This window comes from Nicotiana tabacum, chromosome 11 (assembly GCF_000715075.1).
Source record: "Nicotiana tabacum cultivar K326 chromosome 11, ASM71507v2, whole genome shotgun sequence".
NCBI lineage: Eukaryota > Viridiplantae > Streptophyta > Magnoliopsida > Solanales > Solanaceae > Nicotiana > Nicotiana tabacum.
In genome coordinates this window covers 52673349-52745437 of record NC_134090.1, presented here as the reverse complement: position 1 = coordinate 52745437, position 72089 = coordinate 52673349, and the positions used below count along the sequence as shown (strand labels likewise).

Here is a 72089-nt window from a genome sequence, read left to right as displayed (position 1 = left end):
GTGTTTGACAGATATCGAAGGTAGATGTGTCGACATGGCTATCAATTCAGATGCAGTCAAGAGATATTATGCGTAATTTCTTTAATTATGGCAATTATTCGGTTTGTTTGTTTGTATTTGGCATTTATTGGATAATGAGATGACGGAGGCAATTCTTTCTTCTACCCAAACACTGTTTAACCCTTGCTTCCCCCTTTGAGCCTTAAGCAAATTCTTTCAATACCCCTCTTTTGGAATCACTAATGGAAAAGAAAAAAAAAAGAAAAGAAAAAGAAAAGAAAAGAAAAGAAAAAGACATGAAAAAAGGAAAAGAAAATGAAAAGAAAGAAAAGAAAAATCAAGGAATATAAAACCGGGGGAACTACGTTTGACCTGATTCCTCAAAAAGGATACGTAGGCGCCTCACAGCTCGGTCATAGTGTGCATCATAGCAAATATAGGATGCATAATGTACATAGTGTGCACAATGTAGCACAATGTGCGTAACGCACGTAACTCAACATAAGCGTAAAAAAATAAATCCCCCAAGCAAGAAAACTGGGGAAGAGGTTATGTTTTAAGTTCCAACAAAGGTTTGATTCCAAAAGTTGTAGCACATCACCCTTCAAGTTGTTTTCATTTTATAGCCTTTCTTCAATCCCACACCAAAACCAACATCGACATCCAAAAGACCTCCCGATCAATGTTCGAGAGATGCCAAATCCGGCAAATAAGGCCGAGAATAATACACTAATCCCCAGCAAAGAAAAGGATCGTAAGACTGGGAATGAGTTGATAGTCAAAAGAATCCCCGGAAGAGAGGGTCGTATCTACAACACACCGGATTCTCGAAAGAAATAAAATGAGAGAGTCTTATCGGTGAAAACCTTCACAGGCACCGAAAGGCGATGTAAGATGAGGGATATGAAATGAGAGAGTCTTATTGGTGAAAACCTTCGCAGGCACCATAAGGCGCCGGGAGATGAGAGAAAAGAGAGAGTCTCATTAGTGAAAACCCCTCGAAGGGCACTATGAGGCGACAAGACGAATCAACAAAAGCTACCACATTTGCAACAGCATGGACAGTCACTTATCATCCCCAGCAAGTCAGACCATTCGGCAAATCGATTGATACAAATAGACTGGGTCGGGAATCTATGGTGCACGTCATGATCACGGGGACCAGTTGTGTCCTCCAGATAAGTTCTTTTGATTGTCTCCTCCCACAAAATATTGGTTCAGAAAGATTTTCTCTTTTCCATATCTTTATTTCTTTTCCTAAAAAATGTGTCTTTGAAGGATTTGTCAAAGCTTACTACCAGAAACCGAAGGGGAATTCATCCAATGCAGGATAATACAAACAGTCTTAAAGGCTGGCCCCAGGCAATGCAGGGATTGTGCTCGGAAATGTTGGAAGAAGTAAGCTCCAAAAGGGAGTGGTTTCGGGAGTTAGAAGCAGACTCCCACATCATGTGTTTTAAAAGAAAGCAGAAAAGGGGATAAATTGAAAACCAATCCCCAGCAGGCTAGAGACCCCCAACAGGCAACTTTGCCCGCCAACCAATTATGGGGACAAAGAGCAAGAAAATGGGAAGAGAGAAAAATTGCTCGCCAGAAAGGCACCCTCTACCACCACGATTAAAACTGATTAAATCCTTTTGTCTGCTGCAGGAAAACAAAGGATTGATGATGGCAGCAAGATGCACCGCCATGGAAGTCACCAAAAACCGGGGCAGAAAATTTTCTGCCGATTGTCGAAAATTTTCTCGGAAGAACGGGGAAACAATTGGAATACATTTTAAGTTCTAGGTCGCCCACCAGTATAATGCGGGAATACATTTTAAGTTCTAGGTCGCCCACCAGTATAATGCGGGAATACATTTTAAGTTCTAGGTCGCCCACCAGTATAATGCGGGAATACATTTTAAGTTCTAGGTCGCCCACCAGTATAATGCGGGAATACATTTTTAAGTTCTAGGTCGCCCACCAGTATAATGCGGGAATACATTTTAAGTTCTAGGTCGCCCACCAGTATAATGCGGGAATACATTTTAAGTTCTAGGTCGCCCACCAGTATAATGCGGGAATACATTTTAAGTTCTAGGTCGCCCACCAGTATAATGCGGGAATACATTTTTAAGTTCTAGGTCGCCCACCAGTATAATGCGGGAATACATTTTAAGTTCTAGGTCGCCCACCAGTATAATGCGGGAATACATTTAAGTTCTAGGTCGCCCACCAGTACAATGTGGGAATACTTTTAGCTCTAGAGTTTGGAATCAGTAGCCCCACCTGAAGACGGAAGGTTACAACAGAGAGCCCCAAGCAGGAAAAACAATAAAATCCCCAGCACCAAGAAGCAGGCAACTGCAGAGGCAAGCGCGCAATTCAAAAGGAAAAATGAACGCGTCTCAAAAGAAGTAGTTTGGGAACGTTGTAGCATGCCCAGTATAACAATTCTGATGGAAAGCCATACCACTGAAGAAACCATTGGAAGATTTAAAGAAGAAAGCCGTGTCCCCAGCAAATCAAGCAAAGTGATGAGAACTGACATTCAGAAAAGGTGAAGGACCAGCATCATCTCCAAGTTCACAAAATAGAGGCATCGGAGGAAAGCGATAGCCGACAAGAAAGCAAGGCAACAAGAACAAGTCGAAGATGGATGAGATTTCAGGATCCTCAGTTTAGCTTAGCTTCTTGTTTTCCTTTTAGAGCAATGTAACAGGGAGATCGGTTGAGCAGTAGCATCCTACAGCAGCATACAACAGCGCACAACAACAGCAAGCAATACAGTCACACGGTAGTCCCAGCTACCAAAATTTCCCGAACTACATTGACCTGATTCCTGTTCAGCCCAGGATATGTAGGAAACCTCTGAAGCAAAGGTTCGGTCAAATCTCTTTCAAAAAATGCTTCACACGGAGTATTCGGACGGGCAAAAATCGCTCGTTTTATCTTTGCGCGAAAACCCTTCGTGTCTTCGTGCAAAGAGGGGAAGCTGTAAGCACGTGATTTTTGCTTCACGGACAGTCACTCCAAAAGAAATAGTAACAAAGGACCTCGCTGTACAATTTTCAAGTTTTCGTAACATGTGCTGTTAGTCATGTGTGGTTCTGTCCATTTTGTCCATTTTTACATTATTAAACAAAATACAAAATGTGTATGTCCTGGTAATTAGACCATAATTCATTCAGTAAAAGAAAAATTCACAAAAATATTCTAGGGTGCGATTTAACCTATTTAAATATTTTGATAATTATGTTTGTTTGAATTTCATTTTTTATTTTTTAGTTTTAAGATTAGAAAAAAAAAAGAAAGGAAAAAGGAAAAAAGAAAGGGAGAAAAGAATGAAGGAAGCGGTTTGGGCCAAGGAAATAAACCAAAAATAGGCCCAAACCAACGATCTGACCCGGTCCGAACCAGGCCTGCCCAGGCACCTCCTGAAACGACGTCGTTTCAGGCAAATCAATCTGAGTCGTCCGTCCCAGCCGATCTAACGATTCAGGACTTCTTTCAGCGACCCACGTTCAAACCCGACCCAAATAACCAGCCTGACCCAATCCCTCACTTAAACCAAACGACCCCGTTTAACTGCCAAACGACCCCGTCTCATTTCTCAGCATCAGATCCAAGCCGTTGAGATCATCTGATCTAACGGCTCAGATCCAATCCCATAGACCATATATAAACCTTCCCTTATACCCACGCCCCCTATACCAACACCCCACCCCTTCGTCCCCAAGTCGAACCCGGACCTCCCATTAGAAACCCTAGCCGCCCTCGTCTCCCTCGCCATTAAAGCCGGCGGCACGAACGCCGGTGACCACCTCCTGAACACCCTAAGACCCCCTCACTCTCCTGAACAGGGATCTGTTACCCTCTTGCCTCGAATCACCTTCCCTCGTCTCGAATCTTCGTTTGAAGATTTGAGTCGAACCCGGACCTATGCCAAACCACCCCATCTTCATACCAGACATTCCCCTGACCTTCCTCGTGACCAAACCAAGCTTGGTTTGGTCCGAATCTACCCACAACTCCTAAAAATCCAGATCTGGAAATCCAGAACTTGAAACACATGCACCTGGGGAACCCGGCCAGTTTTGACATGGGTTTGAGGTCTAATAGACCTTAATCAAGGTGTTCTCATGTGAGAACACCCTGATTAAAGTTTGTTCGGCCTCAGAAGGTCGAAGTTGAATCAGATTTGGGTCTGTTTGATTTAAACATTTTGGTAAGTTTTCCTTTCTTTTGTTTTATTTCTAAATAAGTTGTCAGCATATCTCTTTGTGTTTGGTTGTTATTTTGTTATTTTTTTGGATTTCTTTCATCTCTGTAAAGACCTTTTATTTGGTCAATTGTTTTCTGTGTATGATTTGAATGTATTCTGTGATGAACATGTTCGATTAGATTAGTCGTCAAATGAATAAACTTATATAGGTTCCCAGTAATTGAACACAAAATTGTCTGATGCCCTTTAGGTCCCTGAACATATTGTTTATGTGAGCGACTGATTATTACCTGCTATAATTAGTATAGTCGACTCGATAAATGTCGTTGATTAGTTTCTATAACTAATGAATCAAACGAGCTAATAATGTCGCATGACTAATTGATACTTTGCCACGGATTGAAGGCCCCAGCATTGTTTGAAATAGTTTGTTTGCATTGAAAAATGACTGAAAGGTTCAGTCTAGGCAGTCCTGAATTTGAACTTTCATCAGTTCAAAAATGCCCTGATGCTGCAAAGGGTCCAGACAGTGATAACCAGGGTTTAACAGGGGTAGTCTGGGGTTTGAAAAGGACAAAAATGATTAGTTTAAATGAGCTGACAAGTAGGGTACTAATTTAGGATTAAACTAATACTCATGGGGAGCAAGACATAAGAGTATGGGGCTTAAAATGAATAAATAAAACGAGCTCATAACTCTTGATTAAACAAAGACCAGGCGTGGGGAACAAAGGGGCTGGTACCAAAGATGCTTAGGCATGGGCTTATAGGGTATGGGCATTCTGCCAATTGGCAGGGCAGGCAGCTCAGCTGTACTGGTTCATTTGGCCTATAAATAGGCCATTTGATAACTTAAACAGGGGTAGAGATTTTAGTCTGGAGAAAAGAGAAAAACAAAGTGAAAATTTTCAGAATACTTTGACTAAAACATTGCCCAAAACTGCACAAGGAACTAAGTTGGTTGAGCTGTTCTGGCCAAGTCAGTTATTCTAACTAGGGTCATCATTGTTCCGTTAAGAGAAGGTTGTGTGTTTTCTGCTGTGATTGTTACTATACTGAGTTTTCTGTGAGCTGTGGATTGAGTTTTAGCCTTCTTGATTGTTGGAACTGTACTGAGTACTTGCTGAGTTTTGTGATTATTGGATCTTCTGTTGCTGTTACATTTGGTATCTTGGGTTTTCGGTTGGTTCATTGTTCTTTTCTGGGATTTGTCTGTCTGATGCTCAAGCACCTGTGGGCTACATAGTTGCTGTTGGTTGTGTTGCTGCGTTGTTGCTATCTGTTGTTGCTGTTGATTACTTGCTGCTGATACTCTCTCTCTTCCTCTTCTTATTGTGCAAATATCCAGGTACACGACTAATACTGTCAATGTAACTTGAAGTTGAGCATGAATGCAAAAGAGAAGAATTGAAGATTGTTTACTTTAAGCATAGGCTGTTGTATTGAATATCATGTAATGCATGATAGTTTACATTTGTTTGGATACTGAAGGCAACTTGCACGCATAGTAAATATCAATGTATGGGGATTGAATGTTAGTTGTATATGTAGGCTGTTAGATGAATATTCCTAATGCAGTAGGTTGTATCCCAGACTTAGGTTTAAATTGTGTAACATACTCTTTAATGTAGGCCAGGCATGTAAACTATCCACTGCTAGTATAGTTCTTTCCCCTTTTGCTAGTTTGTCACATATAAATTGATAAAGAACAAAGAATCGGTTCTAGGCCTCCACCCCAGGAAGGCCGAGCCCAAATCGACAGTCAGCTAGGCCTGTATCGGAAAAACAGGGCCCAAGTCGGGCCATCTCGCATGAGCTGGATTTGGGCCCATAATTTGCGACTAGTTGGCCATAAATGCAGTCACATTTTATTATTCTGTAGTAGCACTTTAAATACGGTTTTATAATCAACTAAGGCTATTTACTGCTTTCAATTGATAGAGACAAACACGACGAGAAACATAGTTGCTATAGGATATCCCTTAAAAATAACAACGAGATGAGCCTCGATAAAAATAAACAAAACGCAGATACGGGGCCCTTGTTAAATGCATATTAGTGAAGCATTTAGTTTCCAGGACGGGTTGTTTAGCCAATCTCACAACCTCCCTAAAAATAACAATACGTTAGACTCTTAGGACGCGCCTTAATAAATCTTACCTTCGTAAACTCGGGTGCACATTGATGTGACCCAAATCCAAATCTCAACGGAATCGAAAAATGTGTTTCTAATCACGGGTACATTGACTGTGACGTGGTTCGAGATGCGTGTCCATGACGTTGCAAATTCATTTTAAAATAAGGATGAGATGAGCCTCGCCGAATAAAAATACAAATTGCGGGGCCCTCAGTAAATATTTGTTTAAAATTACTTAGACTTCAGGAGGGCCGTTTAGCGAATTTCGCGGCCTTCCCAAAATAATAACACGATAGTCTCTTTAGGCGCGTCTTAATAATTTATTTTTTTCTTAATTCGGGTGCACATTTATGTAACCCAAATCCAAATCTCAACCGAGTCGAGATATGTCAATAACCACGGGTACATTGATGTAACGGGGTTCGAGACATGTTTTCACGACGTTGCAAGTCCTATAAAATAACAGTGAATGATAAAAGCGGTAAAAAGTTAAATTTTGCACGTAAGTTCACACTTGTATAAAATCAGATAATCAAGCCAAATATAACAGTTGAGCGACCGTGCTAGAACCACGGAACTCGGGAACGCCTAACACCTTCTCCCGGGTTAACAGAATTCCTTATCCGGATTTCTGGTACGCAGACTGTAATATAGAGTCATTCTTTTCCTCGATGCGGGATTAAAATTGGTGACTTGGGACACCCTAAATCTCCCAAGTGGCGACTCTGAAATAATTAAACGAATCCCGTTTCGATTGTCCTTTAATTGGAAAAAACTCCCCTGCGCCCTCGGGCGCGGCAAAAGGAGGTGTGACAACATCGACCAACGCACGATGCTTAGTGCAGTATTCCTTGTATTTGGAGGCCACTTTCCCAAAAACGGTCGTCTTCCACTTATCCCTCCGATCACGCTCGATCTCCATGATGAGGGTCTAACATGCAGAGGAAAGAAATCCAGCTTAAATAGATCAAGTATACAAAATGAATTCAAAGACTAAAGAAGAGAGAAAAACACTTACCCGCAATGCCATGCCGGAAATACTCCACGATAGCTCTTCATCACTCATCGCCTTAAGCGCTGCATTCTCGGAAGCAGCGCACAAAGGGGAAAACGTCGACGCTGCTTGATCGGAATTCACCAACAAGTCATAATCCATGAGAATGACTATGTGTCGGTCACGACCCTCCATCCTCACTTCCACACGAGTATATAGCTCCAAGAAAGCTCGCACATCTTCGGGATAGACGTCTAAACCTAAACAGTAATCCTCGGCATGCACCACTCCACCCCCTCCAATAGTAGACGATGCACCACCCTCAGCAGATCGTACAGATGCCCCGCCTTGACATACCCCTTCAGCCCTAGGGGACTTCCCCACCAAAATGGAGCCCGCCATAAAAACGGCTCTTGTACCTAACCTAGGCAAGGACACCACTCCCGAAGCAACAACTCTTTTCTTTTCAAGATCGGTGGCGATGGCCTTCCGAGCTCCACCCTCCTCCTTTTTATCGATGGTGATTCATCCCTGTTGGAAGGCCCATCCACAAGGTGGTAAATAGGCCGAGAGGAGATCTCATCCCGTATAACAACGTCATGAGGAGAGTCCCTTGTTGGTATAGTTTGAGTACGATCCCCTCGGACAGACTCAGCTAAGGTAAATTGCATCCCCGCCGATGCGACGGCTTGGCGAAATGCCGGGACCAGAGCCTTCTTCTTGGAAGTCTTATGACCTATCACCACAAAGAGGTCGTATCAATAAATGACGGCAAACAACTAAAGGTCAGAACAAAAGGAACACTTACTAGACGGAACTTTTGGCCCAAAGCATTTTAGGAAGGCAGGCCAATCTCGAGTCCCCACTGCGTGAAGTAACACGCGAGCTACCCAATCCTCGATGCCGATGACGGGAAAGGGTGAACGCCTCTCAACTGCGCAGAAAAGCCACGGGTAAATAAAAATTAGAAAGAATGAAAGTAAACAACAGGTGTACGCCACCAACATATATGGTTTGTCTGACACCAAGTGCTCTGTTTTGATGAAGAAATATTTGTGCCAAAACTTTCGGCTCACCCTATCGTCCGTTCCAACCACCAACCCCCTGGTCCCACGATGTCGCAGATGTATCATGCTACCTCTATGAAAACTCGGGGAAAATAAATGTAAAAGATGGTGAATGCCGACCTCATACCCAACCAACTCTGCGTACTTCGTCAGAACCAGAAAAGTCTTATGCATATACGGAGATAGATGATCTGGGCAGACTTCGTAGAATCGACAGAATTCCTCCACCAACGGAAGAAGAGGGAGGGTATAACCGATCACAAAATGATACGCATAAAAAGTGCAGTATCCCAGTATGTGGACCTCCACGCGGTCCTTCCCAGCTGGAACTATCTCGACATGAGGAGGAATATTGTACGTAGACCGGAGTTCATTTATGTGAGTTGGCCCAGTCTCAGAGATCACCGGAATGGGGGAAGGGACAAGCTCCTTGTGGAAATTGCTCTTGGACATTGGGTTTCTGGGGAGTATCTCTTCTGTGGTAGGGAAACTGTCTCCTTCCTCAACCGCTACATCCTCGCTACCGGAAGGAGGGGCCATAGACAACGGCGTGGCGTCGGAAACCTCATCACATGCACGGTATGTTCGGGGCATCTTGGTAATAAAGGGTGTGCTGGTAAACCTAGAATGAGTAATGGTGACTGAATGAAAAGACGAGAAGCAAAGTTACCGGAACTGTGCTAAAGAACTGAAAAAGATGACCAAAGGAAGCAATACATACACAAGGAAGGAAATGACTAAAAGTTCCTTAAAAACATAACCTTCACCTATTTATTGGGTTGGATGGCACGAGAATCGAAGCGGAAGACTGCTAGTGGCGTTAAAACCAAAGCGACAAGCAATCAGACGTTGTCTCGGGAAGGTGCATAATGATGTCGCGTGGGAGTGACGTCACATCTCGATAAACTACATCAACCATGGTTTCGCGGAATGCATCGCTCTCTCAGTCTCAGCCAAACCGGCTCAATTCGACAGTAAAATTCTCCAACGGAAACTAACGATGTTCGCTTATCAAGGACGTGTAGAGCCATGACCCCAACAACCGGAGGGACTAACTGTATGGCTCCAAATTTGGCCACCACGACAGTAGATAAGCAAGACATGGAACGAGTTCACCACAACACAATGACAGATGGTCGTTGTGACAAAGGACGACGACCAAGAGCGGACAGCCAAAATAAGATAGTAACGGTAGTCTAAACTTAGAAAGAGACAGGAAGAAGATGCCTTTTGGATGTTCTTTATGTTGCACTTTTTAGGGTTTTTTTGGAAAAATATTCCTTATAAATAGGAGGAGTTAGTAAACAAGAGGGGGCTGCCATTTGAAAGAAGAGAGAACACATTGTAATAAGGAGAGAAAAATATATGAAAGAATTGTCTTATTCACTTTACTCAAGAACATATTGTTTAACTTTCATCCATAAATCTCTTGATTTCACATTCATATCGGCTGCATATCATTTCATGTCATCAGAAAGAGGAGGCATCCAATCACACAATCATTGGGTGACAGTCCCTTTATATTTTGACCATTATCATTTCTTGCATTAAATTGCATTTTTAGGTTATTATATATTTTGCTAATCATAACACGTCGAGTGTATCACTTAACGCTTCTAAACCATTCTCATTATAGTAGAATTTCATTTCATTTGATCTAGAAATTATTAAATTCAATTGAGATTCACTCCATTAATTTGTTATTAATTAGTTTAGCAATTATTTGCTCCAACAGTTCCCTTCCTCTATCACCCAACTCCTTGAGCAATACCCGTGATTGAGTGTATGTTGTTAAACAAAATCGAATGGGTAATTAAACATTAGTTAATTATGATAAAATATTCAGTTGAATAGAACTTACTTATTCAAACTTGACGTTTGACCGGAGCAACACAAGACTCTCCGGATGAAAAGTCCTTAGCAGACAATCAATGACAGATTAATACATAGGCGGAGTCAGGATTTAAAATTTATGGGTTCAATATTTTAAATCTTTTAAGTTATTAGGTTCTAAATTAAAAATTATGCATAATTCAATAATTTTTTAAGATAAATACAAAGTTTGGATAGAAGTTATTGGGTTTAGCTGAACCTGTATCTGAAGAGCTAGCTTTATAGTCCTCTTGTCGTAAATCTCTCCATATGCATAACTCCAACTTTTTTATAAGACATGGTGGAGGAATGCCAAGATCTTCTTCAATTATATCTAGATGAAACATTGCGTTTGACTGTAGAATAATAAAGCAAAATTAGTTAGGATAAATTTATACTGCGAACCAAATACAATATAAATTTAATATCACACTTTATCTCACCTTATCGCATCAAGCTTGGGATTATTTTGTCCCACCTCCCAAATGGGATAAATTAATCCAGGAATTATAATCTCGGAATAATTTAGTCCGCGTATCAAACGATAAGGATATTGTAAAAAGAAAGTCATTTTAACGTATACAAATTAAAGCCATTAATAAGAAGAAATCAGGTACTTTCATGCATAGAATAATAGACTTACCACATAATGTATGACGACCAAACGTAGAACAATATTTTTACCAAACTTTGCATTATAATTAAGATCTCAACCTCAAGAACCAATCCCCTTTGTCTGTTTCTGAAGAACATAATTCGACCTGACTCTACAATCTTAGAAGCATCAATAGGAGCAAAGTCCTTAAGAATTCCTCCCACCAAAATAAGGTTGTATTGTGGTCCGGATCCAGCCCAGGACTGCGAGCCCACATGGGCTTTGGGCTAAACGGGCTGGCCTGTATGGTCCGGTCCCAAGTGGTCCTAGGAGTCCATTGTGGGTCGATCCTGCATGTAGAGACCGCTAGCCCGGGACCGGCTAGCGGGCCTGGGCCGGTTCAACCTAGCCTAATGGCTATTTTTCAAAAAAAAAAATTAAAATTGGTCAACAGTTGGAAGTTTAAAAACTAGTCGTTAGCCTGCCAATTTAGCCGTTTGGCTTTTTAAAAAATAACCATTTGCCCCCCAAACTTTTTAAAATTACACTTTTTTCCGATTTTCAACTATAAATACTCCCTCATTCTTTCATTTTTACTCACAAAATCATCAATCTCTCTAATTTTCTTCTATAATTGCTTACTTTATTATTGCAATTTGTGAAAAATTGTGAAGTTGGTGAATTGAAGTATTCAAGTCTTCAACGATATACAATTTTCAAGAAGTTGTTCGTCAATTCGGTAAACTCGTTCCAACTCTTAATTTTTATATTATAGTTTTGTTTGTTTTAATTTGTATAATTATAATTAATATGGCCTTTTCTTTGAAAAAAATATTTGGTGGTAAGGGAAAATCAAAAATTGGTGAATCTAATCGCCAAGCTACTACTCCTCCCCGGCTCCCCGACCCAGACATATTGCCCGTCCTCCTCCACCTATTATTCTTGATAGTGATAATCCATGTTTTGAATTTACCGATAGTCAATTTTGCCATGATATTGCACCAGGTCAATAATTAAATGATGAATATATGAATGCTCTTTATGGTAATCAAACTATCGATGAAAATGATGATTTAGATGAAATGCAACCGGATTTAGATGATACACCTACTAGTTCTGTTGTTAACCCAACTGATAATAATCCAAATGATGCTCTGTCTGACCTTCTTGTAGTAACTCCTACTTTTAATAGACAACCTTCTAGATGGTGCGAAACATCTCTTGTTTGGCACTTTTTTATTCAACTAAGAGATCAAAATAAGGCTAAGTGTAAAACTTGTGGGACTTTGATGGCTCATAAATTTACTGGAGACCGTAGCGGTACGGGTACTTTGACTAGACACATAAAGACACACCCTAAAGATAAAGCTAGATTTCTTTAAATGAAAGTTGCGCAAGAGGGGACAAGTGTAGGTACTCAGGTTAACCCTAGTATCGGGTCAAATCTAGTTCAACCGGGAATTAACACTGTTACCGGTGGTATTTTATATTACAGTCCAAATAAAGATCGTGAAGAATTGGCAAAAATGGTTATTGTTATGTGCTTACCCTATAGTTTTCCTTCTAACCCTCAATTTGTGCATTATATTAGAAGAGTTTTTAATCCTACTTATAAAGGATGGCCTTGCGCAACCGTAAAGAGTGATATTTATAAATATAAACATGAATATGAACAATATTTGCGCTATTTATTTACTCATATAAATTGTTGCATTGCTATTACTACTGATATTGGTAGAAGTGGTAATGACTGTGATTATCTTACTGTTACCACTCATTGGATTGATGAGGAATAGAAAATGCAAAAGCGCATTATTGCTTATAGAATAATTAATTCATGTCACACAGGTAAGTTTGCTAACACAGTTGCAGATATTTATAGATATTTTTGCATTAGAGATAAAATAATGTCAGTTTCAATGGATAATGCTTCTAGTAACACTAATGCTATAGGTTTGCTTACAACTACACTAAATCCTGCATTTAGTAATATTTTCCATGTTAGATGTATTTATCATATTTACCATTTAATCGTCGGTAATGGTATGAAAATATTAAATGTTGAAATTGAAAATGTTAAAATGGCTCTTAATTGGCTTTTTTATTCAAACCGTAGAAGTAGACTTAGAGAATATTTTTAAAAATGTGATGAATTTGGCTTTAGAGAAAGAAAGGTTCCTAAACCTTGTCCGACTAGATGGAATTACATGTGTGAAAGTTTACTTGTTGCATATGAATATAGAATCCCAATAAACGCAATGTTTAATGCTCGTGTTGGTGGTGATGGTGATGATGATGATGAGAACCTTACAAATCAGGATTGGACTAATGTTAAAATGCTTGTAGATTTTTTAGAACAATTTCATGTTGCTACAAATGAATTATCTGGGCAATATTATCCTACTATTTCTAACTGTTTAGTTTATATTGCAGATTTGCTTACTCAATTTTTAGAGGATGGGGTAATTTATCAACTTGCTATTAATTCTATGAAAGATAAGTTTAAAAAATATTTTTTTCCTATACCCCCTATTATTGGTGTTGCTGCCATGTTAAATCCTACCATGAAATTAGGATGTCCTCACTTTTGGTATACAAATATTTATAAGGCTTTATCACTTTCAGATGAGGAATTTGCTACACTTGCAGATGCAAAAGCCTCAATTAAAATAAATGCTAAAATAATTTATAATGCTTATCAACTTGTCTTAGATCATGCTAGACCAAATTTTTCAACTTGCAAAAGCCTCAATTCAAGTTTATTTGTCGTAGAGACTTGAATCAAAGAATCCCAACAGCTCCTTTGATGTTTTGGAATGGTGGAAGGACAAAGAAAAACATTATCCGGTTCTTTCAAGGATGGCTAGAGATATTTTAAGTATTCAAGCTTTAACAGTGGCATCGGAGAGCGCTTTCATTCAAGCGATACTTCAAATCGGTGATCATAGAGCGTCTATGAGGGAGAGCTTGGAAAAATCAGTACTCTTCAGAGATTGGATCCGTTCGGAAAGAAGAAATTTTGGACTTGCTCAATCACAACCGGAGATAGACGAAACTTATGAAGAAATGCTAGAGGAACTTGTGGAGGATGCTGCTTCGCCCGGAAGCGGTGATGAACAAGCTTCTTTTCCGCCACCACCAACGGAAATTCCTCTGAACCTTGAAGGATGAGATAATACGTAGACTAATGTGTAACTTGTATTTTGGCACATCTTCATAAGTTTTTTTTTCTTTTAATGGTGGTATTAGCACCTTGTTGTGCTTATTCCATTGGTGGAGGAAGACTAAGAAAGATATTGTCATTTTTAGCTAATATCGTAATAATAAAAATTATAAGGCATTCTCTTGAATATTTCTATATAATATTTTTGTGATAAATTTGAATTAGAAGATTTAAGTCACAATTATATAATATAATTTACAAGAAATTGCCTTAGATAAAAAAAATTCAAAAAAAAAATAGCCCGGAACACTTAGGCCCGTTTAAGCCTGTGGGCCCGCCCCTTTTAGCCCATGACCATGTGGGCTTAGGCCCATAGTGGGCCGGTTCCACCCTCCAAGACCGCTAAGCCCGGACCGTTTGGTCCGGGACCGCTTGGGCCTAGCCCACCAAAGTCCGGGACCGTTTGGCCTGGCCCGTTTAGCCCATTTAGGCCCGGCCCCGAATATAGCCTTAATCGAAACTCCTATTTTACTGGAAACTTTTGGAGAGAGTTATTCGACATACTTGGCACAAAACTACACTTTTCCACTAGTTTCCACCAACAGACGGATAGACAAACGGAACGGGTCAATGCCTTACTAGAATGCTACTTGAGGCATTATGTAAGCGACCTGGTACTAGGGCTAACCTGAGTACTTACACTTGTCCCCTCTTGCGCAGCTTTCATTTGAAGAAATCTAGCTTTATCTTTAAGGTGCATCTTTATGTGTCTAGTCAAAGTACTCGTACCGCTACGGTCTCCAGTAAATTTATGAGCCATCAAAGTCCCACAAGTTTTACACTTAGCCTTATTTTGATCTCTTAGTTGAATAAAAAAGTGCCAAACAAGAGATGTTTCGCACCGTCTAGAAGGTTGTCTATTAAAAGTAAGGGTTACTACAGGAGGGTCAGGGGGGGCATCATTTGGATTATTATTAGTTGGGTTAACAACAGGACTAGTAGGTGTATCATCTAAATCCGGTTGCGTTTCATTTTCCTCATCATTTTCATTGATAGTTTGATTACCATAAAGAGCATTCATATATTCATCATTTAATTATTGACCTGGTGCAATATCATGGCAAAATTGACTATTGGTAAATTAAAAATAAGGGTTATCACTATCAAGAATAATAGGTGGAGGAGGACGGGTAACAGGTTTGGGTCGGGGAGCAGGGGGAGGAGTAGTAGCTTGGCGACTAGATTCACCAATTTTAGATTTTCCCTTACCACCAAACATTTTTTTTCAAAGAAAATGCCATATTAATTATAATTATACAAACTAAAACAAACAAAACTATAATATTAAAACTTAAGAGTTGGAACGAGTTTACCGAATTGCCGAACTTCTTGAAAATTGTATATTGTTGATGACTTGAATACTTCAATTCACAAACTTCACACTTTTTCACAAATTGCAATAATAAAGTAATCAATTATATAAGAAAATTAGAGAGATTGATGATTTTGTGAGTAAAAATTAAAGAATGAGGGGGTATTTATAGTTGAGAATAGGGAAAAGTATAATTATAAAAAGTTTGGGGTTAAAACAAAGTTTGGGGGGCAAATGACTATTTTTTAAAAGCCAAACGGCTAATTGGTAGGCCAACAGCTAGTTTTTAAACTTCCAACCGTTGGCCAATTTTAAAAAAAAATTAAAAAAAAATTGAAAAATAGTTGTTGGGCCCGTTAGGCCCGATTGAACCGGCCTAGACCCGCCAGCTGGTCCCGGGCTCGCGGTCTCTACATGCAGGACCGGACCACAGTGGGCTCCTAGGACCGCTTGGGACCGGACCATACGGGCCAACCCATTTAGCCCAAAGCCCATGTGGGCTCGCGGTCCTGGGCCGGTCCCGGGCTGGACCCGAACCACAATACAGCCTTACTTGTCACCTGCTAAATATAGAGAGATTTAAGGTGAGGAAAAATAGAGCAAATATTTGTAGTATTATATTGATTCCATAGGGAAAGTGTTCGCAGTGTAAATGCAAGAATTGTAGGCGTTGATGACACTCTTTAATATCAACTTCAACTTGATTGTTTTCAAAATAACAAAGGTGAAACGCCTCTAGATTTTTTGCTCTAATATTTACCCTTTGCAACTTATTCAATCCGTAATTATATATATTGTATCACACAAACTTTAATTCTTCAGCGTATCATGAGATCAGGCAAGTCGATCTTCGTACATCCTTCGCAGTTTTTAAGTGTCAATTCCATAAGAAGGGCACTTATTGGTGAGATCAAGTAATTAAGAACCTGTCCTTGAGATTATAAATATAAACTTCCCCGAGGACTAGCTCTTGCAAAGAAACCATGATTGAAATCCCATTGAGATATGTAAAATCATCGCGAACTTGCATGAATTTGAATCAACAACTTTGAGGAAACTGGAAGTTTTTAGGATAAAAGCCAGAGATTATTTGTTTGCGAACTCAAGGTGCAACTCTTTAAAATTGAGCATGGCTAAGGACTTCATCAAATTGTCCAACTGAGTCAAATTCTTCCCCCTACGCTCTACCAATTGAAGTTTCACGACTCGAACTGGACCATGATCAAATTCATTAATTGTATTTGTAAAACAATTCTGGAAACAGATAAAGGAGCGCGGGGCTTGCCTTCTTCTCAACTCTTTAAAAGCTAGAAGAAGTGTAATTATATATATACTCAACAAATGAGCTTTGACAATGTTCAAAATTTCACTTTTCCCTCCATTTCCCATTCACCTCAATTTTAACTAAAAACGCAACAATTTCTTCATTGTTCTAAATGTCATCCATCGTCGTAGAGAATGATTTCAAGCTGAAGTGAAGAATTGTTTAGCAAGACTGGACGAGGCGATTCCATCTCTTGGAAACCAAAGAAACTGTTGAACCTAATTCCTTGTGGGCGAAGAAATTAGAGAATATGTGACAAAGAAGCTCGTCGGGAAACGCTGATATATTTCATAAATGGATTGGCCGGCAGCTTCAAACGCTACTGGACTTGTTGCATTCTCTCATGATGATTGTTGGAATTTGATGCTGTTATTTTAAAGGAATTATATAAGTAGTTATTCAAAGGGTTTGACTGTACGGATATATTTCCTCTCCTTTCTCGACATGATTTTGTCTTCCAAGGCGAATTTAAAACTATGGATTCAACTTTTAGGATTTTTAGTATAAACTATGGGTTCATATTTATTATTTGTTGCAATTTCAGTGATTTTTACCCATAATTTTTTGCATTGAAAGTTATGAGTTCAACTGAACCCGTCATCTTAATATTACATACGCCCTTGTTTGTTTTTACTTGAAAGACTTAAAATTGCACTATTGAACACCTATTATACACTGTTATACATTTATATATACATTGATTTTACATGTAGTTGAATATACACTTTTACACCGTACATGTATATCACCTGAAGTCGAAAGTTCCAAACTCTTCTTTACCATCATTTATACATATTATGTGGTTATACACGATACAAAGTAAAGTGTACATGAAGGTAGTAGGCTAGTATTGTATCCACATTTGATTCACTTAAAAAAAAGAGTAAATGATGTAAGAAATCCCATAACTACAAATTAAATCTATTAGGATGAAAATACAATAGCAACAACAGGAGGTTTACACATGTTCTACTACCTCATGTCAACCTAATTAAGAGACCTTACGAAAAAGAAGTGCAAAAAATGAGCATATTATATTGGTCCTTTCGAAAAAAGTCCGTGGAGAGAAACCATTCTTTCCAGCACCATCCCAAGTCACATTTCTTCTACCGGATGGACATTACTCTTCGCCAGCGTACTCGCTTGAAATTGACAGATAAGAAAAATAGGAGCATAGAAATTGCTCCTGGGCGATTCCTTCTGCTGTGCATTGAGCTGTAATTTTTTCAAGGGAATGTTAGGTCAGGTTGGACGAGTTAGGTTTGACACATTTGACCCAATTCATTTGGATCTAGGCAAACCATTGATTGATTTGATTCATTTTTATCTAAAAAAAATATAATAAATAGTTTAAATTAAATTGTTCCTAATTTAAAAAGCTATCCGTTCTTTTTAGAACAAATACAAATGAAATTATAATCACAATAAAGAAAAGTATGCCCAAAAAAAAGGGGAAGAAGTACAAAAATAATATGCCAAAATCGACGCACACGGAAAGGAAGGGGAAGAAGTACAAAAAAAAAAAAAAAAAAAAATCACTTCTTTCTACCAGCCAACAAATACAATAGGAAGTTACATCAAACAACCAAAAACCTAGTACGTATATAAGAAAGTAGAAAGTAAAGTACACATTCATTCAGTCAATTCGTCAAACAATTGAAACTAACGTTTGCCGTATGCAATTCTTTCCTTGTCTTAACCAATTTTTTTTTCTTACAAGGAACCCACAAAAAAAGGACTCGAAAACCCCATAGCACAGAGAATAGAGAAAGCAAATAAAAATGCGCGGGGCGATGGAAGCAATGCAGTAGTGATTTATTCCATTATCTATTCTCTTTTAATAAACCTCATGTCCAATAAATAGCATTTTGCTCCATACAACTCCCCCAAAAAAATTAATCAAAAAAAAAATTATTTATATTTTTCTGAGGAATTTTTCAAAAATGGGTAATTTGGAGATTTGTTTCAAGGATTTGATTCAATCGGAGTCGAAATCAAACGGGGTTCGGTGTTTGAGTTTGAGAAGTAGTGATTTGTGTTTGAATTCGATTAGTTTCGATGGTAGTAACAACGATGTTGGGTTGCTTCTAGAAGATTCCGCCACGTCATCATTTGTTTCGTTGATTTCTACGGAAAGTTATTCTTCTTCTTCGGAGCGTGTGTTACGTGCACGGAGGAGAGGGATCGGAATCAATGTTAGGAGAGGTGGTGGAAGGTTTTTGTCGATTACGCTTTCTGATTCTAATGAGATTTTAGGGCAGAATGGGGTGGAGAGTGAAGTTGGAGTGTATCGGGAAGTTGAAAAGGCGGAGGAGAAGGGGAAGGTGCACGGCGGAGGTGCATTGAACACTACTAAGCATCTTTGGTCTGGAGCTGTTGCTGCCATGGTCTCTAGGTAATGAGGAATGCTATGTTATTAATTTGAATTGCTTTTCATTCTTATGCATTCCTTAAAATAAGTTAGTGTTGTTGTTATATTGAGGCTTTGGTATGTGGCAAAGATAGTATGTGTGACGTGTTGTATGCCGTCTAGAGGTGGATGCAGGATTTGAAGTTTATGAGTTACTGCAATGATGTCAAGTTAATTCACAATAATAACTGGAGAAACATAGTGGGTTATGAGCTAAATATTCTTACACATTTAGTGGATTTATTAATACAAGTACATGGTTTTAGTAAAAGAAAAAGAGTTCACCTGAACCCATACCAATACTATAGATCCGCCCTTGTGCCCCGAACGAGTTGGAATCCTGGCTGGTGAGCTAAGATTGGTATTGAAGTGGAGAAGGGTAGAAGGGTATTCTATGAAATTGGGAAAAGTGGATTTCTCAATTATGAAAAAAAATAATGTTAGTATTATTGCTAATGAAACAATTTGAATTGCTTTTTGTGGTAAGGTGTGGTAGAAGTTTAAGTTACAAAGAAAGTTAGTGTCAACCAATCAATCAACTTGGTCTCAAACCCAAATTAGTTGGTGGTCGGCTTTTTAAATCCTCTCTATTCATTTTCCTCTATACAGATGAACTGTATATTCATATCCACATTGCTTAGGACCAATAGGTTTCAACATGCTTTGACTCATTGATTGCGAATTTATGTCATTTAAGTTGGAAGGATGCATATTTGCTTTATAAATTGGGAAATGCACATTCTTTAGTTTGCTCTATATTCTTAGTGTTGTTGGGATATCGAGGCACTTGATTTACATTGAAAAAGTATAGAAAATATTAGATTCTAGAATTTTGAAGTTGTCCAACATAATTGATGAATGTTTAATTGCATATGTATGAAAGCGCCAGTTGAATCTTTTCTCTGTTGAGTCATTCAGTGGGTGATGGGAGGCAATACCTGGTATATGAGCATTAACTAGTACTAGTTAACTAAGGAGTGTGCGCGGTTGAAGCTTTGCTAACCCTTCTTTATACATGAATATGTGGGACCCTTTGTCATGGTTAATAAGGGGTGGCTGATCCAGTTTCCATGTCTATTTCACATCAAGAAAAGGAAATTTATTCTCCTTTTTACTTAAAAGTCTTCTTCTTTTTTCTCGTTTTCCTTGACTTTGAGGAAATCATTTTGTGTATTTCAGTAATTCATACAGAAAGTAAGAAATCTTAACCTGCTAAAACCACCAAGTATCCCAGATTGGAAGGTTTAAATTTGAAGTATTTTCTGCTTTTAGTCTATTAGAGATAAAAAGACCACCACCTATTTCTGGTAGAATTTAAACATAGAAGTTGAAATTAAGGTCTGAGTCTTACCATTCTAGCTAGGTGTAGTTCTGCTTCCCCTAGTTTTGGAAATGAATCTTTATAAATCCATGCCTGATCCGGGAAGAATTTGATGTATTTGGGGATGAGAATATCAATTAACATATTTAAGATGCTGTTTGTAGTTTGTTGCATTGTCTAGTACAATATAAACCCTAGTATTACTTATGTTGGAGCTTTATACTCTTGTTGCATTGAAATGGAACATGTTCCTTATATACCGTATGTGTAATCTGAAATTTGTTTATTCTTCGTGGATTCTATGAACTTTGTCTATGTAATAGTTTCCTGAACTGCTTTGTTTCAGAACTTTTGTTGCTCCACTGGAAAGACTGAAGCTGGAATATATAGTTCGTGGTGAACAGAAGAATCTATTTGAGCTCATCAAGACAATTGCAGTTACTCAAGGGATCAAGGGGTTTTGGAAGGGGAATTTTGTGAATATTCTACGAACAGCTCCATTTAAGGCTATCAACTTCTACTCTTATGAAAAATACAGGGATCGTCTGCTCAAAATAACTGGTAACGAGGAGACAACTAATATTGAAAGGTTTATTGCTGGTGCCGCAGCAGGAATTACAGCCACTGTGCTGTGCATACCTATGGACACTGTGAGTGATACTTCAGGATTTTCTGTTTTGCTTCTTGATCTTGTAATAAGCATGTCAATTTATAGGCTAAGTTGGTTACATATCTTTATATGACAATGCTTAGTAAAGGGAGTGGAGGGGGTGTAAGCGGAAGCTATCAAGTTGGTACTACGAGAAAACTTACTTTCTTGGCCCTGTTATATGTATGTCCGAGGTATAAGAACAAGGGAAAACACAAAAGCTGATTCTGTTTATTGAATCAATGCAGCGTTTAAATACAAGAATGAAATAACCACTTTCCTAAAGTAACTCCTCTAGAAGAGGAGAACTAAACTACTTCCTAAACAAACTCCTTGAATAAGGGGATTTATTTGAGAAAATAAAGGAATAACAAAATCCTAACTACTAGCTCAAGAAGTGGTCAAAGCAGTAATCTGGGCATAGTAATCCAGTAGTTAGCTTGTGCTCTAATACAAGGGTGCAACTAGATCTTTGATAGCTTAGATTCCTGACTTTGGGTGATCGTTCTACTGCTTTCCACTGTAGATACCCTCTTTAGCTAATTTAGCATTAGTACTTCAAGTTCAAGATAAGCTACATTATCAGGATGTTTACCTTGTCACTTAATTTCTTTAAGCGGCACATCTGTTGTTTACATAATGCAAAGTTTGTCCCCACCTCTTCCTTTCCCTTAATAGTCATGCAACTTATCTTAACTCTGGAAATTTTTGCTAGACATAGCTTGCTATATGTGCGACCATGATTCTTCTTTTATGGAAAATCAACATGTCTGACCATGTTGAGGTGAACCACATGTTGGTTTGGATTGTTCACCTATTCTTTGAGTTGAAAATTGTTGACGATGTATACTTGGAACTTGATCTTAAAACTTGCTCTTAATTGGTGTCTTCAGCAACTTTGATCAGCCCTTTCTATTTATTTTATTTTTTTAAATAAATCAATTCTGGCAGCCTTATATGTTAAGCCTTATGATAAAATAGTGATCTTCTATTATTGTTAATATGATTGTAGTTTCAGCTGCTGAGATAAGGAATATTGGATTCCCTGCTCTACAAGCTGAGCTGTCCCAACCATTTTGCATTCTGAATTTAACGCACTCATTTTGTTAGATGAGTCATGTCTATATTATTATACAAAAGGGAAAAAACTAAATTAAATGTTTTTTCCAAGCCCAGGAAATTATTCTGCACAATTGACTTGGATGACATCTGGGAACTTGAAGTTAGAATATGATTGTGATGCTGAATAAAGTTTCAGATACATCATTGATTCAGATTGAGATATGGGAAGTACTGAAGCTAGACAATGTGATTTGAAGCTCTACTAAATTTCAATAATAGGCATGATTGTCTGAATCATTTTCTGATAAGTAATCTATAAGAAGTGCAAAATACGGTTCAGTTTATCTTGGTATAATAAAAATTCAATCAATTGAATTACTAGACAACATTCTTAAGGAATCACATAATCCAATCATTTGATGCTCTGCCCTTTATAGGATAAGCGTGCCACTTGGCTGTAAATGTTCTTCTACCTTTCTCTTTCTCAATGTCTATAATGTACTTTCTTTTTGCATACTTATTCTTGCAGTTTTTCTTTTTTCATTTTGTACATTCACAAATTTTATCAAGTTTTATCAATTTTTAATGATCATAAAATGTTTTCTTATCTTTTTCGTGGAAAATGTCAAATTTTCAGATTAGGACAGTAATGGTTGCACCGGGGGGAGAAGCCTTGGGGGGTTTAATCGGTACATGCCGATATATGATGCACACGGAGGGGTTTTTCTCTCTTTACAAGGGCCTAGTACCCTCGATTATAAGCATGGCACCTTCAGGCGCAGTTTTCTATGGAGTTTATGATATTTTAAAATCAGCTTATTTGCACTCACCAGAAGGGAGGAAAAGACTAGAAAATATGAAACAACAAGGTGAAGAGTTGAATGCCTTGGATCAACTGGAGTTGGGCACAGTTAGAACTTTGGTATATGGGGCTATTGCTGGTGCTTGTGCAGAAGCTGCAACATATCCTTTTGAAGTTGTGAGGAGACAGCTTCAGATGCAGGTCCGGGCGACTAAGATGAGTGCATTGGCGACTAGCCTGAGGATAGTTGAGCAAGGTGGTATTCCTGCGCTCTATGCTGGATTGACTCCCAGTTTATTACAGGTATGTTAACGAAGCATTTTCTTGACTGTAGCTCCATCATACAGAAAAGATATCTAGGACTGTCTTTCTGTAAGCGCCCTCGAAGATTAGTTAATAAACTATACCAGTTCTCTCTTGTGGAAAGTGGAAATATACACATTTTGTGATAAAATTTATCCAAATGCATTTTACCATTAACTAGGTAAATAGATTTGTCAAAAAGGTAGATGATTTGTCAAGCTACTACCAGTTTAGTGTAAATTCACTTCATTGTGATTTCAATAATTTGTAAATTCACTTCATTGTGATTTCAATAACTAAGTGTGCTTGCAATGCCTCAAGGTATAATCCATGAGCCTGGTAAGTCCAGTTGTTCAGGTTGTCGGGGCTTCTCTTACAGGAGGGAGTTAGATATAGAGAATTGAAAATTGGACCTTGTATCACTTTAAATATTGATCTTTCATGCCCACAGGGCTTTAGATTAGCTGTAAGAGCGCGGCGTGTGATGTGTGAGTTAGGCGCATGTCACATGCTCTAACCCTGTTGCGGACAAAAGTCTACTGTTTTGGTGGAGAACGGTAGAGGGTCGGGTCTATTATCCACCGACTTCCAAACCGTGTGTCATTAGCTCTCACCATTTCTCGGTTATCAAAAGAATGTCGAGTTTTTTTATATAATTAACTTTAGATTCTAATGTTCATGTTGTATTTCTTTTGTATTAAATACTATTGTGCCTACAATCTGTTTGATTTTATACGTCCACTAGCATTGTGCATACAACTTTGTGTCTGGCTTCTTTACAGTTTTGTTGCACAAGTCTCATTGTTCTGATTATTTTACTTACTAATAAGATATGTTACTCTATATTGACATTGACATGTCCTGTTTAAATTTGAATCCTTCAGGTTTTGCCATCAGCTGCAATAAGTTATTTCGTCTACGAATTTATGAAGATAGTTCTGAAAGTGGAATAAACACAGATTGGGGTTTCTCAAGGTCATTCCTGGTGATAACTCCTGAGTTGATACAGACAAGTGGCATGCAATTTAACCGTAAAGCCACTTTGTGGCCCTCTTTTATGTAGTCTGAACAAGAGTAGTTAATAATACAACTTATATATAGGAAGAGTTGTAGCGGACGTTTCCCAGTTCTATGAGCTTTTCATGGGGAATCAGTGCAAAGCTTTTTATCTTTCTTGCTTCACATCCCCAGCAATGAGAAAGTTTATATTAGATGAAACGTCTGTTGGCTTCAATTAGCCTGATGAATTGAAAATCGAAAAATCTCTGTAGTCTGTACGTGTTATGGAAAAGTTATTTTTTTCCCTCTTCTTAATTATTTACTAGCTTAATTTTGTGGCTAAAAGCAGTATTCACCCATCTTGTGCATGGTCTGTCTATATTTTTCCAACTGACAATACTACTAGATGTACCTTTGAGTTCTTAGGATGTGCAGTTCCAAGTAACTTGGCCCTGATGAGTGCCAAAATGAAGTCATAATAGCTAAGCTTTGTACTAGGTAAAGTTTGACTTTTCTAAACAGCAGGGGCTGAGGGACCAAACTGATAAATAATAGAGGCCTAGGACAAAGATTATTATTATTATTATTATTATCATTTGGGTTTATTTATAACGTTGTGGAAAACATTTACATAAAAACTGAAAAGAGTTGGGAGGAAAAGGGACTAACAAGTTATATGAAACGTTTAAACAAACAACACTGGGGAACCTGCTCTTTCGACCAGAGTTTCGATATGTTTGGGCTATATAGCCCTTGGCATTTCGTTAATATTTCATAAAATATCTTCGTGGAATGAATTCGTACATTTTTATTGTCTGAATAATCTAATCATCTGTTGGGGTGTCATTAAACGTTCTTTTGGGGGAGGGGGAGTGCCTCTGGAAGCACTTTTAAACCAAAATAATCTTTCCAAAGATTTTAACAAAAAAAAATAAAAAAAAATGGGTGAATTCTTTTTCTGACTTTTCACCCTCTAAACACTAAGGTTCGCATCCTAGGTTTGAGAAATCAAGCTATGGAGATAATGAACATTTAATTCCTTTTTCAATCAGGCATACAAGAAATGGTTCCAGATTTAAAAGAAAATAACATAAATAGTACTAGCACTAGAAGACAACTGTCAATGTAAAACGAAAAGGTAACTTCAAACATATCGGATTTGAAGAATAGAGAGAGTGGGGGGGGGGGGGGGGGGAGATAGAACTTGACAATCTGCACTACCTTTAAATCTCAAATACCTTTGTCACTCTGGTTTCAGATTTACAAACTAGTTAGTGCAGCCTATTTACAACTCTAATAGCCATGTAACAAATGCTAATTCACACATGGTATATTATCAATACAGAATTCAAGGTGCCGTAGACATAAAAGTGTCGTCGTCCAATAGATCATCAAGATCGATCAAATCGTCACCGAAATCAGCTGCTTCCCCCGAGTTGCTTGGTGCACCATCGCTCGTAGTCTGCATGACAAAGAGAGAGATGACCATGTCAAATTTGGTGTCTTGCTTCCATAAAAACTCCTTTCACATTGAAAAAAGCAAGCCTGAAATCCAGCTACTAATAGGAAAGTTTCACACTGAAAGGAACTTGAGTATTGAATAGTACTGTCAAACTCACCAAGTGAATTGCCAATTATACCTGGTAAAGCCATGCTAAGAAAGTTGACGATGCTGGATGTGCAAATTAGAATTGGTTGATAAAAATATCATGAAACATCTATAAAACCTTGACCACCTATCAAGGGTATGCATGGCCATGTTCACCGTAAAACTAAGAAACCATCCCCCCCCCCCCCCCAAAAAAAAAAAATCTTCTCTCACCCATGCAGGGTGGGAAGATCATGAAAAGGGCTAGTTGATATATTATTGTTACTAAAAAGGATATTAGTTTTGCATATGATTGACGCCAAGAGTGAAAGCAAAGAAGAAATTTACATTTCAAAATAAGGTAATGAAAGAACTCCATTTCACTTCTTAATTATAGATCAAAGATCTCAGAAGAAGTAAAGTCGAAATACCCATTGCATCTAAAATGGATACTAAACATCACAATTAAAAAATAAATTAGAAGCTTAATGAAAAAAGAAGATTTTACATACAGCTACACTCTCTTTATCAAAAGCACCAAATGATGATTTCTTTTTATTTTTTTTTGGTAAAGAAATATTGCACAAAATGATTAAATTTTTTTTTTATTTGGATAAGTAATTACTGCACCAAACAATGAAATGCATTTTCAGGATCAACATATGTCGTTTGTATGGCATCAGAAATCTAACAAGTCTTACCGTGGTGTCCTTCATGTCGGACACAACATTCAGCAGCCTCCGATATTGATCCCTGGCCTCAGGATATTGAACCATCGACTTTACCCTTGCCAGAGCCTTCTGCAACCTTTGCTCAGTTTGCTTTCTGCCTTCTTTTAAAAAATCATAGTCATCCTCCTGCACTGGTCGATCTTGCATGTTGCTTCCTTCAGTAAGTGTTGCTTCTGGTTTAAACCCACGCAATCCACTTCCTTTCCGCCTCCATCGCAAAATTACCTTCTCTAAGATCCCCACAGACCATATTATGTTTTTGTATTTGTTCCTTACCTGGTGTCCTCTTACATGAGCCTTTCAACAACCAAAGAAAAAAGAATATGGCTAAGAAAAAATGACAAGACAAAGTTGTGTTGAGAAATTATTTAGCAAAATGATGCATTATGCATGCATAAAGGTTCAAAAAGTAAGTACCATACCTGAATTTTAATAATTCGTTGGCGGATTAGAAGATAGTCTCTTCTTCCCTTCCAACTGCGAAATTTATTTTGTATACGCACCGCAGCAGTGTGTACCGGCTCATCATGTTGACCAGCCTTGTTTGTCTTCAAAGCAAGAAGAGAGAGAGCATGCTCATCTGATAGTCCAAATTCACTGCCACCGTGTTCTTTTAGCTGCTTCCTCTGGAACGACTGCACCCTGAAGACTTGGTGAATACGAGCGGCTGCTTGAGTTGCATTACGAACAGCAGCTAGAGAATCCTTCAATGAGACTCCATGTGGCCAGTCACCATCCCAAGCTGGTGTAGCTGACCGTTCAGAAACTGTTTGAACAGCCTCTCCAAAGGGTTGCACAGTCTCACCCTGCTTCATTTCCTTCAACTCGAGAGAAGAAAGGTGGGAGCTTAAGGATGACTCTGCTAAATAACCAGCAATTCCTTTATGTCCATTGCTAGAAGCTAAGTCAGCAGGTGTTCTTCCTGAAGGATGTTTAGGAGTAGGATCTGTCAATGCTCCAGGAGCTGCACCTAAGGAGATGATGAGGAAACCCACTGTCCGCTCTCTGACATTGCAAATTTTCAAGATACATCAAATAGTTAAAAAGAAAAAGAAAGAAAAAGGAGGGAGCTAATCAGTATTCGAGTAACATTTGATGAAAGCCATCTCATCATCCTATTTGTCAAAAATATTTGAATCCACTAAAATTGAAGAGCACAGAATTCAACTATTGGCAAGTTCTAATATCCTTGTGTCCATTAAAGTTGGTGAAAGCCACCACAAAAGTACATGAAAAGGCAAAACTAGAAAATGTATCACAAGACAGTTGATGATAAAAAGGGACAAAACTCTGACAAATTACCTTCCATAAGATGCTGCCCAATGGAGTGCAGTCCATCCATTCACATCTCGGAAATTGACGCTTACACCTGCAGCTATAGTAGGTGGTATAGCCCAGTCATAACCAAGAGCTGCCGCAAAATGTAGGACTCCTTGACCACCCTCGTCCAGTACGTTAGGGCCTTTCCCGCCTTCAGCAACCTTTTGGAGGAGCCAAACACGTAACTTCTCTTTTAGAAGCTTTTGTAGGAGCTGGTCTTTTACCTTCTCCGCCATAAAGTTGTTCTCATAAGTAAGGTTCAACATTTCTTCCCACTCATTGTCATCCTCTTTTAGCAATGAATTGATTTTACTGCACACATTGGAAACATCATCCTCGCTGCGAGGCGGAGAACTTAGGGAAACAGTGGATTCCAAAGATAATAATTTTCCGAATCTCATATGAAGAAGACTTTCACTGGAGCTGCAACTATTTGCAACATCAACATCTTGGCTCTCACTGACCCTAAATTCAAATTCTCTTACTTCACTACATGCCAACCTATTGGAACATGTTATATAAAATGGAACTCTTCCCACCTTTTGATTAGGTGTATGGCAGCGTAGAACACCATCAGCTATTACTTCTGCTGGAACTTCCAACTCACCAAACATGCATGCCCACTTCTCCACTTCTGGCTGGGATTTCAAAAACTTCCCGGTGATGAGAACCTGTTAACAAAACAACAAAGAGTTATCACCCATACATGAATGGAAGACTTCAGATTATTTTAGAGCAATAAAAAACGAGGTGAGACATTAAAAATCTTAAACAGAACCCTGGCTTCCATGTGGAATGCATGATAGATATAAAAGTTCACCTTAATTTCTGACCCAGCAAATGCCCAGCTTGGTGAGAAATCAATAATGCTAAAGAACTGATCTTGGGAGAGTGAAGGACTTAGCATGTAGGTGTCTAACTGCACTTGCGAAGCAATTGTGGAATTATCAACTCCATCGTCATCTCCGACATTATCCCAATAGGAACTAGAATTGGATTGCATATGTGGCTCACTTACATCTTCAAGTTCCTTACTCATCCACCGGTCAAAGCTATCAAGCTTCTTTAAACCTTCTCTCAAGACGCCATCTAACAAAGGTTGTTTTAAAGATGAATGATCGGTTCTGACCCCTATGCTTAGATTGTGATCTAATTCAGCATTTAGAGAGCCTCCAACATTTGCATCTGAAAGTTGTGATGGAAGTTCATTCTGCATTGGATGTTTATCTTGGTGGGAAGGAAGTATATGGGAAGCTTCCAAGGAATTGTGAAGTTCTACATTATATGCAGCACTAGACCTGATGGTATGATCAGATGCCAAATTCGGATTCAACTTCTGATCCATGGACCACTTGGATATAAATGCAGCATCACCTTCAGAAGTCTGCATCTCAAAGTTGACAACTTCAGTTAATAAGAAAACCTAGACAACATCACTGTACTTAGTCTACATGCAAACAGGAAATAAATGTGCTATTGATTTTAAATATCAGTCATCACAAATTTATCATAGTGCTGAAAATCAATGAATTTATGCTAAAAACAATTACATCAAATAACTAAGAGATTCTCAAAGCACTTGACAGAGAAAATTATTGCGGCAAAGAAAAGCCTTCCAAAAGCATGTGCTTAGTTTGCAGATTTTCCTGAAAAAATCAACATTTGCAAAAGCAAGCGGCTTAATATGTACTTTCCTCCTCCAACTTGCACAAAAATTCCTTTTATGCACCTTTTCTTTGCAGGCAACTTATTACACATATTAACTTGTAAGTCCATGTCTAAAATCCCCATGAATAGCCCAAGACCACTTCCTCCTGGGAAGTGCATGACACACACCAATTATGGCACAACATGTGTCATCCCTCTTCCCCTATGATGTCTTTCTTGTAGAAATCGTGCGCCTAACTTCCAAAATCTACTATATTCAACATCTGTCAGACTCGAGAATCAGAGAGAAGACCCCAAATGGGCGGCTCAACTTCTTTTTATAAAGTTAATAATTCTATTAATGTGGGAAAAACTCTTGTATACATGACGTATAGCAAAACGTAGAGAACCTATCAATAATATGTTTTGTACAATTGCCGCCCCACATTCTATATAGACAGGAAGCTCCAGGGTGCACCAAAAACTAAGAATAAGAGCTTACTTCTTTCTTTCCACAAGACGCACGATGGCTAGCATTGACTTCAACTTAGGAGACTAATTGATACAAATCCTTACAAAATCACCGACAAGTTATAAGAACTGCTTTCCACTACATCAAGATAGTAAAGTTCACAAGAGTTTGGAAGCGGAAGTGACGTGAGGTCGTGAGCACCACAAATGATTGAAGTTTAAATGCAATAGAAAGCTCTCTTCTAGAAAAAAATAACTAATTCTCTAGTGAAACAAACTTAATACCTTTAGCGGTAACTTTATCAAAAAACAGCTTGCATTTTATTGCCCAAGCAAAGCTCAATAATTTACGTCTGTCAGTGCAGTATTTATCACCTTTTCTTCTTCTTTTGTCCTCTCTCTATATACACACACACACATACACACAAAGAGATAAGTCACAGATTCAGATAATCCTTAATATTAAATTGAGATGGGCTCAAATTGAGTAGAAATGATCTAAAGGAATTATGTGGCCTTCCCCAACTAGTTTGGGATTGAGGTGCAATTGATTGATTGATTGAAGGCGATATACCCGCTACCTTTATGTTTCCACTTGTAAATAGGACATTGAATGGAACCATAAGACATACACAATAAGGATTTTATGATGCTTTCAAATTTCTTTCAAAAGAGAGATGAAAAATCTCCGCTAAAGCCCACGGGATAAGTTTGCAGATGTGATCATGAATCAAACGATCGAAACATTCAGCTGTCGACAGATAAAGCCGGAACCTTACCGCAAATGAAGGATGGCAAGGCCCCGGTTCCCTTACTGGCATTTGGACAATATTTGAGTTGAAGTTGGGAAAAAAAAGGTGTTCTTTAAGTTGAAGCCGGGAAAATAGTTTGTGGAAGCTGACGTTATGTCTGGACATGAACTTTACTTGGGAAAAGGGTCAAAAATTTGTGAGTGAAAACCAATATTTTACTTGAAATACACCTCGAACCCCTATTTCAATATCTCACTTGAAGTTCATATATTAAAAGTCGGTATTTGCAAATATTTAAGGCCAAACAAGTATTTATGTCCAACAGGCCCTTAGAGTTCTGTATGACTGCTAGAAGGTTTTTTCGCTGAATGCCGTCAAAAGAAACAAGGTCCAGAGATAATAAATTGGCATGCTCCTATTGCTCCTGCTCGCCTTTATCAGTCCTATATTAAGTCATGGATATTAAATATCCAGAGCATCTGGTCATGTAGTATTAACCATGTTTTTAATTAGTTATGCAGACTAAAGCAGTACTTGTGATGACGGACTACATGATAATTGCAAGGAAAGCTTTAGAATATGCATGCAGGGGCTAGTTTTCATCCTCTCTCTCAAAGATATAACTATGCAATGTGCATGAAATTGAAAGGCAAAATTTATTACAAAATAATGATGCACAAGTGAACTCCTTTAGCATTATTCACCTGCCAGTCTCCCAAGCTGTCAATGCGGTTCTGACCCTGTTTTTTGAAGTCATTTAAGAATACTTGACCCATTGTAGTGCTTCCTTGTTCATGTGTCATATTATTTGCACCTGACTGGCTAGAAGGCTGGAAATGGTAAGACTGATATGCAGCAGGATTATTAACTGAAGTTGTCTCCCATGATGGGAAGTCAAGGTTCCTGCTGGGTATATATGTATTTGCTGTGTTTCTACTCTTATTTCCTGGTGCGCTCGAGAAGAAATCCATATCAGAACTTCCTGCAAACTGTACTTGATGATCATCTGCTAAATAAACAAACAAGGTTTTCGGATTTGTCACACCACATTGATATAAGCACTGAACTATTTGGAAAGCATTTTTAAGAGAAGCAACAAATGCCAATAACAAATGAAAATAGGATGACAAGAATCAATTACTTGAGAAGGGAATCGGATGATAAGGTACAGGAAGGCTCTCTCCAGCTTTCTGCATCATACTTGGCTGAGCATCAAGGAATGAGTGAAATCCAGAAGTTGGATGTTGATTGTACGCTGGTGAGTTTGTGGTTCCAAACGAAAATTAATTAAAAAAAATTCTTAAAGAAATGGAAAGCGCAATCCATAGATGACAAGCCTAAAATATCTCCCACTGTACCAGAACAGTTTATTCTGAAGCCTGATACAGAAACATGCGATTAAAAAAATTACCTGATTCAGCATCCTCATATTCTGAGGCCTGCGCACTGCTAAGGCTGGTCGCGTCAGTGACTTGTGAGTTCACTTGGTAACCATTTGGATAAAATTTTGTAGATGCAGAACTGTCCACCTCAGAGCTGTGTACATCTTCATCAGTTTCTTGAAAACGAGGAGTAGCTTCTTGAGGTTCTCTGGTACGGCTAAAATTTGTCCTGTTACCCTGCAGAAGGAAAAGAACATGACGATCAAATCTATTAACAGAAAATGAGGAAATTTATTTTAATGATGAATTCAGTTTCACTTTCTTAAGATAAAATGTTGGACCAACAAAGACTCGCGGTACTTTACTGAGGTCATGATGAATCTCTCAAATAAAGGTTAGGAACTTCTGAACACATTTCAATTACAAGCAGTAAACAACTCTGATGTTAAGATGCATTACTAACATCATGAATAGATATGCACCAGCTGGTTCCAAACATTGTTTGAACATGACAGAGTCTCCTTACAATGCAAATCATTTTGTAGCAACTTTATTTATTTCATTATTATATTTGATATTGTGCCCTTGAATCATCTCATACGAATTTCTTCTATACTATGCTGCCTTGGGCAACTGAGGAAAAGGAAATATAACCACTTCTCAGCTGTAAGTTGACTATTATACCAACTGCTGAAGAAAGAACAAAAAAGTCAAAGAAAAGAAGCAAAATGGAAAAGAGGTAGAGGATGGCAAGCATATACCTTTACTTCCCTGTAGTGGACAAGAACAATATGTGACATTTCCCTGCATAAGTGTTCCCGGAAAAAAAAAAAAGGAATGAGGATGCTAAGCAATGGTTAGAAGAAACAATGATGGTTAGAAAATGAAGTGAGTGATGTGCAAACCAAAACTAACTTCTAGGCACGTTGGTTGACAGCGACAGCAGTGAGACTACAGTAAACTTAATTGCAGATTCTTTTGACAGTTTTAGGATTTCATAAGAAGGACATAAATATAGAATTAGAAAGGAAACAAGGAGAGAAGAAAAAGTGTGTGTGCGCACGCTCCAGGACTTTGCCGCACAACAGTAAACTTAATTGCAGATTCTTTTGACAGTTTTAGCTTATTTATTCAAGTAGAAGAGCTCGATAACTAACTTTGTAGACAAGATAGCATTTTAGTCCATGCTATTCAAGATTCAAAACAATATATAACAGGAGAATTAGTAGTACAAAGACGCAAAATGTGCATAAAACATCCTTGAATGAATTGATCAAGTTATACTGTGTCATTTATGAGACAGAATTTTTAATGGAATCGTAACACCCTTCTAGCTAGCCCATGCTATTTATGATTTAAGAAAATACACAAGATATAAATACTTAAAATATATTAATCAGTGTCCCCTATCTAACCATTTAAGCTTTCAGACGAGAAAGTTCATACTATTGAACATGGCATTAGAGCAAGCAAAAATCCTGGATTGAGTCTCACCACCATCCATTAATAAAAACATTTGTGACAGGACTTAAAAATATACAAATAAACGTGTCCCTCTCTAGCGTTTTGAACTTTTCAATAAGGAGTACATGCTATTCAACAACGATATGATTATTTGATCTTAGATGCAAAGTGTGCACAAAATACCCTTTAATAGATTAATCATCCATCATGTGTCAACCTTTAGAAGGAATAATGACCCCTCAACATTCTAAAGCATCTAATCACCTAGATCATGCAAAATATCGAAAGCAAAAAGGTAAGCTAAATATCATATAGAAGTAACACCCATCAAGCATAATAACAAATAATTTTACAGTGCCATAACAGTATTCCTATTATTATAGGGATGAACAAGCTAAACTCCTACCAACCTAACTTTCAATTAGCATGTAAATGTTAATTAAAGATGTCTAACTAATTGTTCGACATGAATAAAAGTCTGGATTGACTTTCAGCTCCAAGGTTAGAGCAATACACCTATAATAGCATATCTGTGTGCTAAAACTAATATTATATCTTTTCACTTACTCTTCGAGCATCCAATAGCTGCGTCTTTGGAAATTCTCATTCTCTTCTCCATGGGCGTAGTAGCAGTGCAATACATCAATGCTTCCAGCCTGTAAGAACATTAATTTCTGATCAGCTTCCTAATACAAGAACAAAGCCCTCATAGAATGATAATTCCATGAATGTCTAAAATTCGAATTAAGTACAACAAGTATGCCTCAATCCCAAACTAACATTTTCAAATCAAGGACATAAATTTAATAGGCTTCTGCACAATCATAAGGTTCCCATCAGTTTTACCTTGAGCCTCTCGTGAGCCTCCTTCACAGTCTTCCCATCTTTTTTCTTTCTCCAGCTATGGCCATCTTTGCGAAAATACCGCAAAACCTTCCGATCAAAAAGAAACAGTGAACCACCTGGAAGGGCCATACAAGTCAATTTAAAAGGTGTAAAAATACAATAAAAACGCTGTGGATTCCAGGAATAGCTACATATTCTCGAAAGCTCTACAAACATAAAAATGCTATATACGAGCTGGTGAAGAAACTGCGAAAACAAGTTTAATGAAGAAATGTAAACTTATTTATCACTATCATGCCATCAGTTAATTAATAGGTGGTTCTCAAGCAGATTAATCCTGATAATTACAGATCATCACATCAGATTTAGGCTTAGCAGCTTCCAAACATTACCCATCATCCAGTAAATAGACTCAAGAAGTCCTAAAAGCAAGGAAAAGAGTACGTAGAGCATAATCTTGATTACATAGGATGACGGTACTTACACATACGTAAGACAAAATAACAGTCTTAAAACCAACTGGCAGGCCCATGAGTTACTGATATTCGGCTAAAAGTTCATATATTTAGTGCATTTCTGCCTCATATCTTGTGAATATTTGTTGTGGTTTAAACAATTATTGGTGTATTTTGATCTCATTACGTGCTTTATATGTGTAGGAATGATTTTGGATTAAAGCGACATAAAAAGGCAGTTTTTCGGCACAAATAGGAGTTGAAGGCATAAGAGAAAATAAGCTGAAAAGGAGACGTCAGCCTGGCTCGCCTCACGAGCAGGCCTGGCCTCCAAATGTGTTGAGAGATCCTGCAATCCAGTGAAGCGAAGCCATCGTGAGCCCCATCGCCAGACCTGCTCAAAAGAAGCCTGGAGGTGAACGTCAAGGTTCTCGCGTTGCGGGCACAGAAGATGTGCGCTCCAGGTTTTCCAATTCGAGTTGAGATTGGACCAAAACGTCTTCTACACCTATAAATACACCCTAAACTCGATTTTTACACAACTTTTGACCGAGGGAGGGTAAGAACGGCCGTGGAGCTTCAAGTTCATCTTTTCTTCTGCCAAACCCCAAAGTTTTATGTTTCTTGGGATGATTTGTCGTTTGGCTACCATGTCTATGTGGAGCTAAACTTCACTCGGGGGAGGAAATTCCAAATTGCACATAGGATTGAGTAGAGCAAGTTTCTGAACCCGGCCTCAGTGAATTATTTCGCAATTAGGATAGGGATATACCATAACAGTCTTGCTTAGTCATTATACAGGAATTACAAAGGTGTTCTTGTTAACTCTAATTTCATAGGAACATAGGCGCAAGCTTGACTTGAATAGGCGAGTAGGACATCGGAGATTAATAAACTAGATAGATTGAGAAGTTAAATCAGTTGAAGAATATGATAGGATTGTTAGATAATCCATAATCCTAGATTGTTTTCATCACATTGATAACATAAGAATCTGCTATTCTTTTGTCTAGAGTTCATTCTTTATTTTCTTTTTTCTTTTTTTGTTCTAGTTTGTTTGGATTCAAGCTCTTTTGGTTTTAATTCTTGTTCGATAATTAGGATCCTTTAATCTAGTGAATAGTTGACAACGAGTCTTCGTGGGAACGATACTCTATTCACTATTTTATTACTGGTCGACCGCGTATACTTGCGTGTGCGTTTGGCAGCAACAATTACTAGACAAGGAGGTAGAAGGGCGTTGAGTTTAGGCTTTATGGCAGAGGAACATGTCCTTTTTACCGAGCGTGATCTGAAGAAAACTAATTAGATAAAACAAGTCGTAAAGCATCTAACCAGAGGTCTAAATAAGGGGGCAACACATGAGTGAAATAAAGCTATACACAGAAAACACTATGCATAAAAAGACTACACATTGGAATCTAGTAAATGGAGCTAAAAATGATGTCGACAAGTATTTTAAACATACTTTTAACAAATAGCCTCTATCTGAGAGTAGGAAGGAGGAAGAGTGAACTAGAGGAGAAAAAAGTTGAGCATGTCTCCCCAGGTACACGCAGAGACATGCATATGTGACATAACTACATTTCCTCCCAGACACATACACATAGATATAGATAGCACATAGCAGACTGGATAATGCACCATCAAGAGAGAGCGTGTAGCAAGAGAAAAGAAAAACTCTATTCAGAAACTACACCGATCACATTTTAAGAGAAAAAAGATATTCAGCTAATGATCATACTTGGAGGCCTATTTGGAGGCTCTGGAGCAATCCGGAACTTCTGATAGTTTTTAAGAATTTCGCAAATTTCAGCAGGGCGTAGCCATCTATGTTGTGCTTCTAAAAGTATCTGATCAATATCTGCATTCAACCACAAACTTTCTCAACATACGTGAACCAAGACCAACCAATCCTCCAGTCACAGGAGATACACTTAAAAGCCAAACAGTATGCTAGACAAACTAATGCAGAAAATTATGTTAAACATGCTCAAAGAAAAGCCATTATGCATCTGATTAGAGTGACTTTCTAATCAATATTGGATCACTTCACCGGTATTCCTTGCTCTGAAGTAACTTTTTAATCATAGGTTACTCTTTTGAGTGATTCCATGTTACAAGAGTGACCAAATTAATTGTTTTTGGGTAAAAAAAATACCAAGATTAGACAACTAAAGTTCTTTCAATCAAATGTTTCACAAGGTACGATTCTTGGATTCTAGTGAACCAAAGCCCTATAGCAAATCAAGAACTTGATATGCAAAGAAATTAATATGAACAAAATAAAAAACGATTTAATGAATCTTTAAGGCAAAGAGAAATTTAACCCCAAAAAAAGGAGCTAAAGGAACTGACCTAGTTGAGCATTAAGACCATAACGCCTACTGTCAGCCATCAACACATACACAAAGGAACTAGCTCCGATCTAAACACTAGTAAAAATCTTGAACCAGCAATTGAATTAATCAAAGAAAAGATTTTCAAGAACTGGGGTTGGTAAAAGAAATCACTATTAATCAAAGAAAAGAGTCTCAAGCTGAACTGGGGTTTGGTCAAAAAGAAAGAAAGAGAGTAACTGCAGATGGGTTAAAGAGTTGATTGAAAGAGAAAATAGGAAACAACGGAGAAAAGTGGTTAATGGAAAGTGCCCCCCCCCCCCCCAACCACCCGGGGGGTGTTTGAAGGGGTTGGGGTATTGGAGCAAAAGGGGCCGCCGAAATGGAATAGAGTTTTGAGTTCAGACAGGTAGTACTCATAAGAATTGGGTCAATGTTTAACGTGATTTTTGGAACGTAAATACGTAATAATATATGTATATTCTACTTCTTACTGAAAACTTTTTTCCTGCGGGAATTTAGCGGGCGGTGTAACTAACTCATATTCCATATATATAATCTTGTGTTATAAAAATAGTACATTATCGTAAAAGTTAACTGAGTTTCTTAGGTGAGTGATTTCCCATACAGGACACCTGAGATCGACAGTGCTGGCCTAAGGGAAGTCACTCCCAAAATGAAAGCCCCAATTTATCATTGTTAGTTAAATTTATATTATTAAATAATATTTATTATAAAAAAGATACTATTTTTTTCTTTTTGGATATAGAAGTTATTTAGAAAAAAAAAATTATTTAAATAAATATTTGAATTTCATAATAAACATACATTATAGCAAAATAACAGTTTGATGATGATATTGATAATAAAAAAAAATAAAAGCAAAATCTCTTGTAATATTTTTCAAAATCAACATAACTAGGCAAAGTGATCACAGGATCAACCTACAACAACGACCCAGTAGAATCCCACCAGTGGGGTCGGGAAGAGGGTAGAGTGTATGCAGACCTTACCCCTACCCGGAGGGGTAGAGAAAGAGTAGATAAAGTCATTTTTTTAAATTCAAATAAATTTGAACTATTTCAAATGGGTAAAATTATTTTAAAAATCTCCTTTAGTAGTACAAAATCACGATCATTAGATGCTAGGAACTTATAAACATATTTTCTTAACCGCGGATATTTCTTATTAAAAAAATCTGAAACCTTGGTGAGTAGGGTTATTAGATATCTTCCATGGTAGAAGCTAGCAGGTAACCGAGTGAAGGGACAAAATATGTACAAGACGGTCCATAAAACTGTTATTACAAAACAAAAAAAAAGAAAATAAATCATATATGTATACAACTTTATTAAATAAATTTTGGGCCTTTTCTTAACGTTCGGCTTTAGGCACCAATTTTTTTGAGCCGCCCCTGAAGATCGATTTCCCTCACCAGAGGCCTCTTCAATTAGAGCTCGTTGCACCGGACTTGCCTAGCGCGTTTTACATCTTAGTTTGCCTAGTGCAATTTATATCTCCCATGTAATTTGTGAGTTATTGCACAATAAGCAGGTTACCTCACATTGAATTAAGATTATCTTAAGCTATTAATTATTATTGAGGTGTTCTATCATTTGTAAATAATTTTATATAGTCCTAATCAAAGACAGTAAGTGATTATTTGGCGCATGTAACTACTTATGCTAGAAGTTATAATAAAATTACTACACTCTTTGTTTATTAGTCCATGATCAAAGAAGTCTCAAATTTGATAAGGAATCATTTTGAAATTAGAAGATTTAAGGAAATGACTCATGTCACGTGCGCTGCTGAATTATCTCATTTCTTACATAAATTTACCTATTAATTTGAATCTACTGAAATTCTTGTCGTGCATCTTATATATGTAAAAGCTTGTTAGCCAATTGAGTAGAGAAGTCGAGAAAATTAGAAATAAGTCAAACCTAGGAAATAAGTCACACCCATATACCCTCATCTCATCATTCCAAACCGTGTTATAGAATTGGAAGTGTTTATTTTGAAGTGGTTGACTTGACCTCAGGTCTTGCTGTAGTGCACTATATTTTGAATTTTTCTTTACTTATTTAACTGTCCTTATTTGGTTTTTTCTTTTGCCGAAAAAAAAATGAGAACGAGTAGTATTATTTGAATAATTGTGGGATAACAGACACTCTTTTTGTATGAGCTTAGTATAAAGAGAGTTATCTTTTCTGTACTGCAACATAGTTTAGACGGAAAAAAAGTAATAATTCACATCATATACAGTAGTTATTCATGATGTATCTCTAAAAAAATTACTCGATGAGATGACAAACAAAAAAGTAAACAATATATTATAATTTAGAGAAATGGTTAATGTTGAGAGTGGAGTTACTTAATAAGTCTAGGAGTTAACTATAGTTAGAGTCAGTAGAATTAACTGCAGTTAGAAGTAGTGTTAATTATGTGTTAAGAAATCAGTTAGTTAGTTAGTTAGATTAGCTGTCATAGGTAAGTCGGTTGAATTCAATCTTGTATATATGGATTGTACAGATATGAAATGAAGCAAGCAATTTCATTTGAGCTCATTCTCTAATAACCTCCATTTCCTACACTGAGAACTTGTCTTCCTCGACAACCATTGCTGCAATTCTTCATCTTCAGCTCACATTTTGACATCGTATCAGAGCTATGGGAGATTGAGGAATAATTGCTCAATTTCACCAGAAATTCACCATTTTTTTTGTTCGAAGGCCATGGCTGCCAATGATACTTTGCCGGAGAAACTAAGCCACAATCATCCATTACTTTTTACGACGAATGACAATTCAGGTGCACTTCTAATGAGGGACAGAGAATTACTTTGTATGGAGCCGAGCGATGAGAATCGCGATCCTTGGTCGCAACAAGTTAGAGTCCATCGAAGACACATACAAAAAGGAGGATTGTGGTCCAAATCTCGTTGATCTGTGGGAACGATGTAACGCAATTGTCCTATTATGGATAATGAATTGTGTTTCAGCTGAATTAGTGGAATTGTATATTCTTCAAATGCATGTGCAGTTTGGAATGAATTGAAGGAGCGATTTGATAAGATAGATTGTTCTAGGACTTTCCAGATCCATCAGCAAATTGCTAAGATTAGTTAGGGAACCAGCTCAATAGCAACATATTTTTTGAAATTGAAGTTGTTATGGGCAGAATTTGATTGTTTAGCCCCAATTCCTGAGTATGATTGTGCTAAGTCACGTGAATTTATTGTTTTCATGGAACGATTGAAGCTGCTACAGTTTCTCGTGGGGCTCAATGAGTCTTATGAACAGGCTCGCAGTCAGATTCTTATGATGGTGCCTGCACCAATGATCACGCCCAACTATGCCTTATAAAAAACAAAGCAGTCGTTGCAAATATAATCCGGTTTACAAATCCGGAGTCAAATCCTCAAGGAACTAACCTATTTATTACAACTCTTAGTGATGCGAGTACAAGCTCAAACAAATTCCGGATGCAAGATTTTTATCAATAAATATTGGGATTTGTTTAACTAGAGTAAAATGATCTTAAAACTAACAATATTCCAAATTGAAGATAATTCAATGGTAAAAAGATCTAGGGTATTGATTTCCCCAATTGCTAGATTAATTCTTAACTCTTTTGCTATCATCTCGCCGTAATACTCAATGAGGATTATGAGCTATGGGCTACCGCAATTATCTTTCGATCAACTACGATAATTTACTAGAGCATTCTCTCGAACTACTCTAGCTGATAATTTATGCAGCTCTAAATTATCCCACCAAAGTTTCGTTATTTCTAACCCCACTTTTAAATTCTAGTAATGAATCTTTCCAATTACCCAAAAGTGGTGTTGTTCAACAACAATCTAACCTACTATTCTTTCTCAAGCAACACAAGGTAGTTAGACACGATTAATAAAGCGCTTATTCAATTAATCACCATATAAAATATAGTTGAACAATTATATAATAAACTCGACTCGATTATAACAAAACTAAATCAAAACTTCATCTAACAATTGGTTCCATCAACCCTAGATTAAATGTTTAGCTACTCATGGTAAAACAAGATAAAACCATAAAATCATTCGTAATTCACAAAATAATAATAACAAGAAGAGGATTGAAAAACTTTAATGGTGTCTTGATCTTCTCATACTTGTTCATGCCTCCAATTGAGTCTAAAAACAAGCTTAACCTTGACTTGAGCGAGTTTGTTGAGTTTATATAGGGTTAGGATAAGTTTCCCACGCTTTACACTTTAGCCCTTAAACTTTCCTGGCCTTTTCCAGATCGACCGTGGTTGCGGGCCAACCGCGGTTCGACCGCGGTCATTTTAAACTTTTTGTTTTTTGCTTTTCTTTCACCGCGTTCCAGCCGCGGCCCAACCGCGGTCGCGGTGGGTTGTTGCCCAGTTTTTCTTCGCCTTTTCTTGCTCGTTTTCATCCGGGCTCTTCTCGATTGGCCTTGTATCTACATATTTGACCCCACACTCTATATCCTCCTCCTAACTCGGAGTAGTTCCTGTAAATCATAAAAATCTCAAATAGAGAATTTTGTTATCATTTAGCACTTAAAACATCAATAAACTATGGTTAACTTAGAGCATAAATAACATCTACATCGCATAATATAGGCTACTATCAACACCCCACACTTGAACCGTTGCTAGTCCTCTAGCAACAAAACCACACTTTATAGGCCTAATCATCACTGGGTCACTTCCCTACTCCTTATACTAAGAATAATTCACATAGATAGACTACCTTAGCATAACCTCCCAGCCGCAATAGTGGACTCTCTCTCTCTAGCCAAGTAATATCCCTAACCGGCTTTCATACTCCCAGTCAGAAGTCTAGACTTACCTTCCCTTCATGAATCACGTGTCTACTCACCACAAAAGAGACTTGTGTCATGGTCATTATAATTCACACATTGATGAATTCAAATACGTAAGATTTCACTTACCTTCAGGAAAAAAATTCTTATGCCACAAACAACGCACCATAGGCTTGCCCGTAGCGTAATACTCGACTAATCGAGCTCATTTGATCTAGAATCAAGTAGGACTTTATTTGGTTGTAATGTTGGCTGCGGAACAGGTAGGATACATATGGGTATAGTGACTATACCTCCTTAAGCACTTCAATACATCTTTCACTTTTAAGCCCATACCTTTGTCAAATCTTCATTCCACTTTTACATCATTGAGTTAAACCCCCTATTTCTTTAAGCACACTTACATCAAGAGTCACCACTTAGCAAGTAATTTTTTTTTCAATTCAAGTGGCTCTTATTTTTTTTTCCAACACAGTGCACCTTTCTCCTTATTTCATTAGCTTCACTCAAAAGCCCAACCAACCACCCCCACACTTTAACTTTTCCATATTCATTACAATTCAAGTGCTTCTAAGAGGTGATAGGGTTCAACCAGATAGACAATTCACAACTTAGGTAAGGCTTGTAATGTGGTTGCCAAAGAAACAGAATTACATGCTCAAAGGGGTTAACTATGATATACACAATCAGGTGGGTGAAAACATATATAGATAGGTTCAACAAGAAATCGCCTATATCACTTTTCAGACCAATTAAGACTACCATTTCGCTTTATACACACACATAGGGCAAGTTCTAGGCATTGAGTGTTAGCATAAAATACACAAAGCCTCATTCACACATGGCACATGACTCAATTCAGTTAGGACCATCAGACACTCTGCTCAAGGTACTTAAGCCAACTCAAGAATACACAATTTAAGGCTTTATTAATAGAGTCAACTAATGAGCCTAAGTGTCACATTAAATCAATCTCTATTCTTTTTCGCCCAAAAATTCCTAAACTAAAAAAAAAACTAACTATACCCGTTCAAATGGAAACCCTTGGAAAAGAACCGCGGTTTAAAGAAAAACCAATAGGGGAGTTGATACACTAACTAACAGAATTTTTTTTGTTCGACTTAAGTCCCTCAAGAGACCCGTCGAGAGGTGTCCGTCTTCGATCCAAGTCGAAGTTAATTAACAGCAACCATAAACATCAAACAAATTTATACAATTGTACAACAATAACAACCGTCCCCCATGTTGATACCCAAGTTTTCCTCATATATTTTTAATACATATGTACACTTTCAAAATAGCACATATATAGTTATAAGCATGCATAAGCATTTTTATAATTTTTCTATAATTTTAAAAACTCCAAATCAATTTATTTCTTCTCTTTTTTATTTATAAAATATCCAATAATTATCCTTCATATCCTTTTGTGGTGATTTAGCCATTTAAATTCATTATTTATGCCAACATAGTGTTTAAATATTTTTAGTGTATTTTTATAATTGCATTTACGTTTTTAGGCTAAATTGCACATCTTTGCAATAATAGCCCATATTAATACATAATTACATTATTGATGCATAAAATAGTCTTTTATATTTTTAAAATATTAAATAACTATTTTAAAATCATTTTACTATACCAAATATTTTTTGGAACTCATTTATTATTTTTTATAAATTATGTAGTTATTAAAAGTGGCTATTTAAAATCTAGTCTATTTTATTTCAATTTTGGTCCTAATTCAACCCAACACTAGCCCAATTTCAATTTAAACTTACCCAGCCCAAATCCTAATACCCGATCCGGTCCCAAACCCTTTTAATCTCGACCGTTGATCATAGAGATCAACGGCCACAATCAGCTCCTTCCTTTTCTAGTCCCAAACGACCCCCCAAACCCTTTCATTTCCCACCATTTGCCGTCCTGAAATCCCTCTCATCTCTCAAATTCTCTCAAACCTAACCCTAATCGAACCTCACCGCCACTCATCTATGGCTATCTATGGTGGTTCCTCACCACCCCCAGGCCTGTAGTAGCCTCTCTTGTACTTGTATCACCATCTTCAGGGTCCTCAAGGGACCAGGGTTAGTTTGCTTGAATCTATGGCCATTTCTCGCCTATTTCAGGCTGTCCTGGTTCGATTCCGAGTGAAATATTCCTATATCTATAGGTTTCTAGGTTTGACTCTTCATCTATGTGATTGTTCTTCTCGAAACCGTAATTTCTCTCTTCTGAACTTCTTAGATCTGTATAGATCTGAGATGGTTTAGACCTATTTCATATAAGTTTTACAAGAGCCTTTTGGTTTTTACAAGAATCATGTGATTTTCGAATATTTTTCATTTTTTCTAAACTAGGGTTTCCGGAAATTTCTTTTCCAAAATGTTTGATGATTTTTGAGTGTTTGATCTTCTGCTTCTTATGTGTTTTGACTGATTTCATAAGTTTGCTACAAATTTAACTCGTTTATACTAAAAGCCCTAATTTTTGACATCCTTTGTTTGGTTTCTGAGTACTGGTGTATTGACTGTGTTCTTGCCTTGGTTCTTGTGATTTCTCTTTAGCCATTTGAATGTCTCATGGTTTTCTTAACCTAATATGCCTCTGCTGAGTTTCTTAGTTCAACTCTTTTACTGATTCTATATGTTTGTGTTCATTCTGACTATTCATGTTAAGACCTATATCTTTCTCCTTAAATCAGTGTCGTTTTCTTGATTTACCAATTTGTTTCGTGTCGAATCCTGACTATTCATTTCTTACCTTATTTTGTCTGCAAAACTTGTTGACTCTTTACGTGATTTTCTCTTTGATTGAACCCTTGATTATTCTGAAGTTCTTATTTCCTGGTTTGATTTGAACTCTTTTTCTTAACAAAACTTTTGATTCTTACCTCTCTACTCGGTTTGATTGAACTTCTTGCCTTATTTATTATTTTGCTGATTCTTACTGATTGTTTCCTTAACTAAAACTCTTGTGCATTCACCCCTAATTACCTACTCTGTACTTAAGCCGTACTCGATTTCCTTCCTTAAGTATCTTTACTACTTTTACCATTGATTGATTATCCCTTGATTAAAGGGAAGTCTTACTGATTTTACATGTGATTGATTCCATGAATTTCTCTAATTTCTACTTAATTGATCTCTTACCTTATTTTGTTAAGCTTTTGATTACTATATAAACTCCCTCTTATTTTAACTTCTGGACAATGAACATAGTTCAAAACTACTATATTTTACATCCTAAAAAGGCTCTCTTTCTGCTCTTTTTGCTACTTGTGATCCCTGCTATTCTAGCGGGCTGCAAGCCAAGGCTGGAAACTGCACAATATCTTGCTTACAATCTTGTGTTTTCTTTCTTTAATTAGTGTTGGACCAAAAACAGGTGAAGTTTTGAAGACTGACAAAAGAACTCAGACATGGACCAGGTCCATCTTATGAACCACAGTCATGATCAACCCAAACATGTGAGATGCACGTGAAGGAGATAAATCTAACTTATCAGAAGTAATATCTCCTGAACTGATCGAAAAGGTTGCATATTGGATAAGGAGAGGAAGACTCCTTACATGAAGAGAACACTATTTAGGAAGATGATAGTGTTAGAATTTGAGATCAACTTGAACTCTTCTACGATAGAAGAGTAGCATCTGTATCCCAGCAAATCTCTATTACTAACCTATTAAATATCATTGTTGTTCTTTTTTACAGGTAATGCACATCAACAGAAGTTAAACTTAAATTGAGAGCAAAAGATCAAGGCGATTTTGCAAGCAATTTATGTGTGATTCAAGCGTCCAATCCTTAAGCTACTTGAATAAGGTAGAAGAACCAGTTCCAAGTGTCTATCTTTTATTCTAGTTCAATTGTAGTAGGTGATTTTACATTGTACCTTTCAGCTTTCATAGAAGCAATTGTATTAGGTACCTAGAGTGTTCAAGTTACAGTTAACTTGAAGTTGTCGCAACAGTTGAGGCTGTGTGCCACAACGGGATTAGAGTTAATCCTTAGGTTTACAAAGAGTTTTGTAAATGCTATTTTGGCTCAGTGATTTTGGTGGAAGTTTGGGAAAATCCTACTGAGTAGTAGGTCGTGGTTTTTCAACTTTTTGAGTCAGGTGTTTTCCACGTAAAAATCTTTGTGTTCTTTATTTTCTTTATTTATTATTCTGCAAACAGTAGTAGTTGGAACACATAGAAGAACCAGGTCCTTCTATAGTTCAGTTAAGCGAAAATTGGGTGTCACACAAATCACCCCCCTCTTGTGTGGTATTGACGTTTAGAACATCAATTGGTATTAGAGCGGGTTATCCTTGAAGAGGTTAACACCTTAGGAAAAAATTAAGATGAGTGCACCACCTGGAAACTGGAAAGGGCAATCCACTGCTAGGCATCCAATCTTTAACGGTCAGTACTATTCTTAGTGGAAGAATAGGATGAGAAATCACATCGTAGGAGAAGACTATGAACTCTGGGACATAATTATTGATGGTCCCTTGGCTACTACAAAGAAGAATGTTGAAGGAGTGGACGTGCCAAAGACAAGAGCTGACTGCGCTGCTGAAGATTTGAAGAAATGGGAAAAGAATGCCAAGGCCAAGAAATGGCTTGTATGTGGACTGGGTCCAGACGAGTACAGCAGGATTCAAAGTTGTACCACTATTAAGGAGATATGGGACACTTTACAAGTGACTCATGAAGGAACTCCTCAAGTAAAAAGATCAAGAGGAACACTGCTATATTTTCAATATGGGAATTTCACTATGAAGGAAGGAAAAACTATCCAGGAGATGTACACAAGGTTCACAACACTAACAAATGAACTTAAATCTCTTGGGAGAATTATCCTTGGAGAAGACAGGGTTGAGAAAATCCTGACAAGGGTCTTACTAGTGACTTGAGAAAGCAAAATCACTGCTATTCAGGAATCAAAGAACATTGCTACTCTCAAGTTGGATGAACTGATTGGAAATCTTACTGCCTATGAATTGAGAAGGCAAACCATGAAAATGGATGCACCCAAGAAGGAAAGGAGTCTAGCTCTCAGAATAGCTGAAGGTGCAGATCTGGAGGATGATGAAATGGCCATGATCACAAGGGATTTCAAAAATTACCTAATGAGAGGAAAGGGTTCTTCAAGAGATATAACCTTCAATAAACCAAGGGCTCCTGAGAAATAGTCCAACGAGGGTTGCTACAAATGTGGCAAGACTGATCATATGATCAAGAACTATCCTCAGTGGGAAATTGAATGGAAGAAAGAAAGGGCTGAACGAAGGAACAGGAAAAAGGAACAAGTTCAACCTAAAAGGAACAAAGGATCAACAAAGGCTATGGTTGCTACTTGGGGAGAAACATCAGATAAGGATTCAAAAGATGAAGCTGGAGATGAACAAGCACTTATGGCCATCGGAGAATCAGATGATGAACAAGAGGTAAGTATGATTCATCTCAAAGACAAGATTAAATTTCTGTCTAAAGAAAGGTTGTCTGAACTATTGCTAGACTTCATCGATGAGTCTGAGATAATTAACAATGAGAAGGAAGAGCTGTCTAGGGAGTGTGTGGTCTTAAAAGCCAAGTGCAAAAATCTAGAATCTAGGGCTAATGAGAGTGACAATAAAAATGCCGAGTTGAAGAATCAGGTTCTTGAACTCGACACCAGTGTCCTAGAACTTAGGTCTGAAAATTTAAAACTGAAATTAGGAACAGATAAGAAGAAAGCTGATCACACACATATCACCTTAGAAGAAAACCTAGGAAAAATGAATGATGAATTGTACAAGAAAGATGAGCAGATAAGAGTCTTAAAATAAGACTTAGGGAAGGTAAAACATGAACTAGACAGAACTTCCAAGTGGAATAAGGCTTCTGATGCACTATCCTGGCTACAAGAACATCACATTAGCAACAAAAGAAGATTTGGATATGAGATCCAAGCACCAAAGTAGGACCCCAAGAGCAAGTACATCACTCTTCCTGAAAACAAAATCTGCACACACTATGGCAAAACTGGTCATTACAAAAATGAATGTAATGCAAAAGAAAAGACAAGTCAAAAGAACAAAACCTTTGTTCAAGAGAAAAATAGGATGCCTGGGTGGGTTAAAAGGAATTTAATTTATCCCTTTGCCTATAGAAAGGGACCCAAACTAGTTTGGGTTCCTAAGACTAACCCCTAATTTCTTTTTGCAGATCCAAGTGAAGGGAAGTAGCCAAATATGATACATGGATAGAGGCTGCTCAAAACATATGACTGGAAACAAGAAGTAGTTCCTTTCACTTGAGGACTTAAAATGAGGTAATGTCTCCTTTGGAAATGGGAAGAAATGTGAGATTATTGGGGTTGGAAAAGTAGGTAAGACAGACTTACATTCCATTGAGAATGTCTACTTGATAGATGGCTTGAAATATAGCCTAATCAGTGTATCACAACTGTGTGACAGAGGTAACCTTGTAGCATTTACCTCTACCAAATACTTTGTGATTAATCTTACCACTGACAAGATTGTTTTGTATGGAAAAAAAGTTAACAATATTTACATTGTAGATTTGTCCATCCTTTCTGAAAATGAACTCACTTGCGTGAGTGTGTTGGACAATGATCCCTTCCTGTGGCACAAAAGACTTGGTCATGTAAGTCTGAATCAACTCAACAAATTAGTCTCCAAGGACTTGGTGATAGGGTTACCTAACATCAAGTTCAAGGAAGACAAAGTTTGTGAGGCCTGTGCAAGGAGGAAGCAGGTAAGATCATCCTTTAAAAGCAAGAAAATGGTAAGCACAACCAGGACGATGGAACTTGTGCATATGGATCTCTGTGGTCCAATGAGAACATTGAGCAGAGGTGGTAAGAAATATGTGATGGTATTTGTTGATGATTACTCTAGGTTTACCTGGGTACTGTTCTTAACATCTAAGGATGAAACATTTGACATGTTTACTGCCTTTGTTAGAAAAACTCAAAAATAACTAGGTAATCAACTTGCATCAATCAAGTATGATCATGGAACTGAATTTGAAAATGCTAAGTTTGCTGAATTTTGTGATGAGCATGGTATAGATCATAATTTCTCTACCCCTAGGACTCCTCAACAAAATGGAGTAGTTGAAAGAAAGAATAGGACTCTTGAAGATATGGCTAGGACTATGCTTCTTTCTAGTAAACTGCCCTATAGCTTCTGGGCAGAGGCTGTAAACACTGCATGTTATATCATTAATAGATGTATGACTAGACCTCTTGTAGAGAAGACTCCCTATGAGTTACTTAAAGGGAGAAAACCAAATATATCCCATCTTAGGGCATTTGGATGCAAGTGCTTTGTGCACAATAATGGAAAGGATTCCCTAGGAAAGTTTGATCCCAGAAGTGATGAAGGAGTATTCTTGGGATATTCTTCACATAGCAAAGCTTATAAAGTGTTCAATAAAAGAACTTTGTGTATAGAAGAAAGTGTACATGTAGTTTTTGATGAAACTAACATTCTTTCTGAGAAACAGGAACATGAAGATGAAGCTATTGGGCTGGTAAAAGATTTGAGTGAAGTCTCAGCTCAAGCTAAAGTGGCACCAAAAGAAGGAACATGTGATGGAACATGTTCTTCCATCCAGGGCAACCTGACAAGGGAAATTGATCAAAGAGGAACTAAAACCAATCGCCTAAAGAAACCTGTTCATGACCCTGTTCCTCAGCAACAAAACATGGGAGAAATATCAAGTAGAAATCAGTTGGTTGTGAAACCTCACAGGTATCAAAGTTCTCATCCCATTGAGAACATAATTACTGATCCAACCTCTAGAGTTAAAACTAGATCACAATTAAAGAATTTGTGTGCTTTTGATGTGTTCCTATCTCTTATTGAACCTAAAAATATTGTTGAGGCTTTGCAGGATGCAGATTGGGTAAATGCAATGCAAGATAAACTCAATCAGTTTAAGAGAAGTCAAGTTTGGCATCTAGTTCCAAGACCCAAGGACAAATCAATAATTTACACAAAATGGGTCTTCAAAAATAAGCTTGACGAAGATGGAACAGTTATAAGAAACAAGGCAAGACTGGTGGTCCAAGGTTATAGCCAAGAGGAGGGTATAGATTATGATGAGACCTTTACTCCAGTTGCAAGACTGGAGGAAATAAGACTCCTCATAGCCTTTGCAGCACTCATGGAATTCACTTTTTATCAGATGGATGTCAAAAGTGCCTTCCTGAATGGCTACCTAAAAGAAGAAGTGTTTGTTAAACAACCTCTAGGGTTTGAGAGCAAGGAATGTCCTAAACATGTGTACAAATTAGACAAGGCTCTTTATGGACTCAACTAGGCTCCTAGAGCATGGTATGAACGATTGTCCAAATTCCTGCTTGAACATGGCTACAAAAGAGGTAAAATTGACAGTACTCTATTCTTGAGGGAAAAGGTAAGGATCTTCTTGTGGTACAAATATATGTTGATGACATAATTTTTGGGGCAACCACTAACAAACTAAGTAAGGATTTTGCCAAATTAATGGGGAGTGAGTTTGAAATAAGTATGATGAGTGAGCTTAACTTTTTCTTAGGCTTACAGATCAAACAAAACCCAAATGGAATCATGATCCATCAGTAGAAATATGCAAAAGAGTTGATCAAAAAGTTCAAAATGGATGAATCAAAGAAAATAGACACCCCCATTGTAACTGCCACTAAATTAGACATAGATGAACCCAGTTCATCTGTTGATCAGAAGTTGTATAGGGGTATGATTGGTTCACTTTTGTATCTTACTGCTAGCAGACCTGACATAGTTCTTAGTGTAGGGCTTTGTGCTCGTTTTCAGGCTAATCCAAAGGAATCTCACTTGACTTCTGTCAAGAGGATACTAAGATATTTGAAAGGCACTACTGATCTGTGTCTTTGGTACCCTAAAGGTAGTAATTTCAATCTAGTAGGGTATGCTAATGCTGATTATGCAGGTTTCCTTGTGGATAGAAAGTGCACCTTAGGTATGGCTCATTTTCTTGGTTCATGTCTTGTATCATGGGCCACTAAAAAGCAGAATTCAATGGCCTTATCCACTGCTGAGGCTAAATGTGTTGTTGCTGCCTCTTGTTGTGCTCAATTGCTGTGGATCAAATAACAGTTAATAGATTTTGGCATTGAAGTTGGTTTCATTCCTATCTTCTGTGATAACACTAGTGCTATAAGTATGACAAAGAACTTTGTTCATAATAAGAGGACTAAGAACATAGATGTTAGACACCACTTCTTAAGAGATAACTATGAGAAAAGATTGATCTCCATAGAATTCTGTGCTACTGATAAATAAATTGCTGACATCTTTACTAAAGCACTGAATAGAGAAAACTTTGAGAGGAACAGGTTGGAATTTGGGATGATTAATATCACCTAATAGGACCAGCTTAGAATACACAATGAAAAAAATATGAAAAATGAAAAAAAAATTGGCTAGGAAATCTGAACTTGTGTAAATATCTAGATTAATTTTTACTCAGCTTCATACTATAATTAGTATACTCCTGTGACATGTGTTAATATGACTCACTGATCTCTTACAAAATTTTCTCTATTATGGTAAATTGAGGCATGGTCAAGAGAATTCTAAATAAAGAACCTGGTTCATCAGTATGGGTTCATCTGAATGCTAATGTATATTTTTTATACTCTGCATAATTAGAAATATAAATATTTAAATCATGAGCAGAAGTCCTACAATTGTTCAAATCCTTAGAAAATTCTATCCGTTTGTTTTTGAACCAGTTCCGTTAGCCTTAGAACTGTAAACCACAAAAATTCCCTAAAATCTAGGGAAGCCTAACCGTTCATTCAAACCTGAAATTTCAGGTTGATTAGACCTCTAGTTGACCACTGCTAAAGTTGTCGTTATACATTAAATGTGTATTTCTTTTTAAATACACATCATTACCTCCTGCCATTTTCATAATTCTAAACCGTCAAAAACCCCTCTTCACTTTCACTTGCTTTCTTCTTCAAAGCTCTAACTCACCAATTCTCTCAAGAAATCAGCGATAATGACAAACCCACAAGACAACCCTGGAACTTCTCCACTACCCACTCCTTCAAATTCATCTACCCTTCTCCACCTAGCACATCTCCCAAACCCAGGCTGAGAAGGGTAAAAATGCTTGCTCGAAAAACAGTAGCTTTTGGGGCTCTTTCAAAGAAATTGAAGGCAATTCAGGTCCAAGACTCTGACTCTAACTTTGATTCTGAGTCATACAAATCTGCTAGTGAGGGGGAAAGACCTGGGTCTTCTGACTTGGAGAAGGCTCAAGAATCCCCTTCTAAGGTAAGTTCTTCTTTGACTGAGAATTTAAAAACTAGGTTTGTTCAGGTTGGGCCTATCAAGGATGTGGAATTACCTGAGTTACGAAGGAGTGGAGGTAAAAAGAAATCTGAAAAGGAAAAAGAGATAGAGGGTGCATGTGGTGACGAGAGGGAAAAAGGGAAAAGAATGTTTGATCATTAACCCACTGCTGATTTGTCTGTACCTGCTATCTGTGGGGTTGAACAAGAAAATGTTGAAGAGAGTGGCAATAAGTTAGGGGAAAGTGGTTCTGGTGAAGTTGCTGAAGGGTTAGTTAATCTAAGCACATAAGGAGATGAACCTGGTTCATCAACTGAAGAGACCCTAGCAGACCTGTTGAAAAAGGTTGGGGCAAGTTATGATCCAAAGAAAAGAAGAACTCCTACACCAAAATCTCCCAGTGCTCCTAAACCCTCTACGAAAAGAAAGGCTTTATCCCCAACACCTACTGAAACTTATTTGCCAAAGGGAAGAGCCACAAGAAGTAGGGTGAAATAGAGTGAGAGTGATCTTCAAAAGACTTTAGCTGAAAGTAAGAAAAAAAGAATGGATAAAGGAAAATGGAAGGTTGCAGAGTCCTCAGAAGCTGTGGAAGTTGAGGAGATGGACCAGGTCCATCAGGAGAAAGTTACAACAGTGGAGGTTTAGACCCCCAAGCCCAAAAAGCACAAAACTTCTTCCAAGAAGTCTTCCTCTGTGTCTGAGGCTGCTGAACCTTCATTAGCCAAGAGGACAAGGTCTGCAGTGAAAAGTAAACAAGTTAGAATTTTTGAATATGAGGAGTGGAGTGGTGAAGAAGAAGAAGATGAGTCTGATGGTGAACAAGACAAGCTTGCCATGTTTGGCAAAAGAAATTTTTTGAAGGGTAGATTGCTGAAAGACCTGGTGGAACCAGGAATGATGAGACTGGTAGATGCCCTAGCTGCTCAGGGCAGGAAGGACATGGTCCTTCAGATGGATGGAAGGCTAGTCAGGAATAATATCATTGAGTTCATGGCAAATGCAGAGGTTAAGGATGACAGAGTTAGCAGCCTGGTGAAAGGAGTTCACGTGACCTTTGATGCAAAGAAGCTAGGTGAGATACTTGGCATACCCTCTAAAGGGTTCGATGACTATACAAGGCAAAGGTGGCCATGTCTAGACTCCCTTCCTACTGCCCTTGAAATTACCAGGAGGTTCTGTTATGCTGTAGATGTGAATGAGGCTAGGGCTATTCAGAAGAGTGAAATGAGGCCACAACACAAAGTCATTTTTGAGTTTTTCAACAAGTGCCTACTGCCCAGGCAGGAGAGAAGGCATATTGCAAATTATATGGACTTAGTTCTGATGGAGTTCCTGGAAAGTGGAAGGCTAATTAATTGGCCTGCATTCATCATCAAGCTACTGGACAGGGTCATCAATGGCTCCAAGGCTCATGCTACCCCCTTATGGCTTTATTCTGACTACGGTTCTGGATAGGTGCAATGTGCCTCTGAAGAAATGGGAAATGGCATCAAGCAAGGACTTCTTTTGCATTAATACACTGCTTTCTTGTGACTATTTAGTCAATGGCATCCTAAATGAACATGGTTCATTTAAGAAGACTCCTATCAATAGTAAAGTCAGGGCTCTTATTCAGGAATGTGAAGCCCAAAGATGCTGAGATAGCTAGGCTAAAGGCTCATGTGGCAGAGGTGGAATCTGAGAGAGATGCTCTCAGAACTGAGCTCAACAAGGAAAATGAGAAGAATGATGGAATTCTTCACAATATGCTAAATCGTCTCCAAGCCCAAAACCAACCCTCTAGCTCCCCCAAGCCTTAGGAATTCCAGTCTTTATCTCATGAACCTGTCTAGCACCTTCAGTGACTCGGATTAGGGATTTTTCTTTCTTTTTGCTCATGTTTTAAATGTTTTTTGCTTTCTGGTTATGGATTGTGGTAGCAACATATCTTCTATCAATGATATCTACTATTTTTGCTCTTGTTCAATGTTAATCTTTCCTTGATAGTTTAAATATATTTGCTTGATTACTGATGATTGATCCATGATTGCACTTGCAGTTGCCCAAGTGGCCATGAGTATTTATTAAAATCTGGGACTCACACTTTGTATGCAACTTTTCGATGATGCCAAAAGGGGAAAGAGATATTGTGCTTAACATATTCTAAATGAGTGATATTTATAACCTAATTAACCTGGTCCTTGATGATAAGTGAATCGTCTAAAATTTATATTGATGGTTAAGCTAAGTTCTTATAGGATCCAAGTAAGTAAAAAGCACGGAGTTTGTCATAATCAAAAAGGGAGAATTCGTTGGCCCAAGAACAGGTGAAGTTTTGAAGACTGACAAAAGAACTCAGACATGGACCAGGTCCATTTTGTGAAGCACAATCATGATCAACCCAGAGATTAACGACCACAATTAGCCCCTTCCCTTTTTAGTCCCAAACGACCCCCCAAACCCTTTCATTTCCCACCGTTCGCCGCCCTGAAATCCCTCTCCTCTCTCAAATATCCTAATCGGACCTCACCATCACTCATCTATGGCTATCTATGGTGGTTACTCACCACCCCCAGGCCTCTAGTAGCCTCTCTTGTACTGGTATCACCATATTCAGGGTCCTCAAGGGACAAGAGTTAGTTTGCTTGCATCTATGTCCATTCTCGCTTGTTTCAGGCTGTCCTAGTTCGATTCCGAGTGAGATATTCCTATATCTATGGGTTTCTAGGTTTGACTCTTCATCTCTGTGATTGTTCTTCTCGAAATCCTAATTTCTCTCTTCTGAACTTCTTAGATCTGTATAGATCTGAAATGGTTTAGACCTATTTCATATGAGTTTTACAAGAGCCTTTTGGTTTTTACAAGAATCGTGTGATTTTTGAATATTTTTCATTTTTTCTAAACTAGGGTTTCCGGAAATTTCTTTTCCAAAATGTTTGATGATTTTTGAGTGTTTGATCTTCTGTTTCTTATGTGTTTTGATTGATTTCATAAGTTTGCTACAAACTTAACTCGTTTATACTAAAAGCCCTAACTTTTGACATCATTTGTTTGGTTTCTGAGTACTGGTGTATTGACTGTGTTCTTGCCTTGGTTCTTGTGATTTCTCTTTAGCCATTTAAATGTCTCGTGATTTTCTTATCCTAATATGCCTCTACTGAGTTTCTTAGTTCAACTCTTTTACTAATTCTATATGTTTGTGTTCATTCTGACTATTCATGTTAAGACTTATATCTTTCTCCTTAAATTAGTGTTGTTTTCTTGATTTACTAATTTGTTTCGTGTCGAATCCTGACTATTCAATTCTTACCTTATTTTGTCTGCGAAACTTGCTGACTCTTTACGTGCTTTTATCTTTGATTGAACACTTGATTATTCTGAAGTTCTTATTTCCTGGTTTGATTTGAACTCTTTTCCTTAACAAAACTTTTGATTCTTACCTCTCTACTTGGTTTGATTGAACTTCTTTCCTTATTTATTATTTTGCTGATTCTTACCGATTGTTTCCTTAACTGAAACTCTTGTGCATTCACCCCTAATTACCTACTCTGTACTTAAGCCGTACTCGATTTCCTTCCTTAAGTATCTTTACTACTTTTACCATTGATTGATTATCCCTTGATTAAAGGGAAGTCTTACTGATTTTATATATTACCCACTAAAAAGAAGAAAAAAAAACCAAAAATTTAACTATAGATACTACAACAACTCAAACATTAAAATTGCAAAATAGAAAGGGAGAAGAAGAGAGAAGGAAATCATGACATAACTGGTTCTTGTAGAATTGGAGTGTAATGGAGGTTGGGGAGGAGGGAGTCAAAAGTGTGTGTGGGAGAGAAATGGGTTTGTGAGAGATGGAAAGAAGAAGAAGAAGAAGAAGAAGAAGAAGGGGCATGGAGTTAGGGCTTTAGAGTGAGAATAAAGAGTGGGGAGGGGGGGTTAGGTTTAGAAGAGAAAAAGAAGAAAGAGAAAAATAAAAAATAAAAAATAAAATAAAGTAACAAAATTAATTAAAACTTACCTGAGCGGGCAGAAGACTTGTAATTCACCGCGCCCGTGTCGCGGTCGCGGTGAAAGAAGAATGACAAAACAGAATAGTCGTGATTTACCGCGCCCGGACTGATGTCTCACCGCGGTCGCGGTGGCACAAAAATAGAATACTTCAAAAATGTCGCGCCCGGGCCGCGGTCACAGGCTTCCGAGAATTATTTTATTTTATTTTATTTTTCCTCTTTTTTTTTAACCTTTCTGGAGTTGGTTCTTGACCCCGAATTCTCCCAATATGCACCAATCTTGCCATGTACACTAATAAAAGGGTTAGTTTCATGCACAACATCAAAACAAAAAGAGAAACAAAAGAAAACACGGGTTGCCTCCCACGCAACGCCTGATTTAATGTCGTAGCACGACGCAGGCTCATGTCATCACTCCTCATTTGTGTATTGGGGCTCCTCCAATGTTATCACCACGATGTCCCCTTTTTGTTCAATCATTCCAAGGTAATGTTTCAACCTCTGCCCATTCATTGTGAATTTGTTCGTCCTATCTTCAGATTCAATCTCCACAGCTCCACTCTTGAACATTTGTACCACTCTGAATGGTCCTGACCATCGGGACTTCAACTTACCCAGGAACAACCTCAATCTTGAGTTATATAGCAGCACTAATTCTCCAGGTTTGAAGTTCTGATCCAAGATGTGCTTGTCATGCATCAGTTTAATCCTTTCTTTATATAGTCTAGCACTATCAAATGCCTGGAACCGAAATTCCTCAAGCCCATGCAACCCATTAACTCTGTTGGTTCCCGTTGTCTCCATGTTTAAGTTCAACTACCGCAATGCCCACAGTGCTTTGTGTTCGAGCTCAACCGGAAGGGGGCATGCCTTTCCAAATACCAACTTGTATGGTGACTTACCAATTGGAGTTTTGAAGGCTGTGCGGTATGCCCACAATGCATCATCCAGCTTTCTTGCCCAATCAGTTCTTGTTGCATTCACTATTTTTGAGAGGACACTTTTGATTTCCCTATTGGACACTTCCACATGCCCACTTGTTTGTGGGTGGTATGGTGAGGCTACCTTGTGGCGAACTTCATACTTCTCCAACAGGCGTGCAAACGCTCTATTGTAAAATTGAGAGCCACCATCACTGATTATGGATGGGGGGGGGGGGTGCCAAAACGTGTGAACATATTTTTCTTTAGGAAACTGGTCACCCCTTTCGCATCATTAGTTGGGAGAGCAACTGCTTCGACCCACTTGGAGACATAGTCAACGGCAACCAGTATATACTTGTTACCGTATGAGCTGATGAAAGGCCCCATGAAGTCGATCCCCCACATGTCAAATACTTCCACCTCTTGGATTATGTTCATTAGCATCTCATGATAATGGGATATGTTGCCCGTACTTTGACATTCATCACAGCTTTTGACCCAAGCATGGGCATCCTTAACAATGTAAGCGAATACAGGCCTGATTCCAACACTTTTGTTGCTGTCCGAATTCCTCCAAAGTGTCCACCATATGGCGAAGCATGGCAAGCTTTCAAAACAGAGGGTTGATCTTTCTCGGGGATACATCGCCGGATCATGTTATCAACACATATTTTGAACAATAGAGGTTCATCCCAGTAATACACCCGACAATCACGGAATTTTTTTTCTTTTGAATTAAGGAGAGATCATGAGGTACAATACCACATGCTAAGTAATTAGCAATATCAGCATACCATGGTGCCTCCTCCATTGTCACAACAAGTAATTTCTCATCTGGGAATGTCTCAATGATATCTTCAACCTCCGTTCTCTTTTCTTCCCCTTCCAACCTCGAAAGGTGGTCTGATACTTGGTTGTCTGTCCCTTTTCGGTCACGAATCTCTAGGTCAAATTCTTGTAGCAACAGAACCCAGCTAATCAAGCGGGTCTTTGACTCCTTCTTTTCTATCAAGTACCTAATGGCTGCATGGTCACTATAAACAATAACTTTTGAGCCAATCAGGTATGACCTGAATTTGTCGAAGGCAAACACTACAGCGAGTATTTCCTTTTCCGTGACTGTGTAGTTCAATTGTGCACCACTAAGCGTCCTGCTTGCATAGTAAATTGGGTGCATAATTTTCTCCTTGCGCTGCCCCAAAATCACTCCTATAGCAGAATCACTGGCGTCGCACATCAGCTCGAATGGTTGCTCCCAATTGGGTGCAACAATGATGGGTGCAGTCACCAATCTCTTCTTCAGCTCTTCAAATGCTAACCTGCAATCATTAGAAAACATAAAGTGTTGGTCTTTTTCAAGCAGCTTACATAAGGGGTTAGCATTTTTGAAAAATCCTTGATGAACCGCCTATAAAATCCAGCATGCCCAAGGAAACTTCTCACTACTTTCACTGAAGTGGGTGCTGGGAGCTTCTCAATCACATCAACTTTTGCATGGTCTACTTCAATATCCTTTTTGGACACTCTATGCCTCAACACTATGCCTTCTTGTACCATAAAATGGCACTTGTCCCAGTTCAGCACCAAATTTGTCTCCACATATCGTTTGAGCACTCTTGTAAGGTTGTGAAGACAATCTTCGAATGAATCCCCTACCACAGAGAAATTATCCATAAACACCTCCATAATGTCTTTGACTATGTCGGTGAAAATGGCTAACATACACCGCTGGAATGTGGCAGGTGCATTGCAAAATCCAAAGGGCATCCTCCGAAAGGCAAAGATGCCATACGAACATGTGAAGGACGTTTTCTCTCTATCTTCCGAGGATATTAAGATCTGATTGTACCCCGAGTATCCGTCCAAGAAACAAAAATGGGATCGCCCGGCTAACCTATCCAACATATGGTCAATGTAGGGCAAGGGAAAATGGTCTTTTCGGGTGGCTGCGTTTAATTTCCTATAATCCATGCAAATCTGCCGCCCTGTGACTGTACGAGTTGAGATCAACTCGTTTTTCTCATTTTGTACAACTGTCATTCCATCCTTTTTCGGTACACATTGGACGGGGCTTACCTAATTGCTGTCAGAGATGGGAAAGATGATGCCCGCGTCCAGCCACTTGATTACCTCATTTTTCCCTTCCTCTTTCATATTCGGGTTCAACCTTCGTTGATGTTCCCTGGAAGGTTTGTGCCCTTCTTCCAGATAAATGTTGTGCCTACAGAAGGCCATGATGATACCCTTTATGTCTGCCATGGTCCAACCAATGACAGTTTTGCATTCCTGCAACACCTGCAGTAATTGTTCTACTTGCATAGCTAGCAAACCAGATGATATAATAACAGGCAAAGTAGAATTGGGACCCAAGAAAAATACCTGAGGTGGGCTGGAAGCAGTTTTAGCTCCAGATGTGGTGGTTCCTCTATTGATGGTTTTGCATGTGGTGTAGCTCTCTCTTCTAAATAAAGGGGCTCGAACTGAGGTTCCCTCTTCCAGAATCCTTGGCCTTTGAGTGCCATGACCCACTCTGCCAACCCTTCACCATTCATCTCCTCTAAATTTGTCAAGCAAGCTCCCATGGATCTTTGGCGTTCAGGGTCTCATCATCTTCATGCAGGATCACATCCACAACATCCACTAGTGAGTAATTTGCATATTCACTGGGTCTCCTCATGGATTGTTGAACGTTGAATATTACTTTTTTATCGTTCAACCTCATTTTTAATTCCCCAGTTTCACAATCAATCAATGCTCTCCCAGTGGCTAAGAATGGCCTCCCCATAATGATGGGTATCTCCCCATCTACCTGGCAGTCCAGAATAACGAAGTTTGTAGGGAATACAAACTTTCCCACTTGTACCAGCACATCATCAAGAATCCCCGTTGGTCTTTTAACCGTGCGGTAAGCCAGTTGCAACAGCATCGAAGTCGGTCTATCTCTGCCAATGCCCAGTTTTGTATATATTGCCAAAGGCATCAAGTTTATGCTGGCTCCTAAGTCACACAATGCTTTTGCAAAAGCATAACTCCCAATAGTGCACAAAATATTAAAGCTACCTGGATCAGACATCTTTTGAGCCATGGGTCTTGTTACTACCGCGCTGCATGTCTGTGTCAGAGTTACTGTGGAAAGGTCCTGAAAGTCAAATTTCCGTGACATCAGGTTCTTCATCATCTTTGCATAGCCTGACATTTCCCTCAAAGCATTCATCAGAGAGATATTCAATTGAATAAGCATCTCCATGAATTTCCTATATTGATCTTCTTTCTTTTGTTTTGCTAGTCTCTGAGGGAATGGTGCAGGCATCACTCTTTGTCCACTGCTTGCAGGATGTTCTTTGTTGGAATTTTGTGGCACAAGAGGTACCACATGTTCTGCAACTTGTTCACTTTATTTAGCCTTACCCTTATCAACCTAAGCCTGTTCAACCACCACTTCAGTGAGTTCTGCTGATCCATCTATCTCTAATGGAACTGGAGTGGCTGGTGTAGTCTCTCTTCTGGATTGAGCAACTTCTTGCTCCTTGTCTAAATCTCTCCCATTCCGGAGACTTGCTACCATCAGTTGATTCGAGTTTTGCTCCTTGGGGTTAATGTTCGTGTTGGCTGGCAATATTCCTTGGGGTGGTTATTTAAGGCCATGGACAACTGCCCTAGTTGAGTTTCAATACCCTTAATTGCTGAGTCATGCACTGCCAACTTTTCTTGCATCTTACCATTTGTTCTAATGAGTTGTTGTAGCATACCCCTAATTTCTACCATGTTGTTGTCCTGTTGCTGATGAGGTGGCTGATATGTCAACTATTGCTGGTGCTACTGTTGATAGCCCTGTTGTCTCTGATATGGCACCATTTGGCCTTGCGGCCGCATACCTCCAAGTTGTGTCATGTTTGGTTTGTACTGCTGGTTGGATGTTGGTCCCCATTGTTGTCCTCCTTGCCTTTGACCCTCAAAATTGTTGACATAGTTCATATCCTCTCTTAACCCTTGGTTGTCACCTTCTCCACTCCATGAACACACATAAGACTGATTAATGCAAGGTGTACACAGTCCTCCATTTGTTGTGTCAACGATATACACTTGCTTTGTACCCATCTCATCAATCTTCTTCATCAGTATACTCATCTGAGTCATAAGTGTGGCTATGTTCTCTGCATGTGAATTATTTGGGTCAAGAGGAACTGAATGCACTATTGGTGTTAGGGTTGTACCTCTCGCCATCCACCCCGAATTCTAGGACATCTTGTCAAGAAGGATTTTACACTTTGTGAATGTCTTGCTCAGGAATGCACCCCCAACTGAAGCATCTCATTGGCTTTTAAATTGTCTGCTAACCCCATGTAGAATCTCTGGACGAGCATCTGCTCTGGAATACCATGGTGGGGACACTTCACTAGCATCCCTTTGAATCTTTCCCAAGTTTCCTGCAAGGTCTCAGTAGGCTGCTGCTTGTACTGCAATATCTCATCAATCTGTCTTGTAGTCTTGTTGGGCGGGTAAAACTTGTTTAGGAACTGTTCACAGAGAATGGGAACAATAACAACTTGATGGCTTCTGGGGTCACATTTGGATGCCTTTGGGTCACACAAATCGATAGAAAATTTTTCAGGTGTTATTGAGGGTCTTCAATGTGTGATCTGGAGAACAATCCCTTATTCTGCAGAAGATGCAGCAAGTTGTTGGTGATCTGGAATGTCTCCGCTTGTATTTGGGGCATAGCAATGGCGGTGGCCAGGTTGTTAGATGTTGGTTGTGCCCAACCATAAAGTGCAGCTTCTGGCACAAGAGGTGCCACCACTCTGACGTTTGGATCATCTTGATCATTCCTGATGTTCCCGTTGACGTTATCTACGTCACCCATTTCAATTTCAATTTGTTCGCTTTATTCAGCTGTTTGCTCTTCTTGTTAGCCCGGTTCAATGTCCGAAATGCTTTCTCGGGATCTGAGAGTCCTTCAAAGAGTTCACCAGTTCTCGAAGATCTTCTAGGCATGTACCCGAGTTACAAAAGAGCTCAACTATGAGAATTTTAATGGGAATATTTTACATCACGGAAATTTTATCAGAACTAATAATCCTAGCAATTCTTGAAAGTTGCAATAAATAACACCGTTAGTTCCCCGGCAACAGTGCCAAAATTTGATCACGCCCAACTATGCCTTATAAAAGACAAAGCGGTCATTGCAAATATGATCCGGTTTACAAGTCTGGAGTCGAATCCTCAGGGAACTAACCTATATATTACAACTCTTAGTGATGCTAGTACAAGCTCAAACAAATTTCAGATGCAAGATTTTTATCAATAAATATTGGGATTTTTTTAACTAGAGTAAAATGTTCTTAAAACTAACAATATTTCAAATTGAAGATAATTCAATGGTAAAAAGATCTAGGGTATTGATTTCCTCAATTGCTAGATTAATTCTTAACTTTTTTGCTATCATCTCGCTGTAATACTCAATGAGGATTATGAGCTATGTGCTACCGCAATTATCTCTCGATCAACTACGATAATTTACTAGAGCATTCTCTCAAACTACTCTAGCTAATAATTTATGCAGCTCTAAATTATCCCACCAAAGTTTCGCTATTTCTAACCCCACTTTTAAATTCAAGTAATGAATCTCTTCAATTACCCAAAAGTGGTGTTGTTCAACAATAATCTAACCTAGTATTCTTTCTCAAGCAACACAAGGCAGTTAGACACGATTAATCAAGGGTCCATTCAATTAATCACCATACAAAACATAGTTGAACAAGCCTATAATAAACCCAGCTTGATTATAACAAACTGAGTCAAAACTTCATCTAACAATTGGTTCCATCAACCCTAGATTAAATCTTTAGCTACTCATGGTAAAACAAGATAAAACTATAAAATCATTCATAATTCACAAAATAATGATAACAAGAAGAGGAATGAAAAACTCTAATGGTGTCTTGATCTTCTCACACTTGTTCTTGCCTCCAATTGAGTCTAAAAACAAGTTTAACCTTGACTTAGGTGAGTTTGTTGAGTTTATATAGGGTTAGCATAAGTTTCCCACATTTTACACTTTAGCCTTTAAACTTTCCTGTCCTAGTCCATATCGACTGCGGTCCGACCATGGTCATTTTAAACTTTCTGTTTTTCGCCTTTCTTTCACCGCGGCCTTACCGCGGTCACGGTGGGTTGTTGCCTAGTTTTTCTTCGCCTTTTCTTGCTCGTTTTCATCCAGGCTCTTCTCTATTGGTCTTGTATCTACTTATTTGACCCCAAAACACTCTATATCCTCCTCCTAACTCGGAGTAGTTCCTGCAAAGCATAAAAACCTCAATTAGAGCATTTTGTTATCATTTAGCACTTAAAATATCAATAAAGTATGGTTAACTTAGAGCATAAATAGCATTTACATTGCATAATATAGGCTACTATCAACCAATTTTGAATAAGGCCTATTCCATGCTCACTAAGTGAGAGAGTCAAAGGAACATGACTGCTGCATATGTCTCCACTGAAGGAGCATAGATGACATCTCTAATGGTTGCTAGGAGTAGAGTTGTGCAAAGACAAAAAGGAATTATAATGTGCCATGTGATTTTTGTAAGATGAAGGGACATACACGTGCAGAATGCTATAAAATCGTAGGCTATCCAGCTGATTTTAAGCCTAAAAGAAGGTTTGGAAACAATACCCCTAATTTTGCAAACAACAACACTACTAACAATGTGACAGTTGAAGAACATAAAGCAATAGATATTGGTGGACATAACAATAGTATTAATGTTGTTGCTGCTAGTTTACCAACTCCATACTTCACACCAGCACAATATAATCAAATCCTAAAGTTGCTCAACAAAGATGATCATGCAGAGAGTTCAGCCAATATGACAGGTATTATCAAAGCACTATTGGTTAATTCTAGTTCTAGGAACTAGATTGTAGATACAGGAGCAACAAATTGCATGATTTCAGATTTAACCATGTTGTTTGAAAGGATCAAACTTAATTAACACTAAGAAGGTCCATCTACTAAATAGTAGTGTTACTGATGTATCATATGTTGGATCTTGTCATATAGCAGGAGGATTAGTGAAATGTGCTATATGTTCCTGATTTTAAATATAATCTTTTGTCAATATCTAAGATCACTAAAGAGATACAGTGTTCTGTTCTTTTTCTGCCTGATTTTTATATGTTCCAGGACCTCTACACTGGCAGAGTGAGGGGGATTGGTAAAGAGAATGATGGCTTGTACCTATTACCTCAATTTCCTAATGAGAACAACACAGTATCAGCTAAGAGTTTGAACACCAGATCAGAGAACATGGACATTGGACTGTGGCACAAGAGAATGAGGCATGCACCCGTTGAAGTGATTTGAGAATGTCTTGATTTGCCTTTAGTAGATAGTACTAAAACAATACAAGAATGTTCTGTTTGCCCACTATCTATACATACTAGATTTCCATTTCACAATAGTATTATTATGACTACTGAAGCTTTCCATTGCTACATATAGATGTATGGGGCCCTTACATTGTACAGACTTATGATGGCAATAAACTGTTTCTTACCATTGTTGATGATCATTTTAGAGTTACTTGGTTGTTTTTGTTGAAATTGAAAAGTGATGATGTAGTTATTTTAAGATAGTTTTTTAAAATGGTGCAAACACAATTCAAGAAAGCAATTAGAGCAATCAGATCTGACATTGGAAGTGAGTTCATAAACAATGAATGCAAGGAGCTCTTATTATCTCTTGGGATAGTACATCAAAGAACTTGTGTCTACACACCCCAACAAAATAGGGTGGTAAAGAGAAAGCAGAGACCTGTTTTGGAGGTTGCCAGGGCTGTTAGATTTCAGGGAGGAATTTCACTTAAATTCTAGGGTCATTGTGTTTTGGCTGCCACATACATCATCAATAGAATGCCTTCAATAACTCTATAAGGCAAGAGTATATATGAAGTCTTATATGGGGGAAGGCCTAGCTTGAGTCATCTGAGGGTGCTAGGATACTTATGTTATGCAAAAAGGCTACCTTTACATGACAAATTTGGACCAAGAGCAAGTGACTACAGCATTGATGAGATACTCAAAAGTAACAAAAGGATATATACTGTATGATTTAGCTAACCATTCCTTTTTTGTTAACAAAGATGTTACTTTCAGAGAAAATATGTTCCTTTTCAAGTACATATCTAACGATAGTTCCAAACTCTTCTTAAATGATGCACCTTGGCTGATGTCTTCAGAGAACACCAGCCATATAGAAGACAATTATCATGTTCCTGAACTTGATACTCCCTTTGCAGCAGACTCTGAAGTCCCACCAGATCAATCATCGCAGCATAGTGAGTTGCCTGATCTTGTCATACCTGCTTCACCAACTGGAGAATCAACTGATCATATGCCAGACACTATACCCACTGATGATCCCATACTTGCACCTGATTCACCTCTTGATGTTTTTAATTTCCCTCATCCTCATACAGTAGTGTCAGTTCCTGATTCTTTTAATGCACCTTTGAGACAGTCTCAGAGAAACAAACAACAACCAACATGGATGATAGACTTCATTATTGGATCAAATCCCAAGAGCACAACACAACCACCACACACCATTCATGCCAGTATTGCTTATGACAGACTCAAACCCTCCTACAGGCAATCCTTAGCTGCATCCATCTCTATAGTAGAACCACAAACCTTTCATGAAGCCTATATAGATCCACTTTGGATTGATGCCATGCAGACAGAGTTAAAGGCTCTTGAAGATAATAAGACTTGGGAATTAGATAGACTACCTCCAAGCAAGGTGCCCATTGGGTGTAAATGGGTCTACAAAGTTAAATATAAGGCTAAAGGGGATGTTGAAGGATACAAAGTTAGGCTAGTAGCTAAGAGATACAGTCAACAGGAGGGATTGGACTATAATGAAACCTTCGCTCTTGTAGGGAAGATTGTCATTGTTAGGGCAGTGATGTCTCTAGCAACTAGTGAAGGTTAGCATTTGCACCAAATGGTTGTCTACACTGCTTTTCTTCAAGGAGACTTATATGATGAAGTCTACATGCAACTTACACAAGGCTTTTCAAGTTAGGGGAGAAGAATACAATATGCAGACTTGTAAAATCCTTATATGGATTAAAGCAAGCTAGCAGACAGTGGAATGTTAAATTAACAGATGCCCTACTCAGCCTAGGCTTCAATCAAAGCTCACTAGATCATTCCTTGTTTACTAATAGACAAGATAAGAGCATTGCAGTAGTCTTGGACTATGTTGATGACATATTAATTGCAGGTAGTGACATGAGTTTGATAGAGTCCACTAAACAAGACTTACAACAAGCTTTCAAGATGAAGGACCTTGATGAATTGAAGTATTTTTTGGGCATTGAATTCTCTAGATCACACAAGGGCATCTTGATGAACCAAATAAAATACACTCTGGACCTGATAGCAAACTTAGGGTTGAGTGCTGCCAAACCAATTGGAACTCCTTTAGAATTCAATCAAAAGCTTACAACAAAGGATCTTGATGAAGTAGCTGGAACTAGAGAAGATGAGTTGTTGGAGGACAAATTGCAGTATCAAAGGTTGATTTGAAAGTTGTTGTACCTGACCATGACTAGGCCAGACATTGCCTATGCAGTGCAGACTCTCAGTCAGTTCATGCAACAACCTAAACAATCACATTGGGAAGCAACTTTAGGAGTGGTGAAATATATGAAGATGGCACCTGGAATGGGAGTATTAATGAGCAATAAAAAGAACAACACATTGACAACATTCTGTGATGCGGATTGGGTATCATGCCCAAACACCAGGAAGTCAATTACAGGTTTCATAGTGAAGCATGGTGAATCACTCATTACCCAGAAATCAAAGAAGCAGAGTACAATATCAAGAAGCTCAGTGTCACGACCCTAAACCCAACCCGATCGTGATGGTGCCTCTCATGAAGACAAGGCCAGCCGACTCACTTCCAATTCACTTTAAGCAATTAAAATAATAACTACTAAGTCTTTAATCAGAAATAAAATCCCAAAATAAGCATTTAACAGTATAATTTGCGAAAATAAAAGGCAACACAACCCGACATCGGGTTGTCACTAGTCATGAGCATCTAAAACAATACTACCAGTCTGAAAGTCTACTCCACTACTAAATAACTGAATCAAAAAAGAAATAAGATAGAGGGAGGTTGCACTGGGCTGCGAATCGCCAAGCATCTACCTAGTAAACCTCCGAAGATCTGCTGGAACTGTCAACCCTCAGTAGTTGGACCTGTATTGCCCAAATCTGCACACAGAGTTTGATAACTAGGGATTTTGACGCATTTTATGCTCCTTCTTGCTTGCGCTTTAATTATAAATTCATACAAAATAGTCCCAAAAGGCTCATAAGTTGTACTTGATTGTAGGTTTGATCAACAAAGTGACAAGATGTCAAAGATCAGCTTAAAAGGAGTGGAACTTGCACAAGTACCAAAGACAAGATAAACTCAGGAAAAACAGGTCTAGTATGGCCGCACTACACTTTGTGCGGTCCGCACTAGAGAGGTTCAGAGACTCAGCATTTCAGGCTTCGAAGCAATGCGGCCGTACTACACTTTTGCAGTCCGCAATGGACCTCTGCGGCTGCACTCCCATTCTGTGCGGTTCGCAAAGACAAGGTTCAGAGGTTCAAGCCTGTGCGGTCCGCGATCGAGTTTGTGTGGACTGTGCTAGAAGCCTCCGCGACCACAATCTATTTTGTGCGGTTCGCGGGGCCTGGGTTCAGAGAGTCAAGATTGCAAGTTCAAGAGCCTAGTGCGGCCGCACACCATTTTGTGCGGTCCGCACTAACCCCGTAGGGGCAATTTTGTCCAGTTTTTTTAGCTTAGTATAAATAGAACATTTTTCCATTTTTAGGGCATCAGATATTATCAGACGTTAGCTGCGCTCGTGAGAAGACTTTTCTTAGCCATTTTGGGCATTTTTACTTAGTTTTTATCATTGAATCTTTGTATTTACCTTAGCAATTAAATAATATGTCTTTATCTTCATCTATTTCTCTGTTTTTCTCTTCAAGCATGAGCAGCTAGACCCATTAGCTAGGGTTGTGGCTCAAACCTAGTGTGAGTAATTGATGGGTATTGTGATTTAAGGTTAGATTGACTATGGTGTTTGTTATTTGGGTCAATTTCATAGTTTAATATATGAATTAGTGGTTGCAAATACTAGTTTGTGCTAAGTTGACTTGGGTTCTTCTTGAGAAAGAGAGCCTAAGTCTCCGAAATTGACCCAACAAGGAATTGGGATGGACTCAAGAGAATTGATAGTCCCACTTAAAGGGTTAAACCTCGAGAGAGTAATACCCGACTTGAACCCCAGTTGCTTGAGCAAATTTGCCTACCCTATTGGTCTTGAGAAAGTCAATTGGGCAAAATCACTCTCTCTACCGAGAGGTGTGAGAGTGGGTAAAATTGTGCAACGGTTATAGCATATTCCCCAATCATGTCAATCATGCCTTAGGTTCAATTACCCGTCAATTGGCCACCTAGGAGGATGCCACTACCCTAGTTTCTTTTAAACTATTAGATACAACATGTAGCAATTTACTCATAGTTAATCTAGTAGCTATTATAATTTGTAGTTTGATAATAGTAGAATATAAAGAAAACCCAAAAATGAATAGAAGTGCAATTTGGAACCAATACGCAATCCCAACCTAAATAGATACTCGACTCCATTCCTAGCTATCTATGGAAATCAATCCCGACCCACAAATCGGGTAAAAGCTATTGTGACCCTCTCTTCCTACTTTTTAGTAGTGTGGAGTAGGCTGCGATCAGAGGTGCAGGGAGTAAAATGAGTACTTCCAACTCAGTGAGTAATAAGAATAAATGAAGACTGAACGATATAAAATCACGTTAAACACAACATTTAGCTATCAGAGGCATAACAAAATTAGTAACACAATTTAACAATGAAATCTCATAAAAACACCTTTTTAAGCAGTTAACAATAGATAGGAAAAACAACTAGGAATGGTAAACACATAAGAACTGCCCCTCAGTCACAATAATATCAAATTAGCCCCTCGGGCTATATCTCATGTCACAATGGGTACCCGCGCTCACTGGGGGTGTGCAGACTCCTGGATGGGCCCCTTACGGCCTAAGCACAATATCAAGCCATCTCGTGGCATCATAAACAGGCTCTCGGCCTCATATCAATATCAAGCCACCTCGTGGCATACAATCTCAAGCCCTTGACCTCATTATCATAATTAGTGTATCACTGTTGTGGCATGCAGCCTGACCCAAAAGTATCCTCACAATACAGGCCCTCGCCTTATTCAGTCAGAATCTCATAAGCCCTTCGGGCAATAGTAAAAATATGCAGCTCAGCTCAAAATATCTTTAAAACATCATTTAAGGTTTCTAAAACAGATTAACATAGCTGAGTTTTGAAAACATTGAAAGATCTGGCATGACTGAGCACAAGTATGAAATCAAATAGTGAGGAAAATATCATTAACGATCCTCTAAAGGTTCAAACAGTTGGCACGAAGCCCAAATATGGCATTTAGCCCAAAGTATAATAATATCAAATAATTAGCTACCAAATATACAGAAAAATAGTCATTCGGGATGGACTAAGTCACAATCCCCAATGGTGCACGACCCTACGCTCGTCATCTAGTGTGTGCGTCACCTCAACACAGCCAAACGTTGTATAATCTGGGGTTTTATACCCTCAGAACAGCATTTAAAATCATTACTCACCTCGAACTAGCCCGAAAAGCTACTCTGCAACATGCTTGCCTCTCGAACCAACTTTCAAGTGCTCCAAATCTACCAAGTTCAGATTTTTATCATCAAATTATGCTAAACAAATGAATTCCAATTGAAAAATATCGATTTTAAGCATAAAACCCGAAATTAGTCAAAACCCGACCCCCGATCCCGCATCCCGGAACTAGACAAACTTTATACCAAAATGTTCTTCATCATCTCACGAGTCCGTACATATAAAGAGCTCGAAAATCGGAGTTCATTTGACCCCTCAAATCATCCATAGAAAGTCTCATAATCTCAAGCCCTAACTCCACCTTTTTCTACTGACTTTCATGAATTAAACACTGATATTTTGTTCCTTAATCACAAATAATCGAGTTTTAGGGTCCAAAATCCTTACATCAATGAAGAACAATGATTTTCTCTCTTCAAAATCGGCTCAAAGCTCTTTTCTCGTTCAAAAATGGTGTAAAAGGGTTTAATGGTCGCGAAGGGTTTATTTAAATACTGTTCATGCGTTTTACTGTTCACCTGGGTACTATTCACCTGCGTTACTATTCACCCGAGTTACTGTTCATGTTGCAGTGAAAAATGCACCAGCTTTTCTACTAGTCTAAATTGACCCGTTAACCTTTTGAGATCCACCCCAGGCCCTCGGAAATCTCAACAAATATACCAACACGTCCCATAACATCATTCGAACTTAGTCGAGCCTTCGAAACACCAAAACCAACATCAAAACACCAAAATCACATCAAATTCAAGCCTATGAACTTTGAAATTCCTAAATTCCACCAACGACGCCGAAACCTATCCAAAACAACTCTGATTGACCTGAAATTTTGCAGACATATCCAAAATGACATTACGAACCCGTTCCAACTATCGGAATTCCATTCCAACCCCTATAGCATATTTTTCACTGCCGACGGGAAATCGCCAAAAACTAACTTTCGCCAATTTAAGTCTAATTCTACACCGGACATCACAAAAATATTTCGGACACACTCCTAAGTTCCAATTCACCTAACGAAGCTATCCGAGCCATAAAATCTGCATTTCGAGGTCGTTTACCAATAAATCAACTCTCAGTTGGCTTTTTTAACTCTAAAGATACTTTTAGAGACTAAGTGTCTCAAACCATACCAAAACCATTCCGGATTCGACCCGACCAACCCGATACCATATAACACAGTTAAACAAAGCATAAAGAAGCATAAATGGGAAAAAATAGAGCGGTAACTCATGATACAACTGGCCGGGTCGTCACACTGAGCAAAATTAGAGTATAGGAGTATGGCTTCTACACTATCAGAACTGATGTGGCTTATTGGCTTGTTTAAGGAGCTTGGAGCAGAAGTGAGGGAACATGATGATCTGTACAGTGATAACAAGACAACATTGCAGATTGTAGCTAATCCGCTCTATCATGAGAGAACAAAACATATAGAAGCGCATTGTCATTTTATAAGGGGAAAAATTCAGCAAGGGATAGTGCAAACACATCATGTGAGCTCAGGTGAGCAACAAACAGACATCACGACTAAAGCAATATTGAGGTCACAACATGAATATTTGGTTTCCAAGCTGGGAGTGCTTAATGTCTTTGCACCAGCTTGAGGGGGAGTGTTGAGAGTGGAGTTACTTAATAAGTCTAGGGGTTAACTATAGTTAGAATTAGTAGAATTAACTGCAGTTAGAAGTAATGTTAATTATCTATTAAGAAATCAGTTAGTTAGATTAGCTGTCATAAGTAAGTCGGTTGAATTCAGTCTTGTATATATGGATTGTACATATATGAAATGAAGCAAGCAATTTCATTTGAGCTCATTCTCTGATAACCTCCATTTCCTGCACTGAGAACTTGTCTTCCTTGACAACCATTGCTGCAATTCTTTATCTTCAGCTCACATTTTGATAGCTAAAAATAATCCCTTAAACCATACTAGTATTAGCATCCGCGCAG

The 72089-nt window shown here is 38.3% G+C and overlaps 5 protein-coding genes and 1 non-coding gene across 7 annotated transcripts; 3 read left to right on the top strand and 3 right to left on the bottom strand.

Annotated features, from left to right (window-relative positions):
- The first annotated feature begins 18361 nt into the window (after positions 1–18361).
- LOC107799468 (putative mitochondrial adenine nucleotide transporter BTL3) lies at positions 18362–24589 on the top strand. Its single transcript, XM_075225075.1, has 4 exons — positions 18362–19126; positions 20809–21112; positions 22811–23278; positions 24163–24589. Exons 1-4 carry the CDS (start codon positions 18675–18677, stop codon positions 24229–24231), a joined length of 1293 nt encoding a protein of 430 aa, XP_075081176.1. The 5' UTR covers positions 18362–18674; the 3' UTR covers positions 24232–24589.
- An 892-nt stretch (positions 24590–25481) lies between these two features.
- LOC107799467 (calmodulin-binding transcription activator 3) lies at positions 25482–37795 on the bottom strand. Of its 2 annotated transcripts, none has more exons than XM_016622590.2 (13): positions 37292–37795; positions 36678–36797; positions 34479–34594; positions 34200–34288; positions 32930–32972; positions 32198–32405; positions 31928–32041; positions 31491–31795; positions 28737–29300; positions 27899–28587; positions 27019–27601; positions 26567–26893; positions 25482–25739 (listed from the first exon to the last, which is right to left on the bottom strand). In XM_016622590.2, the coding sequence occupies exons 1-13, from the start codon at positions 37329–37331 to the stop codon at positions 25626–25628; spliced, it is 3312 nt and encodes a 1103-aa protein (XP_016478076.2). In that variant the 5' UTR covers positions 37332–37795; the 3' UTR covers positions 25482–25625. The 2 variants fall into 2 exon arrangements, with proteins under 2 accessions (XP_016478076.2, XP_016478077.2); XM_016622591.2 differs by having other exon boundaries at positions 31491–31792.
- A 19044-nt stretch (positions 37796–56839) lies between these two features.
- On the bottom strand, positions 56840–57232 carry LOC142165844 (uncharacterized). Its single transcript, XM_075224223.1, has one exon. The coding sequence runs from the start codon at positions 57230–57232 to the stop codon at positions 56840–56842; it is 393 nt and encodes a 130-aa protein (XP_075080324.1).
- Positions 57233–59917: 2685 nt separating this feature from the next.
- On the bottom strand, positions 59918–60661 carry LOC142165843 (uncharacterized). The gene has a single exon (XM_075224221.1). The coding sequence runs from the start codon at positions 60659–60661 to the stop codon at positions 59918–59920; it is 744 nt and encodes a 247-aa protein (XP_075080322.1).
- A 1064-nt stretch (positions 60662–61725) lies between these two features.
- LOC142166686 (small nucleolar RNA R71) lies at positions 61726–61832 on the top strand. Its single transcript, XR_012697089.1, has one exon. It is a non-coding gene; the product is annotated as a small nucleolar RNA R71 (small nucleolar RNA).
- Positions 61833–65383: 3551 nt separating this feature from the next.
- LOC142165842 (uncharacterized) lies at positions 65384–66945 on the top strand. The gene is made up of 2 exons (XM_075224220.1): positions 65384–66341; positions 66641–66945. Exons 1-2 carry the CDS (start codon positions 65384–65386, stop codon positions 66943–66945), a joined length of 1263 nt encoding a protein of 420 aa, XP_075080321.1.
- Positions 66946–72089: the final 5144 nt, after the last annotated feature.

Bases quoted from the DNA above. Each gene is read 5' to 3' on its own strand.
- LOC107799468 (XM_075225075.1), top strand. From the start codon at position 18,675: ATGGGTAATTTGGAGATTTGTTTCAAGGATTTGATTCAATCGGAGTCG. The intron at 19,127-20,808 runs GTAATGAGGAAT...GCTTTGTTTCAG, and splicing joins GTTGCTGCCATGGTCTCTAG to AACTTTTGTTGCTCCACTGG. The intron at 23,279-24,162 runs GTATGTTAACGA...TGAATCCTTCAG, and splicing joins TGACTCCCAGTTTATTACAG to GTTTTGCCATCAGCTGCAAT.
- LOC107799467 (XM_016622590.2), bottom strand. From the start codon at position 37,331: ATGGCTGACAGTAGGCGTTATGGTCTTAATGCTCAACTAG. The intron at 32,042-32,197 runs GTAATTTTTTTA...CAAACTCACCAG, and splicing joins ATATGAGGATGCTGAATCAG to CGTACAATCAACATCCAACT. The intron at 29,301-31,490 runs GTGAATAATGCT...TTTGAGATGCAG, and splicing joins ACAGCTTGGGAGACTGGCAG to ACTTCTGAAGGTGATGCTGC.
- LOC142165844 (XM_075224223.1), bottom strand. From the start codon at position 57,232: ATGGAGACAACGGGAACCAACAGAGTTAATGGGTTGCATGGGCTTGAG.
- LOC142165843 (XM_075224221.1), bottom strand. From the start codon at position 60,661: ATGCCTGCACCATTCCCTCAGAGACTAGCAAAACAAAAGAAAGAAGAT.
- LOC142165842 (XM_075224220.1), top strand. From the start codon at position 65,384: ATGACAAATTTGGACCAAGAGCAAGTGACTACAGCATTGATGAGATAC. The intron at 66,342-66,640 runs GTTAGCATTTGC...TATTAATTGCAG, and splicing joins GTCTCTAGCAACTAGTGAAG to GTAGTGACATGAGTTTGATA.